The 72089-nt window shown below is 40.2% G+C and overlaps 7 protein-coding genes across 7 annotated transcripts in view; 1 reads left to right on the top strand and 6 right to left on the bottom strand.

The window, feature by feature from the left end:
* Positions 1-7599, top strand: part of LOC124276511 — a 10038-nt gene extending 2439 nt beyond the window's left edge. Inside the window, exon 2 of the mRNA XM_046712142.1 lies at positions 6814-7599. Coding sequence (XP_046568098.1) covers positions 6814-7429 — 616 coding nt within the window. The 3' untranslated portion in view covers positions 7430-7599. The remainder of the gene's footprint in view (positions 1-6813) is intronic.
* A 5952-nt stretch (positions 7600-13551) lies between these two features.
* LOC124276489 (neuronal acetylcholine receptor subunit beta-3-like) lies at positions 13552-14757 on the bottom strand. Its single transcript, XM_046712120.1, has one exon. The coding sequence runs from the start codon at positions 14755-14757 to the stop codon at positions 13552-13554; it is 1206 nt and encodes a 401-aa protein (XP_046568076.1).
* An 8381-nt stretch (positions 14758-23138) lies between these two features.
* On the bottom strand, positions 23139-24311 carry LOC124276488 (neuronal acetylcholine receptor subunit alpha-6-like). The gene is made up of 2 exons (XM_046712119.1): positions 24162-24311; positions 23139-23693 (listed from the first exon to the last, which is right to left on the bottom strand). The coding sequence occupies exons 1-2, from the start codon at positions 24309-24311 to the stop codon at positions 23139-23141; spliced, it is 705 nt and encodes a 234-aa protein (XP_046568075.1).
* Positions 24312-45978: 21667 nt separating this feature from the next.
* Positions 45979-46827, bottom strand: LOC124276487 (neuronal acetylcholine receptor subunit alpha-6-like). Its single transcript, XM_046712118.1, has one exon. It carries the CDS (start codon positions 46825-46827, stop codon positions 45979-45981), a length of 849 nt encoding a protein of 282 aa, XP_046568074.1.
* A 1801-nt stretch (positions 46828-48628) lies between these two features.
* On the bottom strand, positions 48629-49881 carry LOC124276486 (neuronal acetylcholine receptor subunit alpha-3-like). The gene has a single exon (XM_046712117.1). It carries the CDS (start codon positions 49832-49834, stop codon positions 48629-48631), a length of 1206 nt encoding a protein of 401 aa, XP_046568073.1. The 5' UTR covers positions 49835-49881.
* A 4942-nt stretch (positions 49882-54823) lies between these two features.
* On the bottom strand, positions 54824-55999 carry LOC124276485 (ligand-gated ion channel 4-like). Its single transcript, XM_046712116.1, has one exon. The coding sequence runs from the start codon at positions 55997-55999 to the stop codon at positions 54824-54826; it is 1176 nt and encodes a 391-aa protein (XP_046568072.1).
* A 3736-nt stretch (positions 56000-59735) lies between these two features.
* Positions 59736-60923, bottom strand: LOC124276484 (neuronal acetylcholine receptor subunit alpha-3-like). Its single transcript, XM_046712114.1, has one exon. The coding sequence runs from the start codon at positions 60921-60923 to the stop codon at positions 59736-59738; it is 1188 nt and encodes a 395-aa protein (XP_046568070.1).
* Positions 60924-72089: the final 11166 nt, after the last annotated feature.

Below are 72089 nucleotides of genomic sequence, written 5' to 3'. Positions count from 1 at the left end.
AAGCAATGTCATTATTTAGCGTTGACAGAATTTCTAACTGTGATATAGATATGTCGTTGTCACAGACAAAACTCAATGTCTTGTTTTATTGACACCTGTGTGTCTGCCTGCCTGTCTGCTAATGGCAATATTCAATACACAGCTGCTATCACTGACCACATGCAATTAAAACTTAACACCAATCAGGCTATACACCATAAACAAAATGCATTGATTTATGGCCCGAGTTCGGCCTCTGTCACATTATGTAATTACACAGACAGGCAGGTGTGATACTTGAACACATGACATGTTATGATGTCTGTTGATGGCAAAATGTTTTACACAAAAAATGAGCATGTATTTACAAAACCCAACATCTCTATATATACACACACAATGACCCGTGAGGGCATCTGCAAATGAACCAGCCGTTACACTTGAGTGCACACCCACCCGCTCTGACTGGGTTCGGTATCCCGGCTGCTTCGTTTCTTGGGAAGTAAACCGAAGTACACAATATTGCACTTTTGATTTGCGATTATACGCTTATAATTTTGTTTATATGTTTTTTCATAACCAGCAATGTATATTATATGCCATGAATAAGTGACAATTGTGTTTTAATTATGTTTGATTTTTTGGTTGAGACAACTCAGCTTATTCACTCACTTAAGAGAGACAAGCCAGCTTACCCACTTAAGAGAGACAACCAAACTTACTTAAGAGAGACAAACTCCACGGTCTGGTTCCTACGGGGAAAAGTGCATGATATACATTAAACCTGCCAGGGTGCCGTTGCAGAAATCGATCTTAGAGGTAAGGTGACCGTAACTCCGATACCTTAACACTGGATTACGGAAATCGTAGAGCAAGGTAGTTTTGTACCAACGACACCCAGGAATGCCAATCTGCTTGATCCTACTCGACCTTTAAACCCGATCATGTTCACGGTTTCAACGCACTTGGGTACACTCGGATTGTTCCGCTGCACATGTAAAACATGGGACAGGAAGGGAATACATGGCGATATTGCTTGAATTCACTGTAATCATTGCAACGTCAGATTGCGCCGCACAAAGTAGTTCTATGACGAAGACGTTTTCGAAAACATTCTATTTTGGATGTTAATGTTGAAAGGGAACATTAGCCAAGGATATCCAAGGTTTCCACCTTTGTTGGTTGTGCCCAGGATGAAAGGTTCTTTTATACCATCAATAAACTTCCGGGGTAAATTGCCTAAGATTATTGATGTGTCTTGTCAGGGTTTGACAATTCACGAGCCGGAGTGAACGTCTTGTAGCTCAAATATGGCTGATCTGATGACCAAAAGCACTAATCTCTCAAAGTCGCTATTACGTACCACATATGTTTTTATTCATCGTGTCACTTCATAGCCTTGCCGGAAATTGTCGACTTCTCGATTCGGCGTGACATTATTTCAATTCTAGGCATCGTTTTGTATGATTTGAACCTTAAAAAGAATAAATGTCACGGTTTAACAACCTTTGGCATGCAAACACCAATAGATGTAACATATTTACAACCACCGATACGGCCAGTGTCTATCGTTACGTGCACAATGATATATTTACCCTGCTCGTCCCAAAAATAGAAACAGATATAAAACGGACATCGTAATTGATTATTCAATATCGGACACGAGAGACAGTCTGATTGCGTGCTATATCATTCTGCCCAATCCGGGGCGAGTATCTAAGCCTCCAGTGTGAGGTCTCGCCACTAGGCCAGCATTAGAGATCTCGTTGGTCTTGATGATTGACGTGTTGTGTCAGGTGATAATACAGTTGCTCATAGCACCTGGTGGCAGACGACATCCCGGGCTCACATTCACCGCGGGTCAGACGACATTGTGGGCTCTATTGGGAACGTACTAAAACTGTAGTGAACAAAGAGGGGAGAATGCGATACACATTTCCACATGTTTTAGATTCATCCAAATACATCACTCACTCACACTCTCTGTCTCCCTCTGATCACTGGATTGTCGGATCCAGACTCGATTATTTAGAGACCGCCTCTATATAGCTGGAATATTGCTGAGTGCGGCGTATAAGCCCAAACTCACTCACTCACTCTCTGTCTCTCTCACTCACTCACTCACTCACCCACCTACCCACCCACCCACCCACTTACTCAGTTGTAATTACCAGTGCCACCAGTACTACTATCAATTCAGCGCAGGAATGTCTGATACGGGATAGAATAGGTCTTCAGCAACCCATGCTTGCCATAAAAGGCGACTATGCTTGTCGTAAGAGGCGACTAACGGGATCGGGTGGTCAGGCTCGCTAGCTTGGTTGACACATGTCGTCGGTTCCCAATCGCGCAGATCGGTGCTCATGCTGTTGATCACTGGATTGTCTGGCCCAGAGTCGATTGTTTACAGACCGCCTCCATATAGCTGGAATATTGCTGAGTGCGGCGTAAAACTAAACTCATTCACTCACTGGCATATAGCCGAGTGCATACACAGACACGCCCACGCACACACCCCGCTGTTCTCGCTACCACTCGCGCTGTGGTCACAACCACAGCCCACAGCTCCACTGCGGCTAACAACTACATTTCCTGATTAGTATGAAATTTACTCTTACCCACACAAAGTTATCACACGTATGTACAACAACCTGTAATTTAATCTGTGAAAATAGGACCATAAATATAGCCCAGCTGGTTAAACTGGGATCTCCCTGAATCCCATTTCATGCATGTCCTAAGCAGCTTTTACATACACCCAGACAGCCAGAGGGAATTCGTGATAATTGGCTGAGATTGTCTCGGCCTCGCGACACCATTGTTCAAACGCCTGCCCAAGGCAACTTTCCTTACATAACAGAAATTCAATGAGCTTTGTCGGAACTTTCCGTGATGTGTAATAAAACACGATGACATGTGTTGGCGCCCTCTTTCAACGTAAATACCAATTACGATGTTCTTAACGATATCCAGGCTACTGGTTGATGGGACCGATATACATTCAAGGCTATGTAACGGCACGGGCCCTTATCAGATTTGTATATGCACAGTTAGAATCTCCTGAACACCTGAGCTGTATATTTATTCAGCAGAGCCATACCTGTAACAGTACATCTGTGGCATTTGAAAGGTAAGTACTGTCATGGGTGCGAATTGGTTCTCGAATGCGCTTGGGTCTGTGTTGACATCGTGTGAAGTGGAAAAGTTTTAAAGGTAAACAGTATTACATTCAGCGCATGGCTGACATTTTAGTGGCTAATGTTTCGTAATGGTTGTGTTTTGTTTGGGATGCATTCCACTAACAGACTGCGAGCTCTATTGTTTATTTGAGAAGCTGTACATATGGTGTGATGATGACTCCCGTCCCTTATACCGATAAAACACAAAGTACCGTTGAAAGATTTGCGGTGATAGTGTTTAGATAGACATGTGAATGTGTTTCCGTCTATCTCCTGATTGTCTAGTTTGTTTGCATGTTGCCGTGTGCTTTCAGGAGAACTGCGCATTGTCAAATAAATACTTTTTTTCTTATTTTATGCAATTTCAGTGCCTGGCGGGGTTCGGAATGGGCGGGGTAGCCTAATGGTTAAAGCGTCCGTTCGTTAAAGCGCTCCATTCATATTACTTTCATTGCTCTTCTATGTCATCGTATCCCAATTCCCTAGATCGGTGCCTATGCTGTTGATTACTGGACAGTGTGTTCCAGACTCGATATTATGTTCAGTGAGTGAGTGAGTGAGTTGAGTTTCACGCCGCACTCAGCAATTTTCCAGCTATTTGGCGGCGGTCTGTAAATAATCGAGTCTGGACCAGACAATCCAGTAATCAACAGCATAAGCATCTATCTGCGCAATTGGGAACCGATGACATGTGTCAACCAAGTCAGCGAGCCTGACCACCTGATCCCGTTAGTCGCCTCTTACGACAAGCATGGGTTACTGAAGGCCAATATTCTACCCCGGACCTTGACGGGTCCGATTATGTTCAGAGCGTCCCCATATAGCTGGAATATTACTGACAGCGACGATCAACAACAACCAAACAACAGTCACTGCTCTTTTGCCTCTTTCCGCCTTATGGAATTTGTTTCGTCGCATATTAGAAGCATATTTTTGTCTTTCGCTGAAGTTTTTCATGTCTTCCTCGCAGCGGGCGTTGCCCAGATGTCTCCCCTTGCCGGGGCAGGATCTACAAACAAGTTGGGACACCCAAGTAGGAAGAAATAAACTATATGAATTGAAGCCAACAATTGGTTATACCTACTTGGGTTGTCAGTCAAGACGTGATGAGGTAGTTCTACGACGATGTCGTATTGGCCACAGTCGGTTTACACATGACTATCTGCTGAGAACGGATGGGGATGGACCTCCCATGTGTGTCTCTTGCGATGAAGTGTTCACCATCAAAATATATTCTGCTTGACTGTGTGGACTTTTCGACTGCAAGGGATTCACATTATGATGCGAGAAATCTGAAAGATCTGTTTTACCGCGTGAGCGGGCATCTCATTGTCAGCTACCTGAGGGAAGTTGACCTGTACCATAGATTGTAACCATGTAATGTGAATGACGGATTCCTTGTTTTTGAATTAGTACTGTGGCGGTTTCTGTTTGTAAATACTAATGGATTGAATATATTTGTTTATAAAATAAAACTCATTTGGACTGTGTACTTGAAATATCCATGAATACAGACTTGTTCTCGTCACTGTATGGCTGGAATAATGCCGATGTGACGCAAAGCCAAACTCAACACTAAACTCAACAGTAAAATGGCAAATAATTTCGCCTCACGTTTACTTGATGTGAGTGCAGTACGGACAGGAATTTGTTGAAGCCATGTGCCTAATAAACATGCAAACAGTGGAGGATATTCAACAAAAGGGTATCAGAACTATTGATATGTTATATACTTAATGTGATACACAGTTTAACAATGTGACATGGACATCTGACTGATATTTGCATATAAGCCGTTGAACGTCAGAGCACCGTAGAAACCATGAAAGCCACACTTATTCAAATCGCATGGATCCGCCTCTATTTCCAAGACAATCAGGGCGGTGGGGTAGCCTAGTGGTTAAAGCGTTCGCTCGTCACGAAGACCCGGGTTCGATTCCCCACATGGGTATTATGTGTAAAGCCCATTCCTGGTGTCCCCCGCCGTGATGTTGCTGTTGCACAAAGCGACCGAAGCTTGAAAGTGGTCGTAAATCCCTTCTCTTAACATAGGCTTACATGGCTGTTGTCTTCCACACGTCTTTCCGCATCCATATTACTCTATTACATCGCAGGTTCTCTCAAACCTCACTTCGATTATGAATATAATGTGAAGCCCCGTTAAATGAACGTGATTCTTCGCTTAGCAAGTATTGCACTAATGGTCTTCTGTTGGGATTACACTTTCCCGTTGTTGGTCTTCTTGAGTGAAATACAGCGTGTGTTTACAATGGTCGTATCGTATAGATTGCTTTATGTACTAATGCTGGCTTTAAAGTTCTAAGCACTGAAATACCATACCGATGGTTTACACTGTTTGTTGTCTAACGTCAAACCCACTCAGCAATTTTTCAGTAACATGACGGCGGTCTGTAAATCGAGTCTGGACCATACGATGCAGTGATTTACATCTTGAGCATCAATCTACCCATTTAGGATACGATGTCATGTGTCAACCACGTCAGAGAGCCTGACCACACGGTCCTGTTAGTCGCCTCGTACGCCGAGCATCCCAGTGTCCGAAAAAAAACATTCTTGACGATATAACAACGGTACAGATAAAACACTCACATATATCCTGTCTATATTAAACTATAAAACATAGGGCTGTAACGATGCATCGATGCATTGTAATTGTTGAGTCTCCGATAGCAATTAATCGATGGTAGAAACGAAAAATTATCGATGCATGGATAGTATGTGTGGCTATCGATAGTTTAGTAATTGACTTCCGTTGATAAAGCGCAGCGCAAAATACAGGATGTTTGGATGCAGACTTGCAGCTTCATTGAGTTTATGTTTTAACTGTTTACTTCATCTGGGTTTCAAGTTTCTTGTCACTCATTAGAAGAGACTGAAACTACCTCAAATTGTTTTTATTTCATAAAAACTATACATTCATTTGGGAAATGACATCAAATGAGACAATTCAAGGAGAAAAAAACTATTGCAATAGTATTGCAATAGTGGGTCGCAATAGACTATCGCTATCGCAATAGTACGTTGTAATAGACTATCGCTACCGCAATAGTTGTTTCCCCCCTCAATAGTCACCCCTAATAAAACATGTTTGTTTCTGATTAAATACAACGTGATGGTACCATTGCTTGTTTATCCCCACCTGGCCAGTAATATCGCCTATGTAATACCATGTATTATTCCCAGTCTGAATGTGCGATTACAGTAATCCTAATCCGATCATTATCGGAGCCGTGCCTAAGGTAAAGACCCGCGTAAAGCTAATACATGTTATAATATTTCCTACACAAACATGTGATAGGCCCCTTGTTAAATACATTTACATAAATACACCATAATTGTATGCTTTGTCGCGAAACACCATATTAGGTTCACTCGACACGATAATGACAAATTACATACTCTAGGCGAAAAGCTTGTTTGTTATACTGAACTAGTTCACTTGGGTATGGAAACTGTCAGAATGAATCAAATATTCTCCTTAATCCTTCACTTCAACATAAAATGTTTCGATTCACGTGCTTCGTATTATCCACAACATGACGGAGAAATAATTTCAGTTCATTTCTGTACAAATATATATGTTCAGTTATTGAGTAATGTTGAACAAAATAGATTATTCCAATTTTCTTTTCAGAGAAATGATCAGCTCTCCTGATACAAACCAGGGCGTGGCGATCCGGAGATGGGTAGCTCTTCCAAGAACCTCCCCACGTCAGACGAAGAAGACCCATACCCCTCAGACTGACCCTAAAGGAGTTCACCCAGAAGCCACACCAAGACGTACACAACCATCCCATCGTGAAACTGTTGTGTCGACCCCTCGTAATGGTCTTCGCCATTCCGTGCCCAACACTGCCAGAGATTCTGTCAACGATGACGAAGTATTTGGTGTCACCAACGTCCCCTTCAAATGTCCTTCTTTGTCGAGTTCCAGGAAGAAGAACTGTTGCATTCCTTCCCGACTGGACTCTCAGATCGCTCTGAGGAAAGCTATGAGGTCGCAGATAGAGCAACAGAGGAGCTCTGCTCTAACAAACCATGTCCAATTTGTGACTTCAAATACTCTGAATGGGACCCGACTGACTCCACCAAAGGGCCTAGTGAGGCCAGGAAGGGTGAATGATACACACTCATTTCATAGACCGATGGCAGATGGAAACTTGGAACTGTTGGCAATATTGTCAGTGCAAGAACATAACATTCCTATGGCCGTGGACGAGGAGTTGTCCTTGAATGATACATATGACTAAACAAAATAGGGCCAAGTCACAGAAAGTCGACAAATGCCTTTTTATACGCTTTAATGTATTTCCACCTCGTTTTGAAAAACTCTTTGAGACTGACATTACATGAGATGTTACAACAGGACAATTTCTTCACGAGTTGACAACAGGATGATATCAATATACAGTGATAGTTTCCTTGTTCTGTGTTAAGTTACTTAGTATATCTTGAAAATAATGTATCAATGAAATTATTACATTACTGAAATTTGGTATTGAAGAAGAGTGAGTTAAAACTTTAAGTCACATCGGCATTATTGCAGCCATATCGTGACTAAAACTAGTTCTAAGTTCATGATAAATACATATAATTTATAAAACCCTGTCAGTCTAAGTAAACCTAGGCTCGGTATTATTCGTTACACTGCTATACTGAGTCTAACAAAACCTAGTAGAAGGTCGCGTCAGCTACAGTAATCCTAATCCAAATGAAATTGTAACCTGAGCCGTGTCTACTGTATCGCTTTACGCTGACATCATATACTCTCCCAAAAAAGAAACGCATATAGGAATTTCAACTGTATTTTTATGTTTATTTTGAAACATCTTGTAGGCTTTATGAATCAATGAAATATAGCGAAATTGCACACTGGGAATGCAGACTTATCCGTCTTTGGCACCAACTCGAGGCAAGTCAGTTTGAGTGTCACATGGAGACGTGTGATGGCGCTGAAGTCAATACCTCGTGTGACCACCGTGGGCATCCAGAACTGCACGGCATCGCCTCGGCATCGAACGAATAAGTCTCAGAATCTCGTGTTGCCCAATCGCAGCCCACTCTGCCTGTAGTGCCTGTGCGAGTTGCTGAAGTGTCTGGGGCTGAGGGTTACGGCGTCGCACCCGTCTGTCCAGGGCATCCCACAGATGTTCGATCGGGTTGAAGTCCGGTGATCTTGAGGGCCAGGGGAGCACATTGATGTTGTGGTTCTGGAGGAAGTCTCTAGTGTGACGTGCTGTGTGGGGCCTGGCATTGTCCTGTTGAAACAACTCCCTCTGGCGATCAATGATTGGAAGGAGGTGTTGGCGTAGGATTTCGTCACAGTACCATTGAGCTGTCGGGTTGCCCTGGATCATCACCAAATCACTTCTCCTACGGCAGGTGATCGCTCCCCACATCATAACACTGCCCCGGCCGAATCTGTTTACCTGGGGAACGCAAGCGTCGGCGAAACGTTCACGTCGACGTCTGTACACCCGCATTCTTCCATCGCGTCGTTCCAATAGAAATCGTGATTCATCACTGAACCAGATTCTACGCCAATTCGGTAGATTCCAGGCCTGAACGTTGGTGCACCATTGAACTCGATGTCGACGATGTTGTTGTCGAAGCACAGGTCCAAAATAAGGTCTGCTGGCACGTAAACCAGCCTCTCTCAACCTGTTCCTGACGGTCCGTTCAGAAAGCCTCCTCAATCCGGGTATTTGTCGAGCGGTACTGGTCGCCGTAGCTGTTCGATGACGCAGGTGATGTACCCGGATGTAGCGATCCTGCGCCGCAGTGGTCGCTCGAGGTCGCCCACTACGAGGGGCATCTGCTACCGCATTCTGCCGGCGATATCTCTCCCAGAGCCGTGAAATGGTGCTTTAGTGAACATTCATGCGTCGGGCAACTGCACGTTGAGACTGGCCAGCTTCAAGCAAACCAATGGCGATATGACGGTTGGCTTCACTTAGACGTTGCATTTTGCGTTCGTCAACAATATTCCAAATACAGTGAATAATGGACAGACAGCGATCACCTTTTATACCCATCAATGAGACTATCTGATCCCCAACTTTCACGTACATTGCATGTGAATTGTGTATTTTGTGACACTACACGCCGAAATTGAAAATCATGCTGTTAAATACGGGTATTTTGCGGATGGTGCGTTTTGTTGTGATGTTTCAAAACATAAACACCATAGGACTCATAAACAGAGCAAAACCTTTTTTTAAAATGAATCACGTTTTAATTCATTGCTACATGAAATTGCTATTTTCATGATGCGTTTCTTTTTTTTGGGAGAGTATATTACGGACACACATCAGTGTACTTGTCTCCCTGTTTATGATTTTCAAAATCATTTGAAATTTGGTACGATGAACAAAGGACACAGTACTATTGATGTGCAGCTTCTTTATTACAGTGAGCGAGTTTAGTTTTACGCCGCACTCAGCAATATTCCAGCTATATGGCGGCTTCTTTATTACAACGAGTGCGACGTTTTGGTGTAGATATGAACAATTCCTTCTAGAAAGTGATCACATGCAACATATGTTATGTTTGGACATTACACTTTATCAGTAAAGTACAGATTCTAGTACTTTTGTTATGCTGAGTCCCATCATAGTGAGGCACCTAATCGACAGACCACAAAGTCAGCCATCTAACCCACTCAGCCCCCGCAGCTTCCAAAAAAATGGAAATCGGACGTCTAATAGTGTAAACTGACAGTGCTTCCAAGGCCGAAGATTGGTATAAATGAATGAACTGTAACATGTACTTTACTGAGAAAGTGTAATCCCAAATATAACATATGTTAGAGATACTGTCATCATTTTATCAAGCATGTGAAGTACAGAATTGTGAAGTAGAAAGGCTATATACATGTGGAGAGTTGACGGTTTATACAAGGTTAAATGTTGGCAGATTGACGTTTACACAACAGTAAGTGAGTTACAGTTTAACGTCACCTCGGCAATAGTTCAGCCATATAGTAGTGAGTGAGTAAGTTTAGTTTTACGCCGCACTCAGCAATATTCCAGCTATATGGCGGCGGTCACTACATAGTCGAGTTTGGACCAGACAATCCAGGGATCAACAGCATGAGCATCGATACGATGACATGCAGTCATATAGTAACGAGAAAGGTTTTGCATACATAATAAATACAAGTTGATAATAGACCAGTCATCAAAGGACTGTAAAATAACTAGAGTATCACAGATGACGTTTAAAACTAGCATGTAAATCTAAAACTATTTTACTTAAGAAGACAATACAATATACAACAGGCTATAGTTCGCGACCAACTGATGGTAGATCACCACACAAGGAACCGAGGGGACTTGCAGTGATTTGCTACCTTTACACAACAGATAATGTTGCTAATTACAATAACTAAATGTTACAAAAGAAATCCACGAACGCAGATAGGGATTGCAAACACATGAATCTCGGAGAGTGAGTGAGTGAGTTTAGTTTTACGCCGCACCCAGAAATACTCCAGCTATATGGCGGCGGTCTGTAAATAATCGAGTCTGGATCAGACAATCCAGTGATCAACAGCATGAGCATCGATCTGCGCAATTGGGAACCGATGACATGTGTCAACCAAGTCAGCGAGCCTGACCACCCGATCCCGTTAGTCGCCTCTTACGACAAGCATAGTCGCCTTTTGTGGCAAGCATGGGTTGCTGAAAACCTATTCTACCCCGGATCTTCACGGGTCGAATCTCGGAGAAATATTCGATCGTGTTGAAGTTGTCCCTGTACTTGACACTTCTGTTCTTAAATTAAATTTCTTCGTTGGATAGTCAATAGTCGTTGTCGCTTGTCCTACTGTTGACTGTATTTGTGCCGGACAGATACCCCGTGCAATGTCTCCTGTACCCACCCCTTCACTGTTGTGGTGTTGCTACTGTAACCATGTAACTAGTGAGTGGAATAAAATGAAAAAGATATAAAGAAATAAAAATATATATACACATCCGTCACACAGACAGGGAGTGAGTTTAGTTTTTCTCCGCTTTTAGCAATATTCCAGCAATATCACAGTAGGGGACACCAGAAATGGGCTTCACACATTGGAATCGAACCCGGGTCTTAGGCGTGACGAGCGAACGCTTTAACCACTAGGCTACCCCACCGCCCCAGTATGATAAGTGCTGGACAAGGTACAACACACTGCGATGGGAGAGGTTAGAGCCGCTATATCTGTCATTATTCATGATATTGTACAGGTATTGTTTGTATGATGGAGGGAAGAGCGCTAACGAGGATCATTTATTATTTTTCTGATTTTGTGTACCCAGTCAATAACTAAAATATCATTGTGAATCTATAGGTGCGTACCCACATTATAGCCAACAGCCATTGCATAGGCTATGTTGGAAGTGTGAATTGGTTATACGTCAATAAAAAACTTTCACGTGATATCAACATTAATGTGAACACATTTAGTAAAGCTTTGAGTGTATGTTATAAAAGCATGATAGTTTCCTAATGCATCATTGGCAGTAGGCTACTGGGTTGTTAAAAAATTCAAAACTACCTAATGTTCTGACGTCGGAAATAATATGGCATATTTAAATGTTTGTACGTTTGGCGTCAGTGGCACAACACTGAGATGTAATGGTTAGCTTATTGAACAACATGGCATTATCCAACATTATATACATCATAGATATCTTATTGCCGATTCCTGTCGTTTCCTGGAAAATGGTCTCCTTGCATTAGTTTTCCTGCAGCTTAAAAACATCTTAAAACAAGTGGCCATGTTTTCTAAAAGGACACATACATTTATGTTAAGGGGGCTTTTGGCATTCAAATACAACAATAACAAGAACTGAATAACAATAACAGGCATCGTGATTGGCTAATGTATTGAAAGGAATAGTTCCGAACAACATGTATCTGTACATATTGCTAAAGTAATATTGATATTGACCCCCTGTCTAGTGTCTTTTCAGTCATGTGTTCTCTCATAACTTTGTAATATATTGTATCCACATTAAGGTGATCACAATTTGCAACTGAATGTAGGGTCATCAAGGTTACCCATTTCTTTGTCGTAATTGTTTTTAGACAGATTCAAAACTTCCAAATATAAGTCCACATACTGTATATCTTCTTAATCTTTCTTTCTAGAAATGCCTCTGGTTAATTTGGGGTTGGGACATTTTGGCAAGAAGTAAACATACCCATGGTGACCGAATTCGAATGTATTTTTGTCTATTGATCAATTTTCTTGATTCTTCATGTATTATGATACGTTCACGTTATCGCGAATATCAGGTATAATCACTGTTAAATAGTGATTAATTAACACGTGATCATAACACAGCCCCAAAGAGTAAATTCTCAAAGATAATTCTTGAAAAAACATCAGCTTCAGAAAAAAATGTTTGCCACACGTTTTTAAAACAATCATAGAGCAGGCACATCACAAGTGCCAGTTGTGATGATCAACAAGAGTACCAGGAGGTACAAGTAAAACGTCAATGTTAAAGAGTGAGTGAGTGAGTTTAGTTTTACGCCGCACTCAGCAATATTCCAGCTATATGGCGGCGGTCTAAATAATCGAGTCTGGACTAGACAATCCAGTTATCAACAGCGTGAGCATTGATCTGCGCAAATGGGAACGGATGACATGTGTCAACCAGCGAGCCTGACCACCCGATCCCGTTCGTCGCCTCTTACGACAAGCATGGGTTACTGAAGATCAATATTCTAACCCGGATCTTCACGGGTACAATGCAAAAGAATACCCTTCTAACAGATTCCATTTGGCGTAGATGGCAAAGCATATCAATAAAATACTGAAAACAGTGAAGACACCAGGTGTTCAATCAGAAAGGACAAGCAGATTTTGCCCTTCCTATTGCACACGACAATACAATTTGTAATACAGTATTTGTGGAGTGACACATCAGTATTCTTGTATTGCTTGTAAATACATCTGACACTAAAACGATTGGCGGACTAGAAAATCCAGTTTCTCGATAAATGTGTTTTACAGAAATACTACTGTATGATGGAAGTAATTTATTAACTGACTGCGTTTAATTGAGATGGGATTTCACTATTGCCTTCTTCCCCCCAATAGTTACGATATTAGAATGCATTTGCCACTGATGCCTCAAAACACATACAACACACGGCAACAATATACCTACTGACTAATTCTTCTTCTGTTTGATTGTTTATAAGTCACATAAGTAATGAATGTAAGAAGATGGTTCTTTTAGCCCACAGAGTTGATGTTCAGCCATGTCCGTGAATGATGTTCAACAGAAACATATCTTCTGATGTATCAAGCATTCCTCTTGGATTCTCTGTCTGTATGTGAAATAGGCAATGACAATCACTCAATGGCAGCCGTCCATCACGGAGTTACGGAAATGAAAAACATAACGTTAATGAGGAGTGTCAGTGTGAAGAACGTTCCAAATGCCACTCTGTTACACTTGGCGATAATCAAGTCCTTCATTTCCGACTTATTGTTTGCTTTACCTTTCACATCAGATTGGTTTGGAGCTATGTCTTCATTCTTAACCCATGGTTCACTTGTTCCAACTTTGCTATCTGACCTCCAAGCGACTGGCAGCCATCTTGGACAAGCTTTGCCCGTTTGAAAATAAGTGTGAAGTGCCAGCATGAAGATTGTGACGAGACATGTGAGTGTGCTGATCAACACAAGCAGGGTGAGGTAGACACTGAAGAAACACAGGTGGTCGGAGTTCGCTGGTAGGTAGGAGTTGATGAGGGTCAGGTACATGGCATAGGACAACAGGATGGAGACACACAATGACATCTTTTCACCACTCTCCTCGGGCAAACAGAATACGAAGGTGTTGAGAAAGGACAGGAACACGACAGGCAGGATGTTGTTAAGGATGTAGAAGGTGGTTCGTCTCTTCAGGACGAATGTAACTTCAATCCAGGGTTGAGTAAAACCGAGAGTCGTGAATTTCTGTAACACCATGGATGCACTGAGGAGGTTAAATCCTCCGTTTTCCCTATATGCATCCAGAACGACATTCGTGGATACTACCTCAAGATATTCTTTGGTTACTTGGGCATACAATATTTGTAAATTAAATGTACATGTCTGATGATCGAAAGGAAATCGTTGAATATTCACCTTACATCCTGTGTCAAACCTACCTAAGTAGGTATACGCAACTGTACCATCCTGTTGGACAAGCACGGTATCCGTTTTATCTTTCAGATACTTCAAGTTCGTCACAGAATCGATGTTCAGTACGGTTGGAGACCATACATCCGGCAAGGGCATAGTGACTGCAAAAGGAATACCATCTGTTGTGTTCCACACCAAACGCTGGTCCTTCCATTCCATTACAACCCATGCTTTAAAGCTGACAACTTCCTGCTTCTCATCCAGAGATAAAATTGAGTACAGCCCCATACCTACACTCACTGTCGTGTTGGAACCATCCAACACTGGGCGGATCTTGGGGTCGTAGTTTAAGGTGAGGTTGGCCAGGAAATCGTTTTCTTTGTTGGTAACAGAGCCCAGAGTCAGGCAACAGAGAGAGAGGAAAAGGAAAAGGGAACAACTTCGTAACATTTCCAAAACCTTGTCAGAGTGGCCAATGTTGAAGGATAAACAACACAACCCCAGTGAAACCAGTCACACGCGGAGACTTAAAATTTGAAATGATTCATAGCATGGCAAAAATGTTCGTATCCTGGAGAAACCTTTTACCTTATGAGAAGTGCTGTCGCCATTGGCAACTGAACAGCTTTGTCATTGTGATGTTACGCCTAATAGTTGTAAATCGATGTTTCGTTTTTGTATATGGTAGAAATGAATGAGAACATACCGTGAAATGTCCCTGAAATTGTATGAAATCGATCTCGTAAAGTTTTGAATATTGACTTGAGGGTATGTTTGTCATTTACAATAGTGTTAATGGAAGTTAGCAATGTCGTTGGGTAATTTAAGCTTTACAAAGCAATTTCCAGCAAGCATGTCTAATGGGGCGTATGCAAAAAGTATGAAAGTTAGCAGTGGAGTTGGGTAATCCCGAGAATTCAAGCTTCACAAAGCAGTTTCCAGTAATCATGTCTAACGGGTTGTATGAACAATGATGACGTACCTCAAGGGGAACAGAAACAGTATCACAAAGTTTTGAGTACTCATGTGATTTTAAGCTTTACAAAGCAGTAAACATGCCTCATGGAATGCATGAAAAAAGATATGCAGTTCCCCGAGTGGGAATGCGATGGCAAACACAATACATTTGTACATTGTCTTCAGTATCAGTATCACAGAGTTTTTATCACAAATTGTATACCCGTGAAGGTCCGGGTTAGAATATTGATCTTCAGTAACCCATGCTTGTCGTAATAGGCGACTAACGGGGTCGGGTGGTCAGGCTCACTGACTTGGTTGACACATGTCATCGGTTCCCAATTGCGCAGATCGATGTTCATGCTGTTGATCACTGGATTGTCTGGTCCAGACTCGATTATTTACAGACCGCCACCATATAGCTGGAATATTTCTGAGTGAGGCGTAAAACTAAACTCACTCACTCACTGATTGTGTAGAATGGTGATCTGGCATCAGGTATAAAGGTTTAAATGCACTGGCAGAAAATCATTGCTTGTTGTTGTCAGTGGGAGATGGGGCTATATATAGCTTCGTGTTAGCTTGAGTAGCACAGTTGTCGATGGGACCACTATTCCCTCTGTGAAGTTGCGATCCTTGGGCAAACCAGTAATCTGTGATTGGGGATTCGATTCCTGCTTCGTCGCGTGAATGTTTCTAGGTAAGTGCTGCTTGTTGATTTGACGGAAAATGGACACATCTGAGACTTGAATAATTTTTTCCTGCCATATTCAGTTGGTATAATTAGAATACTGTTAAAAGTGGCGTTAAATACAACGCACTCACTTCATATTGTGTCGTAAAACCTATTAGCATAAAATGTTTAAAACAATATATAAATAGATGTTGTGTTGGTGGTAGTGTTTTACATTTACCCCGGTGAAACGTTTTGAGGTTTATTGAAACTAATTTTCAGGTGTTACATAGTATTACATAACATTAAATAGTGATAACCATTCAACAGTTAGACGTAAATGTTTTGTATCCTAGCTGGGGACAGGCTATTAATCTACTAAAGGTACACCATCATTGCATTAGACAACAGGGGGCAGCCTAGGGTTGAAGCTTCCCTCATAACGCTGAAGACCCGCATTCGATTTCCCATTATGGGTAAATGTTTGAATCCCAATTTCTGGTATCACACGCTGGGATATTGGTGGAAGTGACGTAAAACTATACTCATTTATGTTTAGTGATTCACTAAATGTGGTTCAGCCACATGTCGACACATACATGGGTATTTGGTAATATACTGGACACAAATAGTTCGGGATATATGTAAATTTTGAAATTATGAATAATGATCTATTTATTCATTGACACATTGATGAAACATCAATCATAAAAATACCAATATCCCTAACTTATTTTGTCCAGTATATATTTGCTCTATGGGCGTGTTTCGTCTACACGTGTCAGATTTAGTTTTTTTGTTATCTCCAAGCCTTTTGGGCTTCTGGCTCACTGTTGGGATAGTAGGATCTCCCCCTTCCCCTGTTATATCATACTAGGGATTATAGTAACCAGCTTGTATGTCCGTCCGTCCGTCCGCCTGTCTAGACGAGTTATCAGGCGGCAGGTAGCACCGTCCGCTTGTATGTCCGTCCGTCCGCCTGTCTGTCCAGACTCCCCGATCATATCACTCAAGATAATAGGAGGCTGTGGGGCTAGCCTTGTGGTTAAAGCGTTCGCCCGTCACGTCGAAGGCACGGGTTTGATTCCCCACATGGGTACAATGTGTGAAGCCCGTTTCTGGACACTGCTAAATGTTGCTAAAAGCGACATAAAACATAACTTTTTGGAGAGGCAATTAGAAGTTGAGCAGTAAGGAAGGATAACAATATATTGGTGAACAAATTCTTTATTACAGTGAGAGCGACGTTTCTCTGGAGGTTCTTACACACTTATCAAGCAAGAAATGAACAGAATAATGTTCATGAATTACTATTTATTGTCACATGGGCAATATTTCAGCCATATCGTGACGAGAATAATAAAAACTTTAAAAACCTGTTGACGATAAACAGTACAAATACTAGCGTATCACAGATAATGTAAAACTAGCATGTAATTATAAAACAATATTATTGAAGAGAACAATACAACATAACACCGCGCTATAGATCGGCAGCAACTGAAGGTAGATCACCATACTAGGGTCCATTACTACCTGCATGCACCCTAGCTGGAGTTACATCATACCTTCGTGTGTTGGCGATCGTTTAGTAAACTCGCCATACATTAAAAGAACAAATATGCTGCTATTAAAATTCAGAGAATGAAGAATTCTTTGAATGGAGTGGGACTAATGTACCCTCTCTGGGGACAATTATTTTACGTTACTTCATCCCCTTTGCGAGTGAGTGAGTGAGTGAGTGAGTTTAGTTTTACGCCGCACTCAGCAATATTCCAGCTATATGGCGGCGGTCTGCAAATAATCAAGTCTGGACCAGAGAATCCAGTGATCAACAGCATGAGCATCGATCTGCGCAATTGGGAACCGATGACCCTTTGAAGGTACAGCCACTTACAAATATAGAATTTGTTTTAGTCAGGATATGGCTGAAATATTGCCGATGTGACTTTAAATCTTAACTCACTCACTACAACCACTAACAATCATAGTTCAATCATTCTACTAATTTAAAATCACTGACTAATTACAATACATTTCAAAATTCATCATTTAATTCAATTTCTTTTAAAAACTCAATGATTAAATCAGGACATGCATTAAAAGATCCTTTAGGGATGAAACTGTGAAATATCTCTTGTAATGGAAAAGCCAATACAGTCTAGCAGGGCATGTTTGACCGTGAATCTTTCATCACAAGGGATACAGCGAGTGAGTGAGTTAAGCAGTATGTCAGCCATACCGTGACTAAAACAAGTTTTAAATTCACCATATATACATGTAAATTATGAAAAGCCTGTCAACAAAGGACAGTAAAACAACTAGAGTATCACAGTTATGAATATAAACTAGTGTGTAAATCTAAAATAGTTTACCTACAGAAGACGATACAATATGAAAACAGTTGAAGGTAGATCACGTTACTAGGCACCATGGGGACTTACAGTACATTTCCTTCCTTCATGGGCCCAAGATGGATTTATACCAGTCTTTCAGCTGTTTGCAAGTTTAGACAGTGTAGCCATAAATTAAAATAACACAAATTCTACGATTAAAACTCTGGTATGATACATTGAAGGTTGTGGTTCGTAATTTTACGATACTTTAACCCCTTTTGAGTGAGTGAGTGAGTGAGTGAGTTAATATTTATCGTCACCTCGGCAATATTTCAGCCATATCGTGACGAGAACAATTAATAAGTGTATTATAGATCTACATTGAATGCTGTGGTTCGTAATTTTAAAATACTTTAACCCCTTTTGAGGATACAGCCACTAACAATCGCAGTTGCGAATGTATACTGCCATTTATGAATTAACAAAACACATTGTTCTAAATTTATCTAATAATTTCCTATAAATAATATTAAATGATAATTTACATTATAAAAAATCCTTAATTGTTTTGACATTGGAATATTTATCCCTTATGATGGTAAAATCAATACAGTCAAGCAGGACATGCTTGACCGTGGTTCTCTCATCACAAGGTGTACAAAACGGAGGATTCTCGCCTTTCAATAAATATTCGTGAGTATATCTAGTATGGCCAATGCGACATCGTCGCATAATGACCTCCTCAAATCTGGACTGACAACCCAATGAGTGAGTGAGTTAATAATTAACGTCACATCGGCAATATCTCAGCCATATCGTGACGAAAACAATTTATACAATAAAAAGTGAAAATACTTTGAAGATTAAAACCTGTCGACGATGGACAGTAAAAATACTAGAGAATCACAGCTATGAATATAAAACTAGCGAGCAAAGCTAAAACATTCCAATTAAAGAAGACAATACAGTATAAAAGACGGGCTATAGATCGCCAACAACTGAAGGTAGATCACCATACTAGGGACCATAGAGACTTACAGTGCCTTTGCTACTTGCATGGACCCTAGCTGGATTTACACCATCCCCTCAGCCACCGGCGACCGTAGGAAAATTTAGCCGAAGATTGAAATAATAAAACACTACGTTTAAAAAATTTGGTATGTTTAAATTTTACTTTGAAAGTTTTGGGTCTTACGTACCCTCTCAGGAGGACAATAATTTTACGCTACTTCAACACCCTGTGAGGTTACAGCCACTAACAATCTAAGTTGATCATCTGAACTACCAATTATAAAACTTCAGCTATTTACAAAACATATATCAAAATTTATTTAACAAATCTCTTTTAAAAAATCATTGATTAAATGATAATTAACTGTATTAAAAAAGGTCCTTTACTGTTTTGATATTGAAATATTTATCCCTTATGATGGAGAATTCAACACAGTCAGTCAGGATATGCTTGACAGTGACTCTCTCATCACAAGGGATACAAAACGGAGGATCCTCGCCTTTCAATAGATATACATGAGTATATCTTGTGTGGCCAATACGACATCGTCGCATGATGACCTCTTCAAATCTGGACTGACAACCCAAGTAAGTGTAACCAATATAAGGTTCTATTTCATGTCATTTATTTATACCTACTTGGGTGTCCCACTTCTTCTGCATTAGATAACGGATATAAGATCTGATGATAGCTTTATAATCAGAGTATGGAAAATGAAGTGGTGTCACAGATTTGTTGAGTGCTGCCTTGTATTCCCTTGTGGCTGGGTAACCAACACAAGACGATGTCGTATTGGCCAGTTGCAAGATCATTATATAATTCAATAATTTCTATTAAAAGTGGATGTTTACAAGATAAGTTTTTAATAGCCAGAAGGCAAAAAAGAGGGTAAAAATACATTATATATTGTTTATGTATAGTGTGTCTTTGAATATATTTAAAAGCCGTTAATATGCCATTGGCTTCTGCTGTAAAAATAGAGCTGTTATCCAGTATTCTAGAAGATATTGTTCTGGATTCAATGACAGTGGCACAAGCAACAGCGCCACCATCCTTGGATCCATCTGCAAATAAGGATTTGTATGTGTTATATTTATTCTTTAATTGATTAAATTCTCGTTTATATTGTAATTCATTAGTTTCTGATTTTTTAAATGTGCTTAATGTTAGGTCGACTTGAGGCCTAACCAATTGCCAAGGAGGCGAAGAAAACGGGAAGGAGATATATTTTCCAGCTCAATAGCGACAGCAGAAATATATGTTTTCTGTTGTTGTACAGTACCTCATAAAGTGGATTAAAAACACAGTTAAATGCAGGATTTGACTCGTTAGTAATCGTTAAGTAATTGATCTCCATGTTTAAGATCTTTACCGTTAATTCTCTGTGCCTTGTTCCATTCCTTGGTACGCCCGCTTTAGCATTTACGATTTTGAATTTGTTTAAGTTATGCACCATAGGATTGCGACGGAAATAATTTTCTGCCTTTTTCCTTGCCTTCCTAGCTTGTTTGCACTCATCGTTGAACCATGGTTTTCGAATGTGGAATTGTAGAGAACTTTGGTATACACTCGTCAGCTATGGTATTCAGTTCATCAGAAAAAAACCATTTGATAGCATCAGGAACATCAATCAAAAGTTCAGGTTTACGTTCGGCCGCACACACTGTTTCATATAAAGGGCTTGTTAGATTCTTTGAAAAGGCTTCCTTTCTAAAATTTCCATCGTGGTTGATGGAGGAACATCAGAGTGAGTGGCAGGTTTTAGTACTTCACTTCCACAGAGGTCCATTTAAATTCATTCATTTGACAAATCAAGAGCTGAATATGTTCCTGTGCCAAGATGTAAATATGTATTTGTACGATCATTATTTATACATTGTTATTTGAAATCAAAATAAAATCCTCCAGAATTTTACCTTTTGCGTTTATGGTGAGTGAGTTAAAATTTAAAGTCACATTGGCAATATTTCAGCCATATCGTGACTAAAACTAGTTCTAAATTCAAAATACATACATATAATATATAAAACCCTGTCAACGAAGGACAGTAAAATTCTTCTCTTTTTTTGGCGTTTGTGGTCGCACCCCTTGCCTTTCTAGCGGGCGACAAGCTATTTGCCCTGTTTTGGAGTTTTTTGGTCACATCCATGTCCTCTAACGATCGACATTTATTAAAAAGCTGGATTTTGTTTGTAGAACCTTTTGCGGATCTGCCACTTTGACGTTTTGTTTGAAGACTCACTTCTTGATTTCATCTTGTGTTTTGCGATTTCTTTCACATAGTTTGAGAATCAGATTTTGATATTGACTGAGATTTCGCCTACGATAAAGCTCTGGAAGTACTTCTGCAGTCTGAGTGGATGTTTCAGGTGACAAAATCTGAGGGGAATCAGGTTTGATCCATCTCAAGTTGGTTTGACAGCTTGAAGGTGTTTTAGCTACTGTGGTTGTATCAGACGGTGTTTTAGATACGGAAGCATGTTTCCGTTAGTTCAGATTTTGGACTAGTTTTTTTCCCTCCGCAAAACTAATGTTTAGCTTAAATTTTATTTTGTCGATTTCCACTGGCTGTTTCCAAATGGGACATTCTTTTGAGAAAGACGAGTGACTTCCTTCGCAGCTGGGGCATATTTTTACATTGTTGTTACAGTCATCCGTTTCGTTTTTTCTACACGGTTTGGTAATCCATAGTTAGTATTAATGGTTCATCATCCGAGCTCCCCACCCGCCACGGAGTATCATAAGGACAGTGCTAATAACAAGTGGATCTTCGACTTGCAGCACCAGGGATACCCGTATGATATACTCCAGCAAAAAAATAAAAAAATAGTTATGCTACCAGATTGGCCCGTGATCCACCGCCTTCTGAGCCTAGGACTCTAGGCAAATTACAGGATATAAAGTGTACATTTCAAATTTCAAGTACAATATTTCTCGGCCAAGATTTTTGACAAAATCTTTAGGTAGTTTAACAATTTCAGCAACAAAATAATGCTGAGGGCTCGGCACGATTAATTATGCTACCAGATTGGCCCACGAGCCACTGCCTTCTGAGCCTAGGACTCTAGGCAAATTACAGGATATAAAGTGTACATTTCAAATTTCAAGTACAATATTTCTCGGCCAAGATTTTTGACAAAATATTTAGGTAGTTTAACAATTTCAGCAACAAAATAATGCTGAGGGCTCGGCATGATTAATTATGCTACCAGATTGGCCCATGAGCCACTGCCTTCTGAGCCTAGGACTCTAGGCAAATTACAGGATATAAAGTGTACATTTCAAATTTCAAGTACAATATTTCTCGGCTAAGATTTTTGACAAAATATTGAGGTAGTTTAACAATTTCAGCAACAAAATAATGCTGAGGGCTTGGCATGACCAGCCGATTGATAGAACCGGGCCCATTCTATCACCCGTCTAGGTGAGGCAAGGGTACAGAATAAGGATATAGAGGCCTAGATACAAGTGTGAGGTGGCGTTTGCACAGTACAATCGGAATTCGGATTGCAATAGAAATCTTTAACACTAAATTCATTAGATCAGTTTGACATGCACAGTCTACAGACACCCCAATGACAGCAAAGCCTCATACAACACATGACACATACTGGCTAATCAAATGTATTCTTCCGTGACTGTCTATAAGTCACATAAGTAATGAATGTAAAAGGATGGTTCTTTTTATCCACAGTTCATACTCAGCCATGTCAGTGAATGATGTTCAACAAAAACATATCTTCTGATGTCTCAAGCTTTCCTCTTCGAGTCTCTATCTGTATGTGAAATAGGCAATGGCAATCACTCACTGACAGCCGTCCATCATGGGGATACGGAAATGAAAAATATAACGTTAATGAGGATTGTCAGTGAAGAACGTTCCAAATGCCACTCTGTTACACTTGGCGATAATCAAGTCCTTCATTTCCGACTTATTGTTTGCCTTACCGTTTACATCAGATTGGTTTGGAACTATGTCTTCCTTTTTAACCCATGGTTCACTTGTTCCAACTTTGCTATCTGACCTCCAAGCGACTGGCAGCCATCTTGGACAAGCTTTGCCCGTTTGAAAATAAGTGTGAAGTGCCAGCATGAAGATTGTGACGAGACATGTGAGTGTGCTGATCAACACAAGCAGGGTGAGGTAGACACTGAAGAAACACAGGTGGTCGGAGTTCGCTGGTAGGTAGGAGTTGATGAGGGTCAGGAACATGGCATAGGACAACAGGATGGAGACACACAATGACATCTTCTCACCACTCTCCTCGGGCAAACAGAATACGAAGGTGTTGAGAAAGGACAGGAACACGACAGGCAGAATGTTGTTGAGGATGTAGAAAGTGGTTCGTCTCTTCAGGACGAAGGTAACTTCAATCCAGGGTTGAGTAACACCGAGAGTCATGAATTCCTGTAACACCATGGATGCACTGAGAAGGTTAAATTCTCCGTTTTGCCTGTATACATCCAGAATGACATTCGTGGATGCTACCTCAAGATATTCCTTGGTTACTTGGGTATACAACATTTGTAAATGAAATGTACATGCTTGATGATCGAAAGGAAACCGTTGAATATTCACCTTACATCCTGTGTCAAACCTGCCTGTGTACGAATACACAACTGTACCATCCGCAGAGACAAACACAGTATCCCTTTCATCTTTCAGATACTTCAAGTTCGTCACAGAATCAATATTCAGTACGGTTGGAGACCATACATCCGGCAAGGGCATAGTGACTGCAAAAGGAATACCATCTGTCATGTTCCACACCAAACGATGGTCCTTCCACACCATTACAATCCATGCTTTAAAGCTGAGCACTTCCTGTTTCTCATCCAGAGATAAAAGTGAGTACAACCCCGTACTAATACTCACTGTCGTGTTGGAACCATCCAACACTGGGCGGATCTTGGGGTCGTAGTTTAAGGTGAGGTTGGCCAGGAAATCTTTCTCTTTGAAGGAATTAGAGCCCAGGGTGAGGTGACAGAGCAAAAGGAGAAGGCAACAACGGAGTAATTCAAACATTTCGTAAACGTTTTCAGCGTGGCTCCTTCTCAAGGACAAACAACACAGCTCCAGTGAAACCAGCCACACGTGGAGACATAGTATTTGAAATGATTCATAGCATGGCAAAAATGTTCGTGTCCAGGAGAAACCTTTTAGACATTATCGGAAGGGCACTCGCCATCGGCAACTGAACAGCTTTGTCTATTTAATGTCTTACCCTACTCTATTGCTAATTGCCGGATATCGATGTTTTGTCCTTTATATGTTAGACATGAATAAGAACGAACCGTGAAATGTCCCTGGAATTGTATGAATCCCATCTTTCAACGCTTTGAATGATGACTTGAGGGTATGTTTGCCATTTACTATAGTGGTAATGAAAGTTAGCAATGGCGTTGTGTACCCCTGAGAATTTAAGCTTAAGATAGCAATTTCCGGTAATCATGTCTAATGGGTGGTATGAAAAATGATGACGTACCTCAAGTGGAACAGTATCGCTGACTGACTGACTGAATTTGGTTTTACGCCGCTTTTAGCAATATTCCAGCAAACATCACGGCGGGGAACACCAGAAATGGGCTTCACACATTGTACCCATGTGGGGATTGGAACCCGGGTCTTCGGCGTTCAGTGGCCGATGAGTTTATATATTTCTTCTTGTTAGCTTGAGTAGCAAGTTGTCGATGGCACCTCTATTCCTTCTGTGAAGTTGCGATCTTTGAGCAAACCAGTAATCTGCGACTGGGGTTTAGAATCCCGCTTCGTCGCTTGTATGGTTCTTGGTATGTGATAAGTAGTACACGGGTGCTTGTTGGTCTGACGGAAAATGGACATATCTGAGACCTGATGTTTTCCTCCCATATTCCGTTGATAAGCCGTTGTATAATTAGAATACTGTTCAAAGTGGCGTTAAATATAACCTGCTTACTACATTGTTTTGTAAAACATATCAGTGAGTGAGTGAGTGAGTGAGTTAATACTTGACGTCACATCGGTAATATAAAAACCTGATAGCACTATTTGGACAATACAATATAAAAACAGGCTATAGATCGCCAACAACTGAAGGTAGATCACCATACCAGGGACCATGGGGACTTACATAACATTTTGCTACCTGCATGGACCCCAGTTGGATTTACACCATCCCTTCAGCCGCTGGCGATTGTAGGACAAGTTTAGCCAACAGTTTAACATAAAAAGCTGGTAAGTTTAAATTTAACATTGAAAGTTTTTGGATACGTAATCCTCTGGGGAGAACAATAATTTTACGATACTTCAACCCCCTTTGAGGATACAGCCACTAACAATCTCAGTTGCTAATTTATTCTACCATATTTAAAATGTTTTACATACACAATACATTTTAATTGTTAAATAATCAGACATCGAAGGACTGTAAAATAACTAGACTATCACAGATGGTGTCTAACCGGAGATCTGGAAGGTCATGGCAGAACGTTGATGTTGTTGTTTTCTCGGAAGGCTGTGGTGATGAGTACTGTATGAGGACGAGCATTGTCCTGCTGGAAAACAGCGTTCACGTTGGCCATGGTGGCTTTGTGTTAGCTTGAGTAGCACTGTTGTCGCTGGCACCTCTATTCCCTCTGTGAAGTAGCGATCCTTGGGCAAACCAGTAATCTGCGACTGGGGTTAGAATCCCGCTTCGTCGCTTGTATGGTTCTTGGTATGTGATAAGTAGTACACGGGTGCTTGTTGGTCTGACGGAAAATGAACACATCTGAGACCTGATGTTTACCTCCCATATTCCGTTGATAAGCCGTTGTATAATTAGAATAATGTTCGAAGTGGCGTTAAATACAACCTGCTTACTACATTGTTTTGTAAAACATATCAGTGAGTGAGTGAGTGAGTTAACCCTTAACGTCACATCGGCAATATTTCAGCTATATCGTGACGAGAACATATTTGACACTGAAATTGAATATATGTATATTATAAAAACCTGTCGAGGAAGGACAGTAAAACAACTAGAATATCACAATTACAACTAAAACCAGTGTGGAAAGTTAAAACTGATAGCACTATTTTGACAATACAATATAAAAACAGGCTATAGACCGCCAACAACTGAAGGTAGATCACCATACCAGGGACCATGGGGACTTACAGTACCTTTGCTACCTGCATAGACCCTAGTTGGATTTACACCATCCCTTCAGCCGCTGGCGATTGTAGGACAAGTCTAGCCAACAGTTTAAAAAATAACAAAACTACTGCGTTTAAAAAGCTGGTAAGTTTGAATTTAACATTGAAAGTTTTTGGACTTACGTATCCTCTCAGGAGAACAATAATTTTACGATACTTCAACCCCCTTTGAGGATACAGCCTCTAACAATCTCAGTTGCTAATTTATTCTACCATATTTAAAATGTCATTTATCTATTTACAAAACATATTATTCAAAATTTTTCTAATAATTCTATTTCCGTTAAAAAATCCTTTATTTGATGATGATTAACACAATTAAGAAAGATCCTAAATTGTTTTGACATTAAAATATTTATCCCTTTTGGTGGAAAAAGATATCAGTATGAAATGTTTAAAAAAATATATAAATAGATGTTGTGTTGGTGGTAGTGTTTTACATTTACCCCGGTGAAACATTTTCAGGTTTATAAAAACTTAATTTCAGGTGTTACATTGTATTACATAAAAATAAATAGTGATATAGATTTAACAGTTAGATGTAAGTGTTTTGTACCCCTGCTGGGGACAGGGTGTGAATCTGCTAAGGTACATCACGATTGCGTTAGGCAGCAGGGGATGGTTGATTCTTCCTTCGTCACGCTGAATACCCGCATTCGATTTCCCATATGGATAAACGTTTGAATCCCATTTCTGGTATCACACGCTGGGATATTGCTGGGAGTAACGTTAAACTATACTCATTTATGTTTAGTGATTCAATTGCTCTGCACCTGTCATGTGGTTCAGCCACATGTCGACACAAACAAGGCCATTTGGTAATATTTTTGCTTAATGGGCGTGTTTACACGTGGATTATAGTAATCAGCTTGTATATCCGCCCGTCCGCCTATCTGTCCAGAATCCCGGATCATATCACTCAAGATAATAGAAGACAGCCTTGTGGGGATAGCCTTGTGGTTAAGGCGTTCGCTCATCACGTCGAAGGCCCGGGTTTGATTCCCCACATGGGTACACTGTGTGAAGCCCATTTCTGGACATTGCTGAAATATTGCTAAAAGCGGCATACAATTGAACATTTGAAGAGGCATTTAGAAGTTGAACAGTAAGGAAGGATAACAATATATTGGTGAACAAGCTCTTTATTACAGTGAGAACGACGTTTCTCTGTAGGTTCTTACACAGTTATCAAGCAATTGATGAAAATATACAGATGTGTGTGTGTGTGTGTGTGTGTGTGTGTGTGTGTGTGTGTGCGTGCGTAAAGTAACGCTAAGCCAGATTTTCATTGGATGTTTCAAAGACATTTACTACATGAACTAAAAGTGTGAGAACTTTAAAATTTTGTACAGATAAACAACAGCCACCGAGGCTTTAGTAACAGCCATCGAATGTCCAACGTCACATTTGACGTCACGTACAGTTAGTAACGTGTGTTACCCCTTGAGAGTCAATTACTGCCTGGCACGTCCTGCCCATAGAAGCAATCAGATTGTGGATGTCAGCCTGTGGAATTGTAGCCCACTCAGCCGTCAAAGCGGCAGCCAGTTGTTGTAGTGTCTGAGGTCGTGGTTGTCGCCGTCGCACACGTCTATCCAATTCATCCAAAAGATGCTCAATTGGGTTTAAATCCGGGGATCTGGAGTGAGTTAAAATTTAACGTCACCTCGGCAAAATTTCAGCCATATAGCGACGAGAAATGTTTTACATACACAATACATTTTGATTGTTGAATAATCAGACATCGAAGGACTGTAAAATAACTAGACTATCACAGGTGATGTCTAACCGGAGATCTAGAGGCCATGGCAGAACGTTGATGTTGTTGTTTGCTCGGAAGGCTGTGGTGATGAGTACTGTATGAGGACGAGCATTGTCCTGCTGGAAAACAGCGTTCACGTTGGCCATGGTGGGGACGACGCGCGGACGCAAGATCTCATCAACATAGCGCTTTGCTGTCATGTTCCCCCTGGTCTGCACAAGTCTGTCCTGGCGTTGTGAGAGATAGCTGCCCACATCATGACACGTCTTCACCAAATCTGTCCACTTTCTGTATGCAATATGCTGCGAAGCGTTCACCTATTCCGCAGTAGACACGGGTCCTTCCATCCTGTCTGCAGAGCATGAATCGGGATTCATCGCTGAACCATACGTGTCTCCGTCATCCTTGAGGTCATACCCTGTGCGCTCGACACTATTGCAGTCGTAGCTGGCGATGCTGCCTGGACAAAATCAGGCCTCTAGCAGGACGTCTTGGTCGCAACCCTGCTTCTCGTAGACGGTTCCAGACAGTCTGGTCCGAGATCCTGCGCAGTCCCGGTACTGAGGATGCAGTGGAGGCAGCAATTGTCGTCCTTTGGCGTAGGTGGCCCAACCGGATGTAGCTGTCTTGGGTAGGAGTGATGACATGTGGTCTAGCGGATCTGGGAAGGTCACGTGTTGATCCCTGCTGTTGGTAGCGGTTCCATGGCATCGATATGGTGCTAGTGGAGACCTCGTTACCTCTGACCCGGACTCGCCTGCTTGCAATCGTCCGGTGTTATTGTTCCTCTGAGCATCGTTCAGTCTTGGTATTGTGAAATTTGTGCTGAGAGTTTTAACCGAAGTGAAGCAAAATCAAAAATCCTGCACTTTTATAATGCTTGTTGTGCCTTTTGCACGTGCATGCAATGCCTTTACGTAAGTGGCTCAAAACTACAGCAGTTGCGTTTTTGCGATTTTTCACTGTTACCCATCTGTGTACAAAGTCATCGATTTCCAAACGATTCTTGCGATTAGAATCCTTTTTTAAGTTCCACAGCACAACATATTCAGCGTTCATAACACTTAGGTTCCACATATGTAAACTTATAAGGAACTTTTTCATATCTATCTATCTATCTATCTATCTATCTATCTATCTATCTATCTATCTATCTATCTATCTATCTATCTATCTAACTATCTATCTATCTATCTATCTGTCTGTCTCTATATATATATATATATATATATATATATGTGTGTGTGTGTGTGTGTGTGTGAATAGGGGATGGGACTGCAATAGCATGCGATAGCAGTGTTAAACACTAAATTCATTAGATCAGTTTGACACACAACATTCACACACACCCCAATCACGGCAAAGCCTCACGGCACATACCAGGCGTGACTAAAACAAACCTACTGACTAATCAGAAGTATCCTTCTTTAATTGTCTATAAGTCACGTAAGTGATGAATGTAAAACTATGTTTTATAGCCCACACTGTTCATGGCTTGTTTGATTGGCATTTTAGAAGTTAATGAATAATAAGGAAGAGTATGATGCTTTAAGGATAACTGCTTCTTTATTATATACTATTCAAGAAAGGAAACGCATAACCCAGAAATCTGTTGCGAAAATGTTGTATTTTCAAACATGTATAACTCGTCCACAAATAGACTTAAGTACATGACTTTTTACTTCAGTTTAGAAGAAGGAAATGTCTATAGAACCAAGTGGATAACTTTAGGGATTTGAAATTTAAGTGTCCACATTGATGTTACAGTAGCCAGCCTTTATTGATTTTGGAGCTGTAGGACATGAAAATGAAAACAGATACGTATGTGATTACACAATGCCATTTTAGAAAGTGGTCAAATGCAACATATGTTATATTTGGGATTACACTTTCTTAGTAAAGTACATATTCAAGTACTTTTTGTGTTGAGTCCACCGCGCGGTGGCTGAGCGGGTTAGGCGGCTGACTTTGTGTGATGGCGATTTGGCGCCTGACTCTGTTTTTTGACTCAACCCCAAAAGTACTAGACTTGGTACTTTACTAAGAAAGTGTAAACCCAAATTTAACATATGTTGCAGATACGTATGAGTTTAAAGGGTTTCATTATTTCTACGAGTTGTGAATTGTTTAACATAAGTGATACCTTGATCCTTCATCTCTGACACAATATCGACTTCTGCCATGTCAGCTAACAAGTGATCATGGTCTCGCATTATTCCTTTACTTGAGTTTAATGTTCTGTGTGCTCAGACGGACACAGGAATGTTAACAAACGATTCAATTGCTGCCTTTTACTAAACTCAACAAGTAGAGCGCCTGAATGCAAGCGTTTAATGTTTTTATCTTCGCCTGCAATTCCTTGTATTCCCTTAGACACCGCAAAAGGTTCAATGGCGTCTGATCCAGTGTCACGGTCGCCATAAAGCTTTGCCAGTAGTCAATTGATTTGGCGGTTCTGTGTTCACTATCATCACAACCAATGTCAAGAGAACGTTTCGTTTTTTCGACAGGGTTTGGTAATCCATAGTTAGTATTTAATGGTTCATCATCCGAGCTCCCCACCCGCCACGGAGTATCATAAGGACAGTCCTAATAACAAGTGGATCTTCGACTTGCAGCACCAGGGATACCCGGGTGATATACTCCAGCAGAAAAATAAAAAATTAATTATGCTACCAGATTGGCCCATGATCCACCGCCTTCTGAGCCTAGGACTCTAGGCAAATTACAGGATATAAAGTGTACATTTCAAATTTCAAGTACAATATTTCTCGGCTAAGATTTTTGACAAAATATTGAGGTAGTTTAACATTTTCAGCAACAAAATAATGCTGAGGGCTTGGCATGACCAGCCGATTGATAGAACCGGGCCCATTCTATCACCCGTCTAGATGAGGCAAGGGTACCCAATAAGGATATAGAGACCTATATACAAGTGTGAGGTGGCGTTTGCACAGTACAATGGAGATTCGGACTGAAATAGAAATCTTTAACACTAAATTCATTAGATCAGTTTGACACACACAGTTCACAGACACCCCAATGACAGTAAAGCCTCATACAACACATGACACAAACATACCTACTGGCTAATTAAATGTATTCTTCTTTGACTGTCTCTAAGTCACATAAGTAATGAATGTAAAAGGATGGTTCTTTTAATCCACACAGTTCATACTCAGCCATGTCAGTGAATGATGTTCAACAGAAACATATCTTCTGATGTCTCAAGCTTTCCTCCTCGATTCTCTGTCTGTATGTGAAATAGCCAGTGACAGCCGTCCATCACGGGGATACCGAAATGAAAAACATAACGTTAATGAGGAGTGTCAGTGTGAAGAACGTTCCAAATGCCACTCTGTTACACTTGGCGATAATCAAGTCCTTCATTTCCGACTTATTGTTTGCTTTACCGTTTACATCAGATTGGTTTGGAGCTATGTCTTCATTCTTAACCCATGGTTCACTTGTTCCAACTTTGCTATCTGACCTCCAAGCGACCGGCAGCCATGTTGGACAAGCTTTGCCCGTTTGAAAATACAGTCAAATCCCGATGAGTCGAATCGCTGGGGACCAAGTAATAAATTCGACTTATCGATGTATTCGAGACATAGGTATGTCTATGAGGGTAGAAAAAAAGATGATCCAGTTCTAATTCCTCCGCCTAAGCATTTGTTTATCTAATGATTTCCGTATCACAAATAGGGGCACCTTAACAGTTCCAGTCTGATTAGCACAGACAGTGATTTCCGTAAAATCACTAATCTGCCTTTTGAACTAACCCGTCAATGGCAGAAAGGTGTGAGCCGCGCTGGTTTGTTAATTGGATCAGTTTGCTACACCAATCAACTTCTCTTTGACTGACTTCGGCTTATGTCTACAAGATTGCTGTTGTTTGAATCTCATGGGACCAAATTTCCTTCTCGAGTTATCGTGTGTATTTATGAGACGAATTCGTGTAACCGGTATTCAAATAATGACAACTATAACAGGGAATGGTCAGGACCGACAGGTACTTCGTGTTATACATAATATTCGAGACACCGGCATTCGACTCATCGGAATTTGACTGTAAGTGTGAAGTACCAGCATGAAGATTGTGACAAGACATGAGAGTGTGCTGATCAACACAAGCAGGGTGAGGTAGACACTGAAGAAACACAGGTGGTCGGAGTTCGCTGGTAGGTAGGAATTAATGAGATTGAGAAACATGGCATAGGACAACAGGATGGAGACACACAGTGACATCTTCTCACCACTCTCCTCGAGCATTAAGAAAACGAAGACGTTCAGAAAGGAAAGGAACACGATGGGTAGGATGTTGTTGAGGATGTAGAAGGTGGTTCGTCTTTGCAGGACAAGGGTCACTTCTATCCAGTTACCATTGGTGTCATTTATCTGGAATTTTGTCAATGCCATTAATGCACTGAGAAGGTTAAATTCTCCGTTTTCCTGATATGTTTCCAGATTTACATACGAGTCGACTACCTTAAGAAATTCCTTACTAACACGGGCATCAAATGTTTCCAAATGAAAATTACATGTCTGGCGATCGAAAGGAAATTGGTGGATATTTACTTTGCATTCTGTGTCAAACCTACCTGTGAAAAAATACACAACTGTGCCATCCTGATGGACGAGCACGGTATCCCTGTCATCTTTTAGGTACTTCAAGTTTGTCACAGAATCAACATTTAGTATGGTTGGCGACCACATGTCCGATAGGGGCATAGTGACTGCAGTGGGAATGTCACTTGTCGAGTTCCACACCAAAAGCTGGTCCTTCCATGTCATTACAACACATGCTTTAAATCTGAGCACTTCATGTTTTTCATCCAGAGATATAATTGTGTTCAATCTCATACCGATACTCACTGTGGTGTTGGAGCCATCAAACACCGGGCGGATCTTGGGGTCATAGTTCCAGGTTAGGTTCGCCAGGAAATCTTTCTCCTTGTAGGAAACAGAGCCCAGAGTGACGTGACAGAGAAGTAACATGGAGACACATATGTGTATGGCAAACATTTCCAAACAATATTCACGTGATTAATGTTGGAGAAAACACACAGCGGCCTCAGTGCTAAGGAGATTCAGTTTTAGAAATGATTCAAGGCATTATATAGGTATTATATTGGTATCCAGGAGCAACGGGGCAAAGCAAGACCCGTTTGGTCATTATCTGAATTTCTGTACAATATGAACAACTGAATAGCTCTATCAATATGATGTTGCGTCATTAGCGTTAATTGACATTACAATATCGATGTTTGGAGATTGCATAGGTAAGACACAAATGATAAGAAGCTTCCAGGCTTGTCCTAATTGGTGTATAGAACAAACTATGAATATTGACATGTGTGTATTATGTCATACCTTATTGAGATTTCCTAAAGAAGCAATGAATTTTGGCATTGCCTACATTGAAACTACTTCCACTAATGAATTATAATCGGAGATATGAAAAACATATGATATCCTGAAGGAGAGAAAGAGATGTTTTGGAACAGACTGTGTAAAACATGATAAAGAAGACCCTTCCCGGCTGGTCCTAATTGATGTTTGGAAAATATTTGATGAAGCTTTGAATATTGGCCTTAGTGTGCTGTCACACCATCATTGAATTCTTGAAGGTTGGCATTGTCGTTGAGAATTACTGGACATTTATCTCTTACGAAACTACTTCTCCTAAAGAAGTAATGAATTTTGGCATTGTCTATATTGAAATTACTTCTACTAACGATGTGTAATCGGACAATGACAAACATGATTTTCCGAAGGAGAGAAGGAGACGGCATGTTATATTGTTATTTGCATGATTCTATACCAATATCATGAGTTGTATTCACTGGTTTCGTTGTCAAGTGATTTTGATGAAGTATAAGGCTCAAGTTGTATGAAAAGAACGGTTGATAAATTATGTATACAACACTGTTTATATTATAGGTATTATCCAGTGGCGGATCCAAGGGGGGTTCAGGGGGTTCGCCCCCCCCCCTCTTTGAAAATGACTTAAGACCATATTGAAAAAAAAAAATTGCAAAATTCCTGGATCCGCCCATGTTAAAGGTTATATTTAGATAACGGAAAACCCAACAGACTAAAACACTGTTTTTATTCTGCCATATTGAAGAAAGGCTTCCATGGTAAAGTATTAAATGTTATATTATATTAGCTTAAAAGCGTTTATTCATGTTGAACAGTTGGTGTACAAGTTTCAGAATATTCAGCGATCACTTCTGTTTAAAATATTTGATATAACGATTGAATCTGTATTTGTGAACATTTTAGGACATTCTAGATTTGAATACACAGGGTGATTTCATTATTTGTAAGTTTGCAATATGTGTAGGTCGTCATTCTTCAAATGTGTCTGTTCTTGGTGATTCTCAGAAACGGTAACTCTGAGGACCACATTAGAATGTACACATAACAGGTAGGAAACCCCTCATATGCCTCCGCCAAAAACTCCCCAACCTCACCTCCACTGTCACCCCTGACTGTGAACTATCGTATTTTACGGCCAAAAAAGGGGCGTGTTATAACTGTAACTGAATTGAAATCATTTCGATCTTGGAATACTCAGTCGGAATGAATCACACATGAATAAACGACAGTTACAAGTCATCCTTATTGCAACATAGTTTTTCTAACAATTACTTACTGAGGTACTTAGACAGCAGAGATAGTATTACCACAAACATCTCTCGAAATTCGAAAAATAGAATTCAACTGTGGGTAAACCCTGGAACCCGACGCTGTTTGTTAAAAGAAAATTGCCACAGAAAATCCAGTCGTCAGGTCAAGATACATACGTTAAATGTTACAAATGACAGGTCATAAATTGGGACAATGCACAGGCGATAACAAAAAGTAGTTCACAAAAACTATATGAAATTTCACTAAAGTGAGGTAAGGAAAGATAATAACAAATACCTTTCAATTCTGAAGTTAATTGTTCATCCAACAAAGCATGGGTGAGTGACAGGTAGAGAATTGCATCACACATAATAATTGTCAATGGTGCGTGAAAACACATAGAAAATGTCACTAAACGAATCTACTGACCAAAATCATGTATTCCAGGTGAAACAAGCAGTGGCAGTAATGCGTAATGCCGTCATAGGGATACGCTAATGAAAAACATAAGGTTAGTGAGAGCTGTGATGATGAAGAACGTTCCAAATGCCACTCTGTTGCACTTGGCGAGTAGTGCATCTTTCTTATTGTCTTTCACGTTCGATTTGTTTGGAGAGACATCATCAGTCTTAACTTGTAGTTTGGTTATTCCAACTTTGCTGGCTGATCTCCATGCGATTGGAAGCCATCTTGGACTGACATTTTCCCTTTGAAGATTTGTGTGAAGTAACTGCATGAAGATCGCGACGAGACATGTGAGTGTGCTGATCAACACAAGCAGGGTGAGGTAGACACTGAAGAAACACAGGTGGTCGGAGTTCGCTGGTAGGTAGGAGTTGATGAGATTGAGAAACATGGCATATGACAATAGGATGGAGACACACAGGGACACCTTCTCACCACTCTCCTCGGGCAACAGGAAGGCAAAGATGTTCAGAAAGGAAAGGAACACGATGGGTAGGATGCTGTTGAGGATGTAGAAGGTGGTTCGTCTTTGCAGGACAAGGGTCACTTCTATCCAGTCATGAGTTACATTGAGAAGAGTGAATTTCTCCTGTGTCATTGATGCACTGAGAAGGTGAAATTCTCCGTTTTCTTTGTATGTTTCCAGATTTACAAACGAGTTGACTACCTTGAGATGTTCCTTACTTGCAGGAGGATAAAATGTTTCCTAGTGAAAATAACATGTCTGGCGATCGAAAGGAAACTGCTGGATATTGACCTTGCATCCTGTATCAAACCTACCTATGTAGCTATATATAACTGTACCATCCTGAAAGACAACCACTGTATCTGTTTCATCTTTTAGGTACCTCATATTCGTCACAGAATCAACATTCAGTACGGTTGGTGTCCATACATCCGCCACGGACATAGTTACAACAACGGGAATGCCAACTGTCGTGTTCCACACCAGAAGCTGGTCCTTCCACGTCATATAGACCCATGCGTGAAAGATGAGCACTTCCTGTTTTTCATCCAGAGAATATATTGAGTACAACCCCATACTTATACTCACTGTCGTATTGGAACCATCTAACACCGGGCGGATCTTGGGGTCGTAGTCCGAGGTGAGGTTGGCCAGGAAATCTTTCTCCTTGTAGGAAACAGAGCCCAAAGCTAAGGGACAGAGGTAAACTATAAGGACGCATCTGCAGAGGTCAAACATTTTCAAACGTGTGTCAGCGTTACTAATGATGAAGGATAAACAGCACAACCCCAGTGAATTCAGCCACACGCGGAGACTGGATTTTCGAAATGATTCATGGATTGGTAAAAATGTTCGTGGCCAGGAGAAACCTTTTAGACATTATCGGTAGTGCTTACGCAATCAGCAACTGAAAAGCTTGGTCAATTTGATGTCGCGCTCTTACATTACGCCTGTATCGATCTTTTGTCCTTGTTTATGTTACACTTGAATAAAAACATACTGCTAAGTGTTCCTGTCATTATGAATCCCATCTCCCAATGCTTTGAATATTGATTTGAGGGTATGTTACGTCACCATTGTCATTTACAGTAGCATTGATGAAAGCTGGCAATGGCGTTGGGTACTCATGTTAATTTAACCTGTACAAAACCATTTCCAGGAATCATGACTAATGGGAAATGCAGAAATTAGAACACACCCTAAATGTTATTAACACGATCAGCTGCCATCAGTGTTTTAATCACTGATTGTGTAGCAGAGTTATTCGGCAAATACCATCAAAGTTTAATTGTACTGGCAGAAAAAGTGCTTATTGTTGTCACTTGGTCATAGGGTGATATGTTGTTTCATGTTACAGCTTGGGCTGCCCAGACGTCTTCCGCACCAATTTTCTCTTTGCATAGCTGCGATCATTAGGTACATCAGAAATCTGTGATTGTTGACTCGTTGCATGTATGTTTTCTAGATATTTCATAGGTGGAACATCGATGCTTGGTTTAACGGAAAGAGTAAAGGTCTGAGACATGAATCTATTGTTTTCCCCTCCCATATTCAGCTGAAACGCGGTGGTATAATTGGAATACTGTTAAAAGTGGCGATAAATGCTTAAACTTGCTCACTATATTGTTTTGTAAGAAATATATGAAAAGGATAAAATGCTGAAAACAATATATTACAAGGTGTTGTTTTGTTGGTAGTGTTTTACAGTTTTCCTTGTGAAAGGTTTAGTATAATTAAAGTTTTCATAGTTAACTAATGTTACTGATTAAGCTTTGCAACTTGTGTCTACGAATGCAATTCACCAGTTAGATATAAATGTATTGTCACCAAAAGGTACACCATCATTTCCTCCAAATGCATTAGGCGGCAGGGGGTAACCCAGTGGTTGAAGCGTTCCCTCGTCACGCTGAAGACCTAGATTCTATTTTTGAAGATAGTAAGCATTCTTTTATAACATTTTGTAACACCCATTTTGTGCGTTGTATGTTATTTTGATGTCTTTTTCCGTCTCCACAGCACGTGGTGCGTTTGGACCTGACTGTTGTTGAAGAGGACTCGACACATATGATAAGAAGAGTACAGGTACTCAATCAGCGGTACCTCGACCTCAAAATATAAATAATGAGCACAAGTCAAGAGGTAAAATGGCTAAAATGAATTGGTTCAGGAATAACAAAGGTGTAATGACCGCTCCTTTGGATGATAATGATGATGAGCTCTGCCCGATAAGGTTGACTGTTTCTCTGGGGTTGTTATGTCTGCAGATACTTCCCAGCAGAATACTGATCAGTCTCAATGCAATCCATTTAAGAACCTAAATTAGATTTTCGTCATTATTCCTAACATTGTTTCTTCTGTTAGACTGGCGTGCTCTTCGGATTTGTTTTACGAAAAGTCAAGAATTGATTCATATTTTCATTATGCCAAACAACAATTCTGTTCATCCACAAAGGTACAACAATCTGTACTTTACTAAGAAAGTGTTACCACAAATATAACACGTGTTCCATTTGACTACTTTCTAAAAGACATTGTGTCTTCAACACTTCCGCCTTGGGAGCTGTGATAATTTACACTTGTCAGAAGGACACAAAAGAAGACGAATACCAGTTGTCTGACTTCCATTTGATGGAAACCGCCGTGGCTTAGTGGGTTAGACTGCTATCGACGTGCCTTGCTCCGAGCGTGTGGGCTCGAATCCCGGAAGGAACTCAAACCAAAAGAAGTAATAGAATCTGTAGTTTCCTGGTAAAGTGTAACCCCATATAACATGAGATATATATTTCTCAATTGCCATATATGTGTTTCCTTGGTATTTTATTGTGCTTATCATGTTGTCATATGTCCTGTTCATCTAACTCATGAGCTGAAATATTGCCGATGTGACTATAAATTTTAACTCACTCACTCACTCTAACTCATGAACTCCCACTGCATGTTATCTAAATGTGCCTTGAAGTATGCAATTAGATTGTCTTTACATGCTCAAAGATTTCAATATTATATTTCAGTTAATACTTTACCTGGTTGTAAAGTTAGCTTGATCTGTTTCTATTTAGTTTAATGTGATATATCTGTAATATTATTTGGGAGAAATAAATGATGTCCTTATGGCAACCAAAGGCTCACTACAAGAGCATGTAACACAGATAGTGTGAGGCAGTGTCCACACAGACAGATAAGTGGATTAGAAGTGTTAGCAGATTCCTCTAAATGCGGATATTCAGCACTATTAGACTGTTGTAAAATTACTTATTACATATATATTACACGATTAAATGCATACTTATGGGTATTACAGTTGATGTTTAACTCTCTTTTGTCTGTTTGCAGGATGTCGGTCTTTCCCAACTTCAACCCAAGTAATGTGAACACACAACATGATCACGGATTAGCCGAGTTAACTAAATTAGTCATATTAAGAACTGAGTAACAAACACGCACATGAAAACCCAAAACGACTGATTGGTTAAACAAAATTATGAACAGACTGAACAATATTCAAATGGAATTTCGTAAATGCATGTTGGCTCCATCCTGATCAGTCATATTGAAAAATGTATTACAGTGAGTTATTCCCAGATGAATGTAGGATGACAGTAATCCTTATCCGAATGTAGTATTCTTTACCGTAATCGCCCGATCAAGTTAACATATGATGTTACATCTGTCATATACGTCAGATGTTACAAATGAAATTTCGGAACAAGGTATTGCTTTTTTTAAAACATAGTTCACAAAAATATGTATACAACAGTTACTCAACAAAGTGAGTTTCGGGTGGATGTATGGAAATAACAAATCCCTTTCTTTTATTGAGTAAAACCCAAAGGAAAATCAATTGTTTACCGGAAACGCACGGGAACATGTGCTGTGAGTAAAGATTTCTTCACGCATTACAGTTGTCACTGACGCGTCACGAATGTTATGAAACTACTGGCACTCATAATGTGGAATCTGACAGTTGTAACACGTCTATGAATAAGAGGAACCTTCCCGGCTGGTCCTAATTGATATTTGGAAAATATTTGATGAAGCTTTGAATATTGACTTTTGTGTGCTGTGTAACACCATCATTAAAATAATGAAGGTTGGCATTGTTGTTGAGAACTACTTAACATTTAAACCTTACGAAACTACTAAACATTTAAACCTTACGAAACTACTAAACATTTAAACCTTACGAAACTACTTAACATTTAAACCTTACGAAACTACTTAACATTTAAACCTTACGAAACTACTTAACATTAACCTTTCTTCAATATGGCAGAATAAAAACAGTGTTTTAGTCTGGTGGGTTTTCCGTTATCTAAATATAACCGATAATACTTATAGTATAAACGGGGCGGTGGGGTAGCCCAGTGGTTAAAGCGTTGGCTCGTCACGCCGAAGACCCAGGTTCGAATACCCACATGGGTACAATGTGTGAAGCCCATTTCTAGTGTCCCCGCCGTGATGTTGCTGGAATATTGCTAAAAGCGGCGTAAAACCAAACTCAGTCAGTCAGTCTAACAGCTGAGCATGATGTATGTACATTCATGGTCGTGAATCTGGACAACTTGTCTATAAGGAGTTGGGGAACTACCGTTAATGCTAGATGCTTAAAGACGATATGGTGTTGCATACTGTAATCAACTCTGTCAATTGTGTATGCTGTTAAAATGATGGTGTGTACCTTTTCACACTGTTTTTTTCCATATTTCACAGACTGCAGGCTAGAATATATGCCTAACTTGCTAACTATCACTGTATTATATTACTTAATTATAACACGTAAACAATAACCACGTAAACAAAAAACCTTACGAAACTACTAAACATTTAAACCTTACGAAACTACTTAACATTTAAACCTTACGAAACTACTTAACATTTAAACCTTACGAAACTACTTAACATTAAGCCTTTCTTCAATATGGCAGAATAAAAACAGTGTTTTAGTCTGGTGGGTTTTCCGTTATCTAAATATAACCGATAATACTTATAGTATAAACGGGGCGGTGGGGTAGCCCAGTGGTTAAAGCGTTGGCTCGTCACGCCGAAGACCCAGGTTCGAATACCCACATGGGTACAATGTGTAAAGCCCATTTCTAGTGTCCCCGCCGTGATGTTGCTGGAATATTGCTAAAAGCGGCGTAAAACCAAACTCAGTCAGTCAGTCTAACAGCTGAGCATGATGTATGTACATTCATGGTCGTGAATCTGGACAACTTGTCTATAAGGAGTTGGGGAACTACCGTTAATGCTAGATGCTTAAAGACGATATGGTGTTGCATACTGTAATCAACTCTGTCAATTGTGTATGCTGTTAAAATGATGGTGTGTACCTTTTCACACTGTTTTTTTCCATATTTCACAGACTGCAGGCTAGAATATATGCCTAACTTGCTAACTATCACTGTATTATATTACTTAATTATAACACGTAAACAATAACCAACATGTCCTCCATTTGTCACGTTTATTACCAGTATCATGCATTGTAAGTGAGAAGATTGAATTTCACACTGATGATTTGGGTAATTTACAGGCTGAACACTACTGGCGGACACCAGAAGTTGACTTCTTGCGTTAGAGTTCCACGCAGGCAATTCAAATGCGTTCCATTCCTTTAGAAAAGCGTATCTGGAGTTGCAACAGTGCTTACTATTTTCACACGATGTTCAGATGCTGAAGAGCAGCATGCTGTAGTTGTCAGTTGTTCAGTTATTCAAACACACATAGCCAAATAGTGAGTGAGTGAGTTACGATTTTGAGTCACATTGACAATATTGCAGCCACATCGTGACTATAACAATATATATTGTATTAATAAAGAGAAGTTATTTTGTAAAATTTGTCAATAAAGGACAGTAAAACAACTAGGCTATCACAGATAGAAAGTAAAAACTAGTATGTAAGCATAAAAACATGTATTACAATACAGGACAATACAATATAAAAACCGGGCTATAGATCACCAACAACTGAAGGTAGATCACCATACTAGGGATAGTGTTGGGAATTGGTGTTAATCTCATAATTGATGATTGGTTCATTACAACCGATCAATCATCGAAAATAATTGCTTAGCGTCATATATCAAATTTTCCTGGTTATGTTTGTTAATGCACAAAAAATAAAGAAAAAACATGCAGTTCTCTCGTGTTTTTTTCGCAAATTGCACAAAATGCATTTGCAAATTTCACATCTTTAAAGGATGACTAGTGTGTTAGGAACATACATTTCCTGGAGTTGTTAAGATAAACTACGAGCTTGTAGTGCTTATGCAATGTCGAGACAAAATCATTTTTTTGAAAAATATTATTATTGCAAACAAGTGGTCCAAAATTGTTTGTGTTCGATTATGAGAAAACATGATCGATTGCTTGGTCGTTTTGTCATTGCGACCAATCTTCGATTATTTCAATTAATCGGACCACCATTAACTAGGGACGATTGGGAACTTAAGTACCTTTGCTACCTACATGGACCCGAGCTGGATTTACATCATTCCTTCATATGTTGTTTGCACAATTTAACCATGCATTAAAAAATACATATATACTTCGATTAAAATCACGGACAATGAAAAATACTGTGAATGGACTTACATACCCTCTCCGGGGGACAATAATTTTATGCTACTTCAACCCCCTTTGAAGGTACAGCCACTAACAATCCAAATCAAACTCATGTCCAAAAGAAACGATACCAAATATTTTTTTCAATATTTTTAAATTAATGATACTTTTTGGAGAAAAAAAATATTTCTGTGTATCCCACGTTCCTAACCAAACGTATTCGATCGAAAAAACCGGTAACATGTATTCACTTAAGAAGCAATCGCACGAATACTCAAAATGACGTTAAGTCGTGTAGCACAAAATGCACGAGCAGATGAACTGTATAAAACTGCTGGTCCGACGCGTTGTGCCCACAGCAGTAAAAAGCACACAAAAGAAATGGCACGTTGACAGCGATCGAGAGAGAAAGAGCCGTTGGAATGGTCCGACAGGGAGGAGCATCACACGGCGCTGTAGCAAGAACGTTTGGATGCGCGCGCATAACCGTTACCAGGTTAATGCGACGGTTGCGTCAAACAGGCCAAACAACAGACAGGCCGAGAAGCGGGAGACCCCGGGTGACCACGCCTATTCAAGACAACCACATCCGGTTACTTCACCTACGTAACCGCTTCGTTCCTGCGACGTTAACGGCGGCGACGGGACTGGGACACCGGATCAGTCGACAAACCGTCTACAGGAGACTGCAGGCATATGGTATCCGTGCACGTCGCCCCTACCGCGTAGTCTACCTGACACGTCAAAACAGAGTCAACCGATTAATATGGGCCAGGCGCGTTCGGCTGTGGCAACGTCGAAACTGGGCACGTGTCTTGTTTTCGGACGGAAGCCGGTTTTGCCTTTACAAGAACGATGGTCGGCAGCGAGTATACCGAAGAGTTCGTGAACGTTTGGCGCCGAACTGCATCCAGCAAGTCCATGCATTTGAAGGCGGAGGTGTAATGGTGTGGGGAGATATCTGCGGTGATGTGAAAAGGAGGCTCGTCATTATTCGGGGGAACTTGAATGCACAGCGTTACCATGATGAGGTTTTACGACCAGTCGTGCAGCCATTCGCCCAACAGCATCCAGGAGGAATCGTGTTCCAGCACGATAACGTTAGGCCTCATACGGCAAGATTGACCCAGAACTTCCTTGCCAACGCCAACTTACAGGTTTTGCTATGGCCAGCGAGTTCACCGAATGTGAATCCCATTGAGCACATATGGGATCACCTCAATCGGAAAATCAGAAAACGCCCTGCGCCCCCAGCCAACCTGCAACAATTGGAACATTGTCTCCAGGATGAGTGGCAGCGAATCACCCCTAACGTCATCCGACGTTTGACGTCATCAGCTCGGTGGCGTGTCATGGCATGTATCGCAGCTGCTGGTGGACATACCCGGTACAAAAGTGGCAGTAAGACTGTTTTCAGAGACTACCCTCACTCGCCTCCTCCACTGTGCTAAAATGAAATTTCAATTTTTGGCACCACACGTCGTTTAAAGCCCTGTGTTAATGATTGTAAATCTTTGATTGCCATGACTTTTTGTACACATGCCATAAAATCATTTATCTAATGAAAGATATCAATTTGAAATGTCTATGTTGTTTTGTTTTAATTTAGTGATCTTTGCAACACGTGGTATCGTTTCTTTTGGACACTAGTTTATTTATCCATTCTCACAAATTAAAATTCATATGCTAATAACGATAAAAATTTATCAAGTAATTCTATTTCTTTTAAAAACTCAATACTTAAATGAACATGTACATTATTATTAAAGAGATCCTTCATCGTTTTTACTTTGAAATACTTGTCCCTTGTGATGGAAAAATCAATACAGTCAAGCAGGACATGCTTGAGATAGCCAAATAGAAATGCCAATGTAGATATCTCTAAAAAAATAATAATCATGAACATATTGAAATAGTTGAGATTGCATTTTCCCCTGACTCTTGCGTTCATTTCAGTTTTGAATTCAGTATTAACTTTGACGATGATAATGATATAACTCTCCTGACAATGTGGGCTTTCCCAAGCCGGTAGTTCTATTAACTATATACCAACAACAGACCAATAGCGGCAGTATTTCTAACACTTATATAAGTGGTAGATCCCTTGTACCATACATACATCAGAAAGTCCACATGTAGTATCACTGTAATCGCACGGTCAAGATAAAAAATAGGTAACATCTGTCACATACGTCAACATGTATGACATTCGTCAAATATTACAAATCATAAGTTTTCTTCTGGGACAATGTAAAGAAAGCATGTCAAAAATACTAGTAGTTCACAAGAAGAGATAAAGTTGTCACCTAACAAAGTGAGGTAAGGAAACATGAATACAAATGACAAATGCCTTTTCATTATCAAGTAAAACAACAAAGGCAAGTCAAATGTTCATCTGAAAAAGCACTGGAACATGTGCTGTGAGTGAAGATGTGGATTTGCATCAAACATCATAACTGTCACTGATGCGTCAAAACATTCAACATGTCGCTAAACAAATCAACTGACCAATCAAATGCATTCCATGTAAATTAAGCAGTGACAGAAATCTGTAAAGTCGTCATAGGGATACACTATTATTACTATATGGGTATTTATATAGCGCTATAGTCCATCCCATCTACATGTATGCTCAAAGCACTTTGTTTTATCCCTCGATCATTGGATGTCAATCTCAACGGCACATCGTATTTCAATCTCAACTCCCTGGGGATCATACAACTCGTGAAGCCTCAAAGCGCACCAAGTTAATGTGGCTTTCCCATCCTTACGAGGTATCCATTCACAGCTGGGTGGACTTGGACACATAGTATAAGTTTTACAGCATGTTGCTGTACCCACAACTAGGTGTTTGCACGTATTCATGTAGCCACCATCTCGTCATTTACCAACGGATTCGTGGGTTCTTTTAGGTGCACAGGGTTGTGTACTGTACACTAGGGGTTGTGACAACACTGAAAGAGTGGGCTCGATCCCGGCACCTCCATGCTCGCTGGATCACTAGCCAGGCGCTAATGAAATACATAAGGCCCTGTCAAGTTAGCAGATGATGTAACATACGTCAGAGTGAGTGAGTGAGTTAATATTTATCGTCACATCGGCAACATTTCAGACATATCATGACGAGAAGAATTAATTATTGTATTATAGAACAAGAAAATTAGAAATTATAAGCCTGTTGACGAAGAACAGTAAAACCAGTGTATCATAGATATTAAAGTAAAATTAGCATGTTGTCATAAAACGAGTATTTTTTTAAAGAGAACAATACAATATGAAATGAGTGAGTGAGTGAGTTAAAATTGAACGTCACCTCGGCAATATTTCAGCCATATTACAATATAAAAACAGGCTATAGATTGCCAACAACTGAAGGTAGATCACCATACTAGCGACATACGTCAGATGTTACAAATGATGTTTTCGGAACAAGGTATTGCTTATGTAAAAATATAGTTCAGAAATACAGATATGAGCTGTGAGTGAAGATTTCTTCACACATTGCAATTGTCACTGATGCGTCAAAACACATAGTAGATGCAAGAAAAACATGTAATACTGACCAATCAAAGTCAACGGCAAAGATGAAAAAAACATCCAATGTCAGCAATAAGTTGTCCATCATTGAGATACGCTAATGAAATAAATAAGGTTAATGAGAGCTGTGAGTGTGAAGAACGTTCCAAATGCCACTCTGTTGTACTTGGTGATTATAGCATCCTTCATTTCTGACTTCTTATTTGCTTTGTCTTTCACGTCCGATTTGTTTGGAGAGACATCATCAGTCTGTAGTTTGGTTGTTCCAACTTTGTTTTCTGATCTCCATGCGTTTGGAAGCCATCTTGGTCTGGCCTTGACCCTTTGAATATTTGTGTGAAGAATTTGCATGAAGATTGTGACGAGACATGTGAGTGTGCTGATCAACACAAGCAGGGTGACGTAGACACTGAAGAAACACAGGTGATCGGAGTTAGCTGGTAGGTAGGAGTTGATGAGGGTCAGGAACATGGCATATGACAACAGGATGGAGACACACAGAGACACCTTCTCACCACTCTCCTCGGGCAACAGAAAAACGAAGATGTTAAGAAAGGACAGGAACACGACAGGAAGGATGTTGTTGAGGATGTAGAAGGTGGTTCGTCTCTGCAGGACAAGGGTCACTTCTATCCAGTTATGAGATTCATTGAGAAGGGTGTATTTCTGCCGTGTGATTGATGCACCGAGAAGGTGAAATTCTCCGTTTTCCTGATATGTTTCCAGATTTACATACGAGTCGACTACGTTCAGATATTCCTTACTTGCAGGAGCATAAAATGTGTCAAAGTGAAGATTACATGTCTGACGATCGAAAGGAAACTGTTGGATATTGACCTTGCATCCTGTGTCAAACCTACCTATGTAGGTATATGTAACTGTACCATCCTGATAGATAAGCACCATGTCCGTTTCATCTTTTAGGTACCTCATATTCGTCACAGAATCAACAGTTATTACGGTTAGAGACCATACATCCGCCAAGGGCATAGTTACAACAACGGGAATGTCATTCGTTGTGTTCCACACCAAAAGCTGGTCCTTCCATACGGATAGAGAGACAGATGTGTGAGGAGATTATTGTACAGTACAATAGGAAATGGGACTGCAATAGCATGCAATAGCAATCGTTAACACTAAATTTATTCCATCCGTTTGACATACAACATTCACACACACCCCAATGTCTAAACAAATGTATGATTCTTTGGTAATTACTGTGATTAAAGGCTTGTGAGTCCCCTTAAAAGCAGCAAAATAAAACACACATCATATAATATTCAACTATATATTGAATAAAAACTAAACACGGTTACAATGAATGGCAGTACAGATTGCTAATACAATATGATTGGGTCACAAATCTAAAATATTAACTAAAAATCTATAGTCACCAAAGTCTTGATCCTTGTAGATATACTGATTGAAGTTTGTTGACCCCACCGAAGACACCGGAAACAAAAATCAAAGGGAGGTACCTACTCTTAACACATAGAGTAAGTGAAAACACATAGCCTAAGTTCAATCAGAGACCATATACTATCTATTATATGGTCTCTGGTTCAATAGAAGGTGTGAGTTCAAATTCACACTTCAGCGCTTTAAACTTTTGTGACCCATAATAGCTAAAAGTTAATTAATGTGAACTCACAATTAACAAGAACACATCCTCATAACATAAGTTTGACACACACAATTCACAAACTCCCCAATGAAAGCAAAGTTTCAAAGCACACACAACACATGACACATATATACCTACTGGCTAATCCAATGTATTCTTCTTCGATTGGCAATAAGTCACATACTTTTGGCCCACACACGTCATATTCATTCGTGTAAGTAAATGATGTTTATCAAAAGCATATCTACTGATGTATCAAGCATTCATCTTCGTTTGGCTCTGTCTGTATGTGAAATAAGCAATGACAGTCCGTCACTGACAGTCGACCTTCATTGGCATACGGAAATGAAAAATGTAAGATTAATGAGTACTGTGAGTGTGAAGAACGTTCCAAATGCCACTCTGTTGACTTGGTGATTATTGCATCCTTCATGTCAGACTTGTTTGCTGAGTCTTTTACATCGGATTGGTTGGAAGAGACGTCATCAGTTCTAACACGTGGTTCAGGTGTTCTAACTTTGCTGTGTTCTCCCCAAGCAACAAGCACCCATCTTGGACTAACCTTACCCCTTTGAAGGTTTGTGTGAAGTACCAACATGAAGATTGTGACGAGACATGTGAACAAGATATACATATCAGATGGGATTAATTAGCAATGATAGCTTGAGTGCTCTGTTCTGTTGGTTTTATCAGTTCATTGTAGGCGGATGGAATGAGGCATTCTTGGTCTCCTGGAGGTTTTTAGATAATATTTCAACATTGTCCCGCTTGATGTTGTGATTGTTGATTATGTGTTCTGAGATAGCTGATTTTCGGTCTGATTTATGATCTGAGGTTTATGAGGCGGGACGATTCACCTACATAGGCTTCACCACAGTCACAGTTGATCTTGCAGACAAAACCTTTTGGGTTTTGTTGTTTAGGGGTGTTTCTGCCACTCGCTTGCAGTAGAGTTTTCAGTGGGATAGAGCTGCTGAAAAAGTTCATATTCAGCCATGTCAGTGAATGATGTTGAACAAAAGCACATCTTCTGATGTATCAAGCATTCCTCCTCGATTCTCTGTCTGTATGTGAAATAGGCAATGGCAATCACTCACTGACAGCCGTCCATCACGGGGATACGGAAATGAAAAATATAAGATTAATGAGGAGTGTCAGTGTGAAGAACGTTCCAAATGCCACTCTGTGACACTTGGCGATAATCAAGTCCTTCATTTCCGACTTATTGTTTGCTTTACCGTTTACATCAGATTGGTTTGGAGCTATGTCTTCCTTCTTAACCCATGGTTCACTTGTTCCAACTTTGCTATCAGACCTCCAAGCGACCGGCAGCCATCTTGGACAAGCTTTGCCCGTTTGTAAATAAGTGTGAAGTGCCAGCATGAAGATTGTGACGAGACATGTGAGTGTGCTGATCAACACAAGCAGGGTGACGTAGACACTGAAGAAACACAGGTGATCGGAGTTCGCTGGTAGGTAGGAGTTGATGAGGGTCAGGAACATGGCATAGGACAACAGGATGGAGACACACAATGACATCTTCTCACCACTCTCCCCGGGCAAACAGAATACGAAGCAGTTGAGAAAGGACAGGAACACGACAGGAAGGATGTTGTTGAGGATGTAGAAGGTGGTTCGTCTCTTTAGGACGAATGTAACTTCAATCCAGGGTTGAGTAACACCGAGAGTAGTGAACTCCTGTAACACCATGGATGCACTGAGAAGGTTAAATTCTCCGTTTTCCCTGTATACATCCAGAACGACATTCGTGGATGTTACCTCAAGATATTCCTTGGTTACTTGGGTATACAATATTTGTAAATGAAATGTACATGTTTGATGATCGAAAGGAAACTGTTGAATATTCACCTTACATCCTGTGTCAAACCTACCTACGTAGGAATACGCAACTGTACCATCCTGATAGACAAACACGGTATCTGTTTCATCTTTCAGATACTTCAAACTCGTCACAGAATCAACATTCAGTACGGTTGGAGTCCATACATCCGGCAAGGGCATAGTGACTGCAAAGGGAATGTCATCTGTCGTATTCCACACCAATAGCTGGTCCTTCCACAACATTGAAACCCATGCTTTAAAGCTGAGCACTTCCTGTTTCTCATCCAGAGATAAAAGTGAGTACAACCCCATACTGATACTCACTGTCGTGTTGGAACCATCTAACACCGGGCGGATCTTGGGGTCGTAGTTCCAAGTGAGGTTGGCCAGGAAATCTTTCTCTTTGTAGGAAACAGAGCCCATGGTCAAGCGACAGAGACAGAGTGAAATGAAAAGGTCACAATTTCGTAACATTTCCAAAAACGTTGTCAGAGTGAAGGATATATAACACAATCACAGTGAACCAGCCACACGTGGAGACTTAATATTTGAAATGATTCATGGCATGGTAAAACTGCTCCTGTCTAAGAGAAACCATTTAAACATCGGAGGTGCTATCGCTATCGGCAACTGAACAGCTTTGTCAATTCGATGTCGCACTCTACATTAGGCCTAATGGTTGGAAATCGATGTTTTGTTCTTGTACAATGTATATGTTAGAAATGAATAGGAGCATACCGTGAAATGTCCCTGGGGTTGTGTGAATCATATCTCACAATGAATAATAACTTGCGGGTATGTTTGCCATTCACTATAGTGCTGATGAATGTTAGCAATGGCGATGGGTACTCATGAGATTTTAGGCTTCACAAATCAATTTCCAGTAACCATGTCTAATGGGCCGTATCCAAAAATGATGACGTACCTCAAGTGGATCAGTATCAGTATCACAGAGTTTTAATCACTGATTGTGTAGCACGATGATTCGGCATCAGGTACAAAGGTTTAAATGCACTGACAGTAAAGCATTGCTTTTTGTTGTCAGTGGATGATGGGATTATATATTTATTTAGCTTTGTTAACACAAGTGCCGATGACAATTACTTGTTAATTACTATTCCCTTTGTAGAGTTGCGATCCTTGGGCAAACCATTAATCTGTGATTGGGGTTAGAATCTCGCTTCGTCGCGTGTATGCTTCTTGGTATGTGATACGTAGCACACTGGTGCTTGTTGGTTTGACGGAAAAAGGACACATCTGAGACCTGATTTTTTCCCTCTATTTTCAGCTGATACACCGTGGTGTAACTGGAATACTGCTAAAAGTGGCGTTAAGTACAACATGCTTATTACATTGTTTTGTAAAACATATAAGTATCAAATGTTTAAAACAATATATAAAGGTGATGTGTTAGTGGTAGTGTTTTACAATTATTTTAGTGAAAAGTGTTCAGGTTTATAAAAACTAAATTTCAGGAGCTACATTGTATTACATAACAATAAACGAGTGAATAAGTTATAATGTATAGTCACATTGGCGTAATTTCAAGCATATTGAGACTTAAAAATTCACAAAGCGCAATTAAATTATAAAAGAAATAAGAGTAAAATAAGTAGATCATCACAGAATTAAAACAAGCAAGTAACTCTTAAAATTATACAAATAGTACAGACAATGCAATACAAAAACGGACTCGAGATCTCCAACAACTAAAGGTAGATCACCATGCTAGGGACCATGGGGACTTACAGTACTTTTGCTACCTGCATGGACCATAGCCGGATTTACTCCATCCTTTCAGCCACTGGTGATTTTAGGTAAATTTAGCCATAACTTAAAATCACAAAAAATGCTGCGCTTTAACATATTCGGTAAGCTTAATTTACTTTGAATATTTTGGGACTTACAAACCCCCACAGGTGGACATATAACAGTAAATAATCATATTTATTTCACAGTTAGATATAAATGTTATGTACCCCAGCTGGTGAGAGAGTGTGAATCTGCTTAAGATACATCACGATTGCACTAGGCAGCAGCACTCGGGGATAGCCGAGGGTTGAAGCTTCCCTCGTCACGCTGAAGACCCGCATCAAATTTCTAAAAAGATAACAGTGTGAATCCCATTTCTGGTATCATACGCTTGAGTATTGCTGAAAGTGACGTAAAACTATACCATTTAGTGAATTCGTTTTTCTGCACCTGTCCTATGGTTCAGCCACATGTCGACACATACTGGAGTATTTGGTAAAAAAGTTGCTTATGGGCGTGTTTTATCAACACATGTCAGATGTACACTGGCCCAAAAAAGAAACGCATAGCTGAATTCTGATCTTCAAAGTAGATTGTTTCGAAAAATATGGCATGGAATGACTGTCAATGTTTATATTAAGTGTGAATATAGCCCATACAATTATCCAACACACGCAAAAACAACCTTTGGTGATTATTCGCCAAAACACAGCACCTTGAAAAAATCCCCGTATACTCTGCAAAGTATGATGAAAAAATCCCCGTAAAATCTGAAAGCATGATGCACGTGCAAATACGGGATCTGAATCTTGATACTGATGGGTATAAAAAGCCAGCAGTCCTGTTGCGATTCATTCTTCGAAATTCTGTATATGCGACCCTCAAGATGCCACGACTAAACGAAGAAAGCAGAAACAGAGCCATTGGACACTTGGAAGCTGGAGAAAGCCAGTCATCAGTTGCCAGACATCTAAACGTGAGGTAGAGTACGATTTCCCGTCTCTGGCAGCGTTACACGCAGCACAACTCGACCAGAGATCGTCCTAGGAGTGGGAGACCAAGGGTGCCACCCCCAGCGCAAGACCGCTTCATCCTGGTGTTTCATCTGCGAAATCGGATCGTCACTGCAGCGTACACCGCCGACAATGTTCCTGGGCTGCGTCGAGTCTCTGCACAAACCATCAGGAATCGCCTAAGAGAGCATGGAATCCGACCAATGCGACCACATACAGGACCTGTTCTGCGACACCACCATCGTCGTGCACGTCTTCAATGGAGCAGGAACGCTCGGCCATGGACCCTCTTGAACTGGAGGAGGATCAGGTTCAGCGACGAGTCGCGGTTTATGCTGTATTGACACGATGGCAGGATGCGGATTTACAGACGTCGAAATGAAAGATATGCTCGACAGTGTGTTCGTCAGGTCGACAGACACGGCGCCGAAGGTGTAATGATGTGGGCAGGCATATCTGTGAATGACAGAACAGAGCTGGTGCATGTCCAAGGGAATTTGAATGCTGTGCGCTATCGTGATGAAATCCTGGTACGTCATGTTATTCCCGTAATTGACGCTAGAAGAGAAATTTTTCAGCATGACAACGCAAGACCGCATACAGCACGCATTACAACAGATTTCCTTGCCATCAACAACATAACAGTTCTTCCATGGCCTTCAAAATCTCCGGATCTTAACCCAATTGAACATTTGTGGGACCAATTGGATCAACGTGTACGACGCCGACAGCCGCAACCACAGACACATCAACAGCTTGTCGATGCGTTGCAGGATGAGTGGAGAAGACTCCCACAACGGCGGATCCGACGTCTTATACAGTCTATGCCCAAGCGATGCAGAGCAGTGATTGAGGCTCGTGGTGGTCACACCAGATACTGACTTTGTGACCGTGCCATCAAAAACAGAGACTCTCAATACCACTGTGAATGACTGTATGTTTTTGGATACACATGTCCCAATACCTGTGTGGATTTTTATTGCTCTATGATTATTACTTTTTGTGTAATTTAAGTTACTAAAGCATCACTGATAACACTGGATTTCACCTATGCGTTTCTTTTTTGGGCCAGTGTAATTCTTGAGAGGCATTTAGAAGTTGGTGAATATATCAGATGAACATATGGATGGCAACTTCCTGTTTACTGTATAACATGATATATGTCAGATGTAGGGTATTTTTTATCTTTTGTTTTTGCCTTTTCGCGCTTCTGGCTTACTGTCGGGATACCCCTTTCTCCCCATTTCACAGGTATATAATATTAGTGGTTAGAGTAATGTATGCCTGCCCGTCCGCCTGTCAGTCCAAAGTCTCAGATCATATATCTCAAAATTATAGGGGGCGGTGAGGGTAGCCTTCTGGTTAAAGCGTTCGCTCGTCACGTCGAAGGCCCGGGTTCGATTCCCCACATGGGTACAATGTGTGAAGCCCATTGCTGAAATATTACTAACGGTGGCAAAAACATAACGATTTTGAGAAGCATTTAGAAGTGGGAGCAGTAAGGAAGGATAACAATATATGGATGAACAAATTCTTTATTGCAGTGAGAGCGACGTTTCACTTTAGGTTCTTACACTGTTAAGAAGGATAGAGAGACAGATGTGTGAGGAGATTATTGTACAGTACAATAGGAAATTGTACTGCAATAGCATGCAATAGCAATCGTTAACACTAAATTTATTCCATCATATGGACACACAACATTCACACACACCCCAATGACTAATTAAATGTATGATTCTTTGGTAATTACTGTGATTAAAGGCTTGTGAGTCCCCTTTAAAGCAGCAAAATAAAACACACATCATATAATATTCAACTATATATTGAATAAAAAATAAACAAGGTTACAATGAATGGCAGTACAGATTTCTAATACAATACGATTGGGTCACAAATCTAAAATATTAACTAAAAATCTATAGTCACCAAAGTCTTGATCCTTGTAGAGATACTGATTGAAGTTTGTTGACAGCTGTTGAAAGTTCACTGTTGACGAGGCCTCTTGAGGAGTCGGTCTTGAAACGTTAGACAGATGAGTGTAAATCCAAAGGCGTCCTCCATACACCTCAGCAACCACCCCTTAGATACCTATTACACAGTTATAGAGTGTTCTGACCAAAGCTATGCCACACCACCATCTTCTCAGAATTTCCTGAATCCCACCGAAGACACCGGAAGCAAAAATCAAAGGGAGGTACCTACTCTTAACACATAGAGTAAGTGAAAACACATAGCCTAAGTTCAATCAGAGACCATATACTATCTATTATATGGTCTCTGGTTCAATAGAAGGTGTGAGTTCAAATTCACACTTCAGCGCTTTAAACTTTTGTGACCCATAATAGTTAAAAGTTAATTAATGTGAACTTACAATTAACAAAAAGACATCCTCATAACATAAGTTTGACACACACAATTCACAAACTCCCCAATGACAGCAAAGTTTCAAAGCACACACAAGACATGACACATATATACCTACTGGCTAATCCAATGTATTCTTCTTCGATTGTCAATAAGTCACATAAGTAATGGATGTAAAAAGATAGTACTCTTGGCCCACACGTCATATTCATTCGTGTAAGTGAATGATGTTTATCAAAAGCATATCTACTGATGTATCAAGCATTCATCTTCGTTTGGCTCTGTCTGTATGTGAAATAAGCAATGGCAGTCCGTCACTGACAGTCGTCCTTCATTGGCATACGGAAATGAAAAATATAAGATTAATGAGTACTGTGAGTGTGAAGAACGTTCCAAATGCCACTCTGTTGCACTTGGTGACTATTGCATCCTTCATGTCAGATTTGTTTGCTGTGTCTTTTACATCGGATTGGTTGGAAGAGACGTCATCAGTTCTAACCCGTGGTTCAGGTGTTCTAACTTTGCTGTCTTCTCCCCAAGCAACAAGCACCCATCTTGGACTAACTTTACCCCTTTGAAGGTTTGTGTGAAGTACCAACATGAAGATTGTGACGAGACATATGAATGTGCTGATCAACACAAGCAGGGTGACGTATACACTGAAGAAACACAGGTGGTCGGAGTTCGCTGGTAGGTAGGAGTTGATGAGGGTCAGGAACATGGCATATGACAACAGGATGGAGACACACAGAGACACCTTCTCATCGCTCTCCTCGGGCATTAAGAAAACGAAGACGTTCAGAAAGGACAGGAACACGACGGGCAGGATGTTGTTGAGGATGTAGATGGTGGTTCGTCTTTGCAGGACAAGGGTCACTTCTATCCAGTTGCCATTGAAGTCATTTATCTGGAATTTTGTCAATGCCATTAATGCACTGAGAAGGATAAATTCTCCGTTTTCCTGATATGTTTCCAGATTTACATACGAGTCGATTACCTTAAGAAATTCCTTACTAACACGGGCATAAAATGTTTCCAAGTGAAAATTACATGTCTGGCGATCGAAAGGAAATTGGTGGATATTTACTTTGCATTCTGTGTCAAACCTACTTGTGAAAGTATACACAACTGTGCCATCCTGATGGACGAGCACGGTATCCCTGTCATCTTTTAGGTACTTCAAGTTTGTCACAGAATCAACATTCAGTATGGTTGGCGACCACATGTCCGATAGGGGCATAGTAACTGCAGTGGGAATGTCACTTGTCGAGTTCCACACCAAAAGCTGGTCCTTCCATGTCATTACAACACATGCTTTAAAGCTGAGCACTTCTTGTTTTTCATCCAGAGATATAATTGAGTGCAATATCATACCGATACTCACTGTGGTGTTGGAGCCATCTAACACCGGGCGGATCTTGGGGTCATAGTTCCAGGTTAGGTTCGCAAGGAAATCTTTCTCCTTGTAGGAAACAGAGCCCAGAGTGACGTGACAGAGAAGTAACATGGAGACACATCTGTGTATGGCAAACATGTCCAAACAATATTCACGTGATTAATGTTGGAGAAAACACACAGCGGCCTCAGTGCTAAGGAGATTCAGTTTTAGAAATGATTCAAGGCATTATATAGGTATTATATTGGTATCCAGGAGCAACGGGGCAAAGCAAGACCCGTTTGGTCATTATCTGAATTTCTGTACAATATGAACAACTGAATAGCTCTATCAATATGATGTTGCGTCATTAGCGTTAATTGACATTACAATGCCGATGTTTGGAGATTGCATGGGTAAGACACAAATGATAAGAAGCTTCCAGGCTTGTCCTAATTGGTGTATGGAACAAACTATGAATATTGACATGAGTATCATACCTTATTGAGATTTCCTAAAGAAGTAATGAATTTTGGCACTGTCTACATTGAAACTACTTCCACTAATGAATTATAATCGGAGATATGAAAAACATATGATATCCTGAAGGAGAGAAAGAGATGTTTTAGAACAGACTGTGTAAAACATGACAAAGAAGAACCTTCCCGGCTGGTTCTAATTGATGTTTGGAAAATATTTGATGAAGCTATAAAGGAAGGATGAAGATACTTCTATGCATGGCATACATATCCAAACAAGCACAGCCTCAGTGCAGAGCACACGAAACAACGTAGCACAGTCTCAGTGCAGAGCACAGGAAATAACGTAGCACAGTCTCAGCGCAAAGGAGATTCAGTCTTAGGAATGATTCAAAGCGTTTTAAATATATTATTAGTCTCCAACAGCAACGAGCAAAGCAATGCCCGTTTGATCATTAGTTGTATTTCTGTGATCCATGGTCATCTGAGTAGCTCTCTCAATTTGATGTTGCATCGTTAACACTAATTGCCATGACAATGTTGATGTTTCGAACAGACTGTGTAAAACCTGACTAAGAAGACCCTTCCCGGCTGGTCCTAATTGATGTTTGGAAAATATTTGAAGAAGCTTTGAATATTGACCTTAGTGTGCTATGTCACACCATCACTGAATTCTTGAAGGTTGGCATTGTTGTTGAGAATTACTGGACATTTAACGCTTACGAAACTACTTCTCCTAAAGAAGTAATGAATTTTGGCATTGTCTACATTGAAATTACTTCTACTAACGATGTGTAATCGGACAATGACAAACATGATATTCCGAAGGAGAGAAAGAGACGGCATGTTATATTGTTATTTGCATGATTCTATACCAATATCATGAGTTGTATTCACTGGTTTCGTAGTCAAGTGATTTTGATGAAGTATAAGGCTCAAGTTGTATGAGAAGAACGGTTGATAAATTATGTATACAACACTGTTTATACTATAAGTATTATCGGTTATATTTAGATAACGGAAAACCCAACAGACTAAAACACTGTTTTTATTCTGCCATATTGAAGAAAGGCTTCCATGGTAAAGTATTAAATGTTATATAAGCTTAAAAGCGTTTGTTCATGTTGAACAGTTGGTGTACAAGTTTCAGAATATTCAGCGATCACTTCTGTTTAAAATATTTGATATAACGATTGAATCTGTATTTGTGAACATTTTAGGACATTCTAGATTTGAATACACAAGGTGATTTCATACTTTATTTGTAAGTTTGCAATATGTGTAGGTCGTCATTCTTCAAATGTGTCTGTTCTTGGTGATTCTCAGAAACGGTAACTCTGAGGACCACATTAGAATGTACACATAACAGGTAGGAAACCCCTCATATGCCTCCGCCAAAAACTCCCCAACCTCACCTCCACTGTCACCCCCGACTGTGAACTATCGTATTTTACGGCCAAACAAGGGGCGTGTTATAACTGTAACTGAATTGAAATCATTTCGATCTTGGAATACTCAGTCGGAATGAATCACACATGAATAAACGACAGTTACAAGTCATCCTTATGGCAACATAGTTTTTCTAACAATTACTTACTTAGGTACTTAGACAGCAGAGATAGTATTACCACAAACATCTCTCGAAATTCGAAAAATAGAATTCAACTGTGAGTAAACCCTGGAACCCGACGCTGTTTGTTAAAAGAAAATTGCCACAGAAAATCCAGTATGGCGATTGTAAACATTACGGACGTAACTTGAGTTGGAATATACTGTGATACAAATAAATAATTATTTGTTCAAATCCTTTCCTTTCTTTCATTTCATAATGTTATCTGTTTGATAAACTGATGGTAGTATCCTATCGCTGTATTGTGATCATTGGTTATACCATTTAGACAATAACTATATTAAGAGGCATCATACATAGTAAGTGAGTTGATTAGATTTAACACTAATTTTCAGCCTAAACCTTACCAGCTGGCACCAAATATGGACTTCTCTTGCATAAGAGTTGGCTGCAGGTGAAACTAATGACACAATGCTTCCGTTGAGAACAGGCATCTGGTGTGAATACACCATTCAGATCAGATGCTGTATAACTGAACCATACTATGCTATAGTTGTCAGTGACATCGTCGTATAATGAACTCTTCAAATCTGGATTGACAGTCCAATTAGGTGTAATCAACAGTTGGTTTAATTTTAATTTACTTATTTACACCACTTGGGTGTCCCATTTCTTTAGATCATGGATGTAACTTCTCATGACTGATTTATAGTCTGTGTCGGGGATGAGAAGTGGTGTCGCAGATTGGTTGAGTGCCGCGTTATCAGCAGCAGCAATCATGTCCAGAGAGAGAGAGAGAGAGAGAGAGAGAGAGAGAGAGAGAGAGAGAGAGAGAGAGAGAGAGAGAATCTAGAGAGATGGTGAACTTCTTTGAGAGGCATTTTTAGAAGTTGTATAGGTGAAGGAAAACCAAGTTCTATGGATAGTCAACTTCTTTATTGCAGCGAGTGCGACGTTTCGGTGTAGGTACTATCACCGTTATACAGCAAGTGATACTAAGAGTAGTAACAGAAGAGGTGAGGTGAAATTAGGTTTAACGTCGTGCTTGAGAATATTTCGCTCATATGACGACGTGCATGCGTGTGTATGTGTGTCTGCGGCTGCTTGTACTAGCTCAGACTTAAGCTGGTTTTAAAGTGCTAGCCAACTGGGATACCACGCCGCAGTGAAGAATGAATACCCCACTCAGACACATTATACTGACTCCGAGCCGACCAGTCCTTGTTGTACCCATTAATGCCGAGCGCCAGGCAGGGACCAACAAGTACCGTATTTTAACGTCTTTGGTATGACGCGGTCGGGGATAGAACCCGCAACCTTCCGCTCTCCGGGCGGACGCTCTAACCACTACACCACGGAGGCGGTCCAAGAGTTGTAACAAGGAAATATATACATAGTTGCATAGTGAGTAAATACAATTGACAAGGTTGATAAACAGTGGACTGCTAATTGCTAATCAGGTGTTACAAACGATATCACTGCAGTCGTCAGGTCAAGATACATACGTTAAATGTTACAAATGATAGGTCATAAAATGGGACAATGCACTGGCGATAACAAAAAGTAGTTCACAAAAAATATATGAAATTTCACTAAAGTGAGGCAAGGAAAGATAATAACAAATCCCTTTCAATTCTGAAGTTAATTGTTCATCCAACAAAGCATGGGAACGTGCTGTGAGTGACAGGTAGAGAATTGCATCACACATCATAATTGTCAATGGTGCGTGAAAACACATAGAAAATGTCACTAAACAAATCTACTGACCAAAAACATGTATTCCAGGTGAAACAAGCAGTGGCAGTAATGCGTAATACCGTCATAGGGATACGCTAATGAAAAACATAAGGTTAGTGAGAGCTGTGATGATGAAGAACGTTCCAAATGCCACTCTGTTGCACTTGGCGAGTAGTGCATCTTTCTTATTGTCTTTCACGTTCGATTTGTTTGGAGAGACATCATCAGTCTTAACTTGTAGTTTGGTTATTCCAACTTTGCTGGCTGATCTCCATGCGATTGGCAGCCATCTTGGACTGACATTTTCCCTTTGGAGATTTGTGTGAAGTAACTGCATGAAGATCGTGACGAGACATGTGAGTGTGCTGATCAACACAAGCAGGGTGACGTAGACACTGAAGAAACACAGGTGGTCGGAGTTCGCTGGTAGGTAGGAGTTGATGAGATTGAGAAACATGGCATATGACAATAGGATGGAGACACACAGGGACACCTTCTCACCACTCTCCTCGGGCAACAGGAAGACAAAGATGTTAAGAAAGGAAAGGAACACGATGGGTAGGATGTTGTTGAGGATGTAGAAGGTGGTTCGTCTTTGCAGGACAAGGGTCACTTCTATCCATTCAAGAGTTACATTGAGAAGAGTGAATTTCTCCTGTGTCATTGATGCACTGAGAAGGTGAAATTCTCCGTTTTCTTTGTATGTTTCCAGATTTACATACGAGTTGACTACCTTGAGATGTTCCTTACTTGCAGGAGGATAAAATGTTTCCAAGTGAAAATAACATGTCTGGCGATCGAAAGGAAACTGTTGGATATTGACCTTGCATCCTGTATCAAACCTACCTATGTAGGAATATATAACTGTACCATCCTGAAAGACAACCACTGTATCTGTTTCATCTTTTAGGTACCTCATATTCGTCACAGAATCAACATTCAGTACGGTTGGTGTCCATACATCCGCCAGTGACATAGTTACAACAACGGGAATGCCATCTGTCGTGTTCCACACCAGAAGCTGGTCCTTCCACGTCATATAGACCCATGCTTTAAAGATGAGCACTTCCTGTTTTTCATCCAGAGAATATATTGAGTACAACCCCATACTAATACTCACTGTCGTGTTGGAACCATCTAACACCGGGCGGATCTTGGGGTCGTAGTCCGAGGTGAGGTTGGCCAGGAAATCTTTCTCCTTGTAGGAAACAGAGCCCAAAGCTAAGGGACAGAGGTAAACTATAAGGACGCATCTGCAGAGGTCAAACATTTTCAAACGTGTGTCAGCGTCACTAATGATGAAGGATAAACAGCACAACCCCAGTGAATTCAGCCACACGCGGAGACTGGATTTTCGAAATGATTCATGGATTGGTAAAAATGTTCGTGGCCAGGAGAAACCTTTTAGACATTATCGGTAGTGCTTACACAATCAACAACTGAAAAGCTTGGTCAATTTGATGTCGCGCTCCTACATTACGCCTGTATCGATCTTTTGTCCTTGTTTATGTTACACTTGAATAAAAACATACCGCTAAGTGTTCCTGTCATTATGAATCCCATCTCCCAATGCTTTGAATATTGATTTGAGGGTATGTTACGTCACCATTGTCATTTACAGTAGCATTGATGAAAGCTGGCAATGGCGTTGGGTACTCATGTCAATTTAACCTGTACAAAACCATTTCCAGGAATCATGACTAATGGGAAATGCAGAACATATGAGAACACACCCTAAATGATATTAACATGATCAGCTGCCATCAGTGTTTTAATCACTGATTGTGTAGCAGAGTTATTCGGCAAATACCATCAAGGTTTAATTGTACTGGCAGAAAAAGTGCTTATTGTTGTCACTTGGTCATAGGGTGATAAATTGTTTCATGTTACAGCTTGGGCTGCCCCGACGTCTTCTGCACCAAGTTTCGCTTTGCATAGCTGCGATCATTAGGTACATCAGAAATCTGTGATTGTTGACTCGTTGCATGTATGTTTTCTAGATATTTCATAGGTGGAACATCGATGCTTGGTTTAACGGAAAGAGTAAAGGTCTGAGACATGAATCTATTGTTTTCCCTCCCATATTCAGCTGAAACGCGGTGGTATAATTGGAATTCTGTTAAAAGTGGCGATAAATGCTAAAACTTGCTCACTACATTGTTTTGTAAGAAATATATGAAAATTATAATATGTTGAAAACAATATATTACAAGGTGTTGTTTTGTTGGTAGTGTTTTACAGTTTTCCTTGTGAAAGGTTTAGTATAATTAAAGTTTTCATAGTTAACTAATGTTACTGATTAAGCTTTGCAACTTGTGTCTACGAATACAATTCACCAGTTAGATATAAATGTATTGTCACCAAAAGGTACACCATCATTTCCTCCAAATGCATTAGACGGCAGGGGGTAACCCAGTGGTTGAAGCGTTCCCTCGTCACGCTGAAGACCTGGATTCTATTTTTCAAGATAGTAAGCATTCTTTTGTAACATTTTGTAACACCCATTTTGTGCGTTGTATGTTATTTTGATGTCTTTTTCCGTCTCCACAGCACATGGTGTGTTTGGACCTGACTGCCGTTGAAGAGGACTCGACACATATGATAAGAAGAGCACAGGTACTCAATCAGCGGTACCTCGACCTCAAAATATAAAAAATGAGCACAAGTCAAGAGGTAAAATGGCTGAAATGAATTGGTTCAGGAATCACAAAGGTGCAATGACCGCTCCTTTGGATGATGATGATGATGAGCTCTGCCCGATAAGGTTGACTATTTCTCTGGGGTTGTTATGTCGGCAGATACTTCCCAGCAGAATACTGATCGGTCTTAATGCAATCCATTTAAGAGAACCTAAATTAGATTTTCGTCATTATTCCTAACATGGTTTCTTCTGTTAGACTGGCGTGCTCTTCGGATTTGTTTTACGAAAAGTCAAGAATTGATTCATATTTTCATTATGCCAAACAACAATTCTGTTCATCCACAAAGGTACTACAATCTGTACTTTACTAAGAAAGTGTTACCACAAATATAACACGTGTTCCATTTGATTACTTTCTAAAAACTGTCTTCAAAACTTCCGCCTTGGGAGCTGTGATAATTTACACTTGTCAGAAGGACACAAAAGAAGACGGTTACCAGTTGTCTGACTTCCATTTGATGGAACCCTCCGTGGCTTAGTGGGTTAGACTGCTATCGACGTGCCTTGCTCCGAGAGTGTCGGTTCGAATCCCGGAAGGAACTCAAACCAAAAGAAGTAATAGAATTTGTAGTTTCCTGGCAAAGTTTAACCCCATATAACATGAGATATATTTTTCTCAATTGCCATATGTGTGTTTCCTTGGTATTTTATTATGGTTATCATGTTGTCATGTCCTGTTCATCTTACTCATGAGCTGAAATATTGCCGATGTGACTATAAATTTTAACTCACTCACTCACTCTAACCCATGAACTCCTACTGCGTGTTATCTAAATGTGCCTTGAAGTATGCAATTAGATTGTCTTTACATGCTGAAAGTTTTCAATACTATATTTCAGTTAATATTTTACTTGGTTGTAAAGTTAGCTTGATCTGTTTATATTTGGTTTAATGTGGTATATCTGTAATATTATTCGGGAGAAATAAAATGATGTCCTCATGGCAACCAAAGGCTCACTACAAGAGCATGTAACACAGATAGTGTGAGGCAGTGTCCACACAGACAGACAAGTGGATTAGAAGTGTTAGCAGATTCCTCTAAATACGGATATTCAGCACTATTAAACTGTTGTAAAATTACTTATTACATATATATTACGCGATTAAATGCATACTTATGGGTATTACAGTTGATGTTTAACTCTCTTTTGTCTGTTTGCAGGATGTCGGTCTTTCCCAACTTCAACCCAAGTAATGTGAACACACAACATGATCACGGATTAGCCGAGTTAGCCGAACTAAATTAGTCTTATTAAGAACTGAGTAACAAACACGCACATGAAACCCCAAAACGACTGATTGGTTAAACAAAATTATGAACAGACTGAACAATAATCAAGTAAAATTTCGTAAATGCATGTTGGCTCCAGCCTGATCAGTCATATTGAAAAATGTATTACAGTGAGTTATTCCCAGATGAATGTAGGATGACAGTTATCCTTATCCGAATGTAGTATCCCTTATCGTAATCGCCCGATCAAGTTAACATATGATGTTACATCTGTCATATACGTCAGATGTTACAAATGAAATTTCGGAACAAGGTATTGCTTTTTTAAAAACATAGTTCACAAATATATGTATACAACAGTTACTCAACAAAGTGAGTTTCGGGTGGATGTATGGAAATAACAAATCCCTTTCTATTATTGAGTAAAACCCAAAGGAAAATCAATTGTTTACCCGGAAACGCACGGGAACATGTGCTGACACCAGAAGTTGACTTCTTGCATTAGAGTTCCCCGCAGGCAATTCAAATGCGTTCCATTCCTTTAGAAAAGCGCATCTGGAGTTGCAACACGGGTTACTTTTTTCACACGATGTTCAGATGCTGAAGAGCAGCATGCTGTAGTTGTCAGGTGTTCAGTTATTCAAACACACATAGCCAAATAGTTAGTGTGTGAGTTACGATTTAGAGTCACATCGGCAATATTGCAGCCACATCGTGACTATAACAATATATATGGTATTAATAAAGAGAAGATATTTTGTAAAATCCGTCAACGAAGAACAGTAAAACAACTAGGCTATCACAGATAGAAAGTTAAAACTAGCATGTAAGCATAAAAAACATGTATTACAATACACGACAATACAATCTAAAAACCGGGCTATAGATCACCAACAACTGTAGGTAGATCACCATACTAGGGACCATTGGGAACTTACAGTACCTTTGCTGCCTACATGGACCCGACCTGGATTTACATCGTTCCTTCACATGTTTTTTGCACAATTTAACCATGCATATAAAAATACATATATACTACGATTAAAATCACGGACAATGCAAAATACTTTGAATGAAATGGGACTTGCATACCCTCTCCGGGGGACAATAATTTTACGCTACTTCAACCCCCTTTGAAAGTATAGCCACTAACAATCAAAGTTATGTATTCATTCTCTCAAATTAAAATTCATATGCTAATAACGATAAAAATATATCAAGTAATTCTATTTCTTTTAAAAACTCAATGCTTAAATGAACATGTACATTATTAAAGAGATCCTTCATCGTTTTTACTAAGAAATACTTGTCCCTTGTGATGGAAAAATCAATACAGTCAAGCAGGACATGCTTGACATAGCCAAATAGAAATGCCAATGTAGATATCTCTAAAAAAAATAATCATGAACATATTGAAATAATTGAGATTACATTTTCCCCTGACTCTTGCGTTCATTTCAGTTTTGAATTCAGTATTAACTTTGACGATGATAATGATATAACTCTCCTGACAATGTGGGCTTTCCCAAGCCGGTAGTTCTATTAGCTATATACCAACAACAGACCAATAGCGGCAGTATTTCTAACACTTATATAAGTGGAAGATCCCTTGTACCATACATACATCAGAAAGTCCACATGTAATATCACTGTAATAGCATGGTCAAGATAAAAAATATGTAACATCTGTCACATACGTCAACATGTATGACATTCGTCAAATATTACAAATCATAAGTTTTCTACTGGGACAATGTAAAGAAACTCCGGAGACTGCAGACGCAATCATATTCCTAAACAAGAATCTACGAGACGCATTAAAAGAGGAAGAACCCCCTTCAGTCTCAAGCTTGAACCCTGTTATTAAGAAAGAAACTCCTGACGACACTAGAACAGAGATCCCCCTTGCCGCTCCCACAGAGACCCCTCACCAAGGTCCTTTGCCTGCCTTACCCGCTTTCCCCGACATTACAAACTGATGGACTGTATACATGTACAAGAATAGTGGCGACAAAAACGTTAAAGTTAATGTTTCATTTTCAGTATCAGTATAAGTTCATGCTGTTTCAGACTTTAAATTTGTTTGTTTTAAAGTAAATATGTTAGCCATATTGTTAGGCTATATGTGAAAGCATACGGGTGTGTATTCATATTTGTATTTCATGAAGTTGTGTTATTGACTTGTTGTTTCGTGATAATGTTATGTCACTTTTAACGGCAAATTCTAAAGCAAAAATGAAAGATATATGTCGGGTTTCAATAATAAGCTATGTTCTTTAAAACTTGGCCTTGTGTTCTTGCCTTCTTGCATTAAGTTCATTAAACAAACAATTTGATACAATTAGTCTTCACTCTTGTTGTTCAACTTCATTTCTACATAGATATTCAGTCGTTCTTATTCAGCGTATTTCAGTGTTACATATTCAATAATCAACACATACATACCCATCTAAAATAACATTCACACTTGGAGACCTAAATCCTGAAATAGTTAAAGTTTTATTCACAATAAATACCACTGACGCGATCTCCGTTCAGCAGAGTTTAGGAAGAAGAAATTCAGTGTAGTGTTACTCAATAAATGCTTAGTCTTTAGTTTGAAACCAAAACGTTTTCACTATAAGAAGTCTCAAATAAACATCAATCCTGTTTTACATATTCTATTTCTTTAAGTCTCATAGTCGATCCATTTTTACAAGATATCCAATGCAGCACCAATCAATGAATGCTTTGCCTAAATATCAGTTTGCGCACGTGTTTTGCCGCAATTTAACCATGATTAAGGTTAATTGATTATGTGACTTATCGTCAAGGTGAATGTTTAAAAGTAGCTAATATGTCGTAACTGCAACGACACATTAATATTAAATCATCTTGAAAGCGCAGTCAAACCTATAACCAAGAGAAAAAAGAAGTACATTGATTGGTTTCTTTTGATCACATTATTGATCGCATACAACTTGGTCACAGTGACACTTACGCTGCCTTCACGTGCAATAATAAAAAGGTAATATATACTTCCATTGACATTGAATATCAATTGCTCTATTCAAGAACGTTTAGATTCACATATACATGTTGCATTATTCGTAGATTGGAAGTTGGAACAGCCACGTGTATGCCTGGATGTTGGTTTTAGATAAGCATCCAAATTGTCGGGTACTCGAGTCCCAATTTTTGGACTCGTGAGAGCCCTACTAGCTACCTGAGGGAAGTTGACCTGTACCATAGATTGCAACCATGTAATGTGAATGACGGATTGCATTTTTTTAATTTGGTACTGTGGCGGTTTCTGTTCGTAAATACTAATGCATTGAATATATTTGTTTATAAACTAAACCTCATTTGGTCTGTGTACGTGAAATATCCATGAGTACAGACTTGTTCTCGTCACTGTATGGCTGGAATAATGCCGTTGTGACCTAAAGCCAAACTCAACACTAAACTCAACAGTAAAATGGCAAATAATTTCGCCTCACGTATACTTGACGTGAGTGCAGACCGACAGGAATTTGTTGCAGTCATGTGCATAATAAACATGCCAACAGTGGAGGATATTCAACAAAAGGGTATCAGAACTATTGATATGTTATATACTTAATGTGATACACAGTTTAACAATGTGACATGGACATCTGACTGATATTTGCATATAAGCCGTTGAACGTCAGAGGATCGTAGAAACCATGAAAGCCACACTTATTCAAATCGCGTTGATCCGCCTCTATTTCCAAGACAGTTGGGGCGGCGGGGTAGCCTAGTGGTAAAATCGACGTAAACCAAATTCACTCACTCACTCTAGTGCACCCGCTGATATTGCTGGAATATTGATGAAAGCGGCGTAAGCCCATACTCACTCACTCAGTGACCTGGTGTCATCACTGATTTTCAGCGCTCCATTCATATAATGTTCATTGCTCTTCTATGTCATCGTATCCAAATTACCTAGATCGGTGCCTATGCTGTTGATTACTGGTCAGTGTGTTCCAGATCGAGTCTGGACCAGACAATCCAGTAATCAACAGCATAAGCATCGATCTGCGCAATTTGGAACCGATGACATGTGTCAACCAAAGTCAGCGAGGCTGACCACCCGATCCCGTTAGTCGCCTCTTACGACAAGCATGGGTTACTGAAGGTTCATTCTAACCCAGACCTTGACTGGTCCGATTATGTTCAGAGCGTCCCCATATAGCTGGAATATTACTGACAGCGACGTTCAACAACAGCGTTCGCTCGTCACGAAGACCCAGGTTCGATTCCCCACATGGGTATTATGTGTAAAGCCCATTCCTGGTGTCCCCCGCCGTGATGTTGCTGTTGCACAAAGCGACCGAAGCTTGAAAGTGGTCGAAAATCCCTTCTTTTAACATAGGCTCACATGGCTGTTGTCTTCCACACGTCTTCCCGCATCCATATTTCTCGCAGGTTCTCTCAAACCTCACTTCGATTATGAATATAATGTGAAGCCCCGTTAAATGAACGTGATTTTTCTCATAGCAAGTATTGCACTAATGGTCTTCTGTTGGGATTACACTTTCCCGTTGTTGGTCTTCTTGAGTGAAATACAGTGTGTGTTTACAATGGTCGTATCGTATAGATTGCTTTATGTACTAATGTTGGCTTTAAAGTTCTAAGCACTGAAATACCATACCGATGGTTTACACTGTTTGTTGTCTAACGTCAAACCCACTCAGCAATTTTTCAGTAACATGACGGCGGTCTGTAAATCGAGTCTGGGCCATACGATGCAGTGATTTACATCTTGAGCATCAATCTACACATTTAGGATACGATGTCATGTGTCAACCACGTCAGAGAGCCTGACCACACGGTCCTGTTAGTCGCCTGGTACGCCGAGCATCCCAGTGTCCGAAAAAAACATTCTTGACGATATAACATCGGTACAGATAAAACACTCACATATATCCTGTCTATATTAAACTATAAAACATATAAACGATGGGATGCATTGTAATTGTTGAGTCTCCTATAGCAATTAATTGATGATAGAAACGAAAACTATCGATGCATCGATAGTATGTGTGGCTATATATAGTTTAGTAATAGACTTTGTTGGTAAATGCGCAGCGCAAAATACAGGATGTTTGGGTGCAGACTTGCAGCCTCATTGAGTTTATGTTTTAACTGTTTACTTGATCTGGGTTTCAAGTTTCTTGTCACTCATTAGAAAGTGACTGAAACTACTTCAAATTGTTTTTATTTCATATAAACTATACATTCATTTGGGAAATGACTTCAAATGAGACAATTCAAGGAGAAAAAAAGTATTGCAATAGTAATGCAGTACGTTGTAATAGACTATCACTATCGCAAAAGTTGTTTCCCCTCAATAGTCACCCCTAATAAAACATGTTTGTTTCTGATTAAATACAACGAGATGGTACTTCTCCATTGCTTGTTTATCCCCACCTGGCCAGTAATATCGCCTATGTAATACCATGTATTATTCCCAGTCTGAATGTGCGATTACAGTAATCCTAATCCGATTGTTATCGGAGCCGTGCCTAACGTAAAGACCCGCGTAAAGGTAATATATGTTATAATATTTCCTACACAAACATGTGATAGGCCCTTGTTAAATACATTTACATAAATACACCATAATTGTATGCCATATTATTAGGTTCACTCGACACGATAATGACAAATTACATACTCAAGGTGAAAAGCTTGTTTGTTATACTGAACTAGTTCACTTGGGTATGGAAACTGTCAGAATGAATGAAATAATCTCCTTAATCCTTCACTTCAACATAAAATGTTTCGATTCACGTGCTTCGTACTATCCACAATATGACGGAGAAATAATTTCAGTTCATTTCTGTACAAATATATATATGTTCAGTTATTGAGTAATGTTGAACAAAATAGATTATTCCAATTTTCTTTTCAGAGAAATGATCAGCTCTCCTTCTGACACAAACCATGGCGTGGCGATCCGGAGATGGGTAGCTCTTCCAAGAACCTCCCCACGTCAGACGAAGAAGACCCATACCCTTCAGACTGACTCTAAAGGAGCTCACCCAGAAGCCACACCAAGACGTACACAACCATCACATCGTGAAACTGTTGCGTCGACTCCTCGTAATGGTCTTCGCCATTCCGTGCCCAACACTGCCAGAGATTCTGTCAACGATGACGAAGTATTTGGTGTCACCAACGTCCCCTTCAAATGTCCTTCTTTGTCGAGTTCCAGGAAGAAGAACTGTTGCATTCCTTCCCGACTGGACTCTCAGATCGCTCTGAGGAAAGCTATGAGGTCGCAGATAGAGCAACAGAGGAGTTCTGCTCTAACGAACCATGTCCAATTCGTGACTTCAAATACTCTGAATGGGACCCGACTGACTCTCCACCAAAGGGCCTAGTGAGGCCAGGAAGGGTGAATGATAGACACTCATTGCATAGACCGATGGCAGATGGAAACTTGGAACTGTTGGCAATATTGTCAGTGCAAGAACATAACATTCCTATGGCCATGGACGAGGAGTTGTCCTTGAATGATACATATGACTAAACAAAATAAGGCCATGTCACAGAAAGTGGATATAAGTCTTTGTATATGCTTTAATGTATTTCCACCTCGTTTTGAAAAACTCTTTGAGACTGACATTACATGAGATGTTACAACAGGACAGTTTCATCACACGTTGACAACAGGATGATATCAATATACAGTGATAGTTTTCCTTGTTCTGTGTTATGTTTCATTGTATATCTTGAAAATATTGTACCGATGAAAGTATTACATTACTGAAATTTGGTATTGAAGAGTGAGTTAAAACTTTAAGTCACATCGGCAATATTGCAGCCATAAAACTGGTTCTAAGTTCATGATAAAACATATAATTTATAAAACCCTGTCAGTCTAAGTAAACTTAGGCTCAGTATTATTCGTTACACTTCTATACTGAGTCTAACAAAACCTAGTAGAAGGTCGCGTCAGGTAAGTAATCTAATCCAAATGTGTAATTGTAACCCTGAGCCGTACTACATTGTATCTGCTCGCTTTTACGCTGACATCATATACTTCTCCAAAAATAGAAACGCATATAGGAATTTCAAACTGTATTTTTATGTTTATTTTGAAACATCTTGTAGGGCTTTATGAATCAATGAAATATAGCGAAATTGCACACTGGGAATGCAGACTATCCGTCTTTTGGCACCAACTCGAGGTAAGGAGTTTGAGTGTCACATGGAGACGTGATGGCGCTGAAGTCAATAATTCTCGTGTGACCACCGTGGCATCCAGAACTGCACGGCATCGCCTCGGCATCGAACGAATAAGTCTCAGAATCTCGTGTTGCCCAATCGCAGCAGCCCTCTCTGCCTGCGGTGCCTGTGCGAGTTGCTGAAGTGTCTGGGGCTGAGGGTTACGGCGTCGCACCTGTCTGTCCAGGGCATCCGGATTATGATGTTCGATCGGGTTGAAGTCCGGTGATCTTGAGGGCCAGGGGAGCACATTGATGTTGTGGTTCTGAGGAAGTCTCTCGAGTGTGACGTGCTGTGTTGTTCGGCATTGTCCTGTTGAAACAACTCCTCTGGCGATCAATGATTGGAAGGAGGTGTGGGCGCAGGATTTCGTCACAGTACCATTGAGCTGTCGGGCTGCCCTGGATCATCACCAAATCACTTCCCATACGGCAGGTGATCGCTCCCCTACATCATAACACCTCCCGGCCGAATCTGTTTACCTGGGGAACGCAAGCGTCGGCGAAACGTTCACGTCGACGTCTGTACACCCGCATCTCTTCCATCGCGTCGTTCCACAGAAATCGTGATTCATCACTGAACCAGATCTTACGCCAATTCGGTAGGTTCAAGGCCTGGAACGTTGGTGCACCATTGAACTCGATGTCGACGATGTTGTTGTCGAAGCACAGGCCAAAATAAGGTCTGCTGGCACGTAAACCAGCCTCTCTCAACCTGTTCCTGACGGTCTGTTCAGCCTCAATCAATCTGCATTTGTCGAGCGGTACTAGTCGCCAGCTGTCTTCGATGACGCAGGTGATGTACCCGGATGTAGCGATCCTGCGCCGCAGTGGTCGCTCGAGGTCGCCCTGACTACGAGGGGTATCTGCTACCGCATTCTGCCGGCGATATCTTCTCCCAGAGCCGTGAAATGGTGTTTAGTGAACATCCATGCGTCGGGCAACTGCACGTTGAGACTGGCCAGCTTCAAGCAAACCAATGGCGATATGACGGTTGGTTTCACTTAGACGTTGTATTTTGCGTTCGTCAACAATATTCCAAATACAGTGAATAATCGACAGACAGCGATCACCCATCATTGAGACTATCTGATCCCCACTATCTTCACGTACATTGCACGTGAATTGTGTATTTTGTGACACGACACGCCGAAATTGAAAATCATGCTGTTATAAATACGGGTATTTTATGGATGGTGTTTTTTTGTGATGTTTCAAAACATAAACACCATAGGACTCATAAACAGAGCAAAACCTTTTAAAATGAAT

Source organism: Haliotis rubra, unplaced genomic scaffold (assembly GCF_003918875.1).
Source record: "Haliotis rubra isolate DU_JTF1 unplaced genomic scaffold, ASM391887v1 Scf21, whole genome shotgun sequence".
In the NCBI taxonomy this organism is placed as follows: Eukaryota; Metazoa; Mollusca; class Gastropoda; order Lepetellida; family Haliotidae; genus Haliotis; species Haliotis rubra.
Note: the sequence above shows the minus strand (reverse complement) of the source record. Positions and strands in the feature narration are given on the sequence as shown.

What these genes read in the sequence shown, in the direction of transcription:
- LOC124276485 (XM_046712116.1), bottom strand. Translation starts at nt 55,999, where the DNA reads ATGTTACTTCTCTGTCACGTCACTCTGGGCTCTGTTTCCTACAAGGAG.
- LOC124276484 (XM_046712114.1), bottom strand. Translation starts at nt 60,923, where the DNA reads ATGTTTGACCTCTGCAGATGCGTCCTTATAGTTTACCTCTGTCCCTTA.
- LOC124276489 (XM_046712120.1), bottom strand. Translation starts at nt 14,757, where the DNA reads ATGTTACGAAGTTGTTCCCTTTTCCTTTTCCTCTCTCTCTGTTGCCTG.
- LOC124276488 (XM_046712119.1), bottom strand. Translation starts at nt 24,311, where the DNA reads ATGTTTGAATTACTCCGTTGTTGCCTTCTCCTTTTGCTCTGTCACCTC. An exon ending in TGGATGGTTCCAACACGACA is followed by an intron (nt 23,694 to 24,161) that starts GTGAGTATTAGT and finishes ATGGTGTTACAG; the next exon opens with GAATTCATGACTCTCGGTGT.
- LOC124276487 (XM_046712118.1), bottom strand. Translation starts at nt 46,827, where the DNA reads ATGAGGTACCTAAAAGATGAAACGGACATGGTGCTTATCTATCAGGAT.
- LOC124276486 (XM_046712117.1), bottom strand. Translation starts at nt 49,834, where the DNA reads ATGTTACGAAATTGTGACCTTTTCATTTCACTCTGTCTCTGTCGCTTG.